At 38.3% G+C, this 71,210-nt stretch overlaps 5 protein-coding genes across 7 annotated transcripts in view; 3 read left to right on the top strand and 2 right to left on the bottom strand.

Moving 5' to 3' along the window:
- The window catches only part of LOC104593203 (protein KINESIN LIGHT CHAIN-RELATED 3-like), a 4,126-nt gene extending 904 nt beyond the window's left edge, over positions 1-3,222 (top strand). Inside the window, exons 2-3 of the mRNA XM_010252962.3 lie at positions 1-1,911; positions 2,637-3,222. The exon at positions 1-1,911 is cut by the window's left edge and continues 150 nt beyond it. Of these exons, the coding sequence (XP_010251264.1) occupies positions 1-1,911; positions 2,637-2,847 (2,122 nt within the window). The 3' untranslated portion in view covers positions 2,848-3,222. The remainder of the gene's footprint in view (positions 1,912-2,636) is intronic.
- Positions 3,223-4,624: 1,402 nt separating this feature from the next.
- Positions 4,625-8,459, bottom strand: LOC104593202 (subtilisin-like protease SBT5.4). The gene is made up of 11 exons (XM_010252961.2): positions 8,346-8,459; positions 8,038-8,147; positions 7,861-7,958; positions 7,614-7,778; positions 7,408-7,516; positions 6,774-7,305; positions 6,585-6,682; positions 6,215-6,460; positions 5,774-5,888; positions 5,477-5,690; positions 4,625-5,350 (listed from the first exon to the last, which is right to left on the bottom strand). The coding sequence occupies exons 1-11, from the start codon at positions 8,433-8,435 to the stop codon at positions 4,812-4,814; spliced, it is 2,316 nt and encodes a 771-aa protein (XP_010251263.1). The 5' UTR covers positions 8,436-8,459; the 3' UTR covers positions 4,625-4,811.
- A 27,249-nt stretch (positions 8,460-35,708) lies between these two features.
- Positions 35,709-52,730, top strand: LOC104593200 (uncharacterized). Of its 2 annotated transcripts, XM_010252959.3 has the most exons (11): positions 35,709-35,886; positions 36,097-36,236; positions 36,388-36,462; positions 38,955-39,041; positions 39,483-39,539; positions 50,253-50,345; positions 51,051-51,123; positions 51,363-51,438; positions 51,532-51,622; positions 52,180-52,322; positions 52,415-52,730. In XM_010252959.3, exons 2-10 carry the CDS (start codon positions 36,186-36,188, stop codon positions 52,306-52,308), a joined length of 732 nt encoding a protein of 243 aa, XP_010251261.1. In that variant the 5' UTR covers positions 35,709-35,886; positions 36,097-36,185; the 3' UTR covers positions 52,309-52,322; positions 52,415-52,730. The 2 variants fall into 2 exon arrangements, with proteins under 2 accessions (XP_010251261.1, XP_010251262.1); XM_010252960.2 differs by lacking the exons at positions 51,363-51,438; positions 51,532-51,622.
- A 5,816-nt stretch (positions 52,731-58,546) lies between these two features.
- On the top strand, positions 58,547-60,395 carry LOC104593199 (transcription factor WER-like). Its single transcript, XM_010252958.3, has 3 exons — positions 58,547-58,853; positions 58,988-59,117; positions 59,824-60,395. Exons 1-3 carry the CDS (start codon positions 58,748-58,750, stop codon positions 60,263-60,265), a joined length of 678 nt encoding a protein of 225 aa, XP_010251260.1. The 5' UTR covers positions 58,547-58,747; the 3' UTR covers positions 60,266-60,395.
- Positions 60,396-64,602: 4,207 nt separating this feature from the next.
- On the bottom strand, positions 64,603-69,611 carry LOC104593198 (carbonic anhydrase 2-like). 2 transcript variants are annotated; one of them, XM_010252957.3, is made up of 9 exons: positions 69,527-69,611; positions 68,735-68,810; positions 66,427-66,585; positions 66,245-66,293; positions 66,008-66,124; positions 65,860-65,913; positions 65,667-65,743; positions 65,406-65,511; positions 64,603-65,020 (listed from the first exon to the last, which is right to left on the bottom strand). In XM_010252957.3, the coding sequence occupies exons 2-9, from the start codon at positions 68,782-68,784 to the stop codon at positions 64,853-64,855; spliced, it is 780 nt and encodes a 259-aa protein (XP_010251259.1). In that variant the 5' UTR covers positions 68,785-68,810; positions 69,527-69,611; the 3' UTR covers positions 64,603-64,852. The 2 variants fall into 2 exon arrangements, with proteins under 2 accessions (XP_010251259.1, XP_088756295.1); XM_088900169.1 differs by having other exon boundaries at positions 68,899-69,587.
- Positions 69,612-71,210: the final 1,599 nt, after the last annotated feature.

The following is a 71,210-nucleotide window of genomic DNA, read 5'->3' as shown; positions in this document are numbered from 1 at the left end:
GCCGAAAAGTACCTTGAGTTCCCAAAGCGCTCGGAGTGATGTTCTTGATATGCCTTTGGACGACATGGTTAATACCTCTATCGAGCAGCTTTATGATAATGTCTGTGAGATGCAGAGCTCTGATCAGTCACCGTCCAGGATTAGCTATGTGTCTGATGGTGACGAATCAAGGCTTGATTCTGAGTTACGCCATCTTGTTGGTGGAGATATGAGGGAAGGGGATATAGTGCAAGAGGAGGTGGTGAAACCAGACGAGGGTAATGGAAATGATTTAGTTTTTAACCAAGATAATAGGTCTGCTGATAAAGCGTCCAGGACGACTAATAATACTCAGTCCACCAGTACCAAGTCTACTTCTTCAGTAAAACCAAAGAGACCCTCCCGATTGCAGGTGGATTCCAAGGCATCTGCAAAATCAAGTCCTAGGAACAAAACACCACATGAGAAGCCTCCTGTTGATAAATGGGGTGATAAAAATTCAATAAAACAACATACTGGACTTTCCCCTGTGAAGAAGCAGAGAAATTTTGCTCTAGGAGGGACAAATTTACCAAATGGAGTCAAGGATCTATTACAAGCAAGCCTAGACAACCCTGATCTTGGGCCTTTTCTACTAAAACAAGCAAGGGACTTGATTTCTTCTGGTGATAATCCCCAGAAAGCACTTGAATTTGCCCTTCGAGCAGAAAAATCATTTGAAATATGTTCAAATGGGAAACCCAGTTTAGAACTGGTCATGAGTTTGCATGTTATAGCAGCAATACACTGCAGCTTAGGCCAGTATAATGAGGCAATTCCTGTTCTCGAGCGTTCAGTTAAGATTCCGGTGGTGGAAGAAGGCCAGGATCATGCCCTTGCTAAATTTGCTGGGCATATGCAGTTGGGTGATACATATGCAATGTTAGGCCAGCTTGAGAACTCCATAAACTGCTACACAATGGGTTTGGAGGTCCAGAAGCAAGTGTTAGGGGAATTGGACACAAGAGTTGGTGAGACTTGTCGCTATTTGGCTGAAGCTCATGTTCAAGCACTGCAATTTGATGAGGCTGAGAAGCTCTGTCAGATGGCTCTTCACATCCATAGAGAGAAGGGTACACCTGCTTCTCTTGAGGAAGTGGCAGACAGAAGGCTCATGGGTCTTATTTGTGATACAAAGGGAGACCATGAAGCAGCTCTTGAGCATCTTGTTTTAGCTAGCATGGCCATGGTGGCCAATGGCCAAGAAACAGAGGTTGCTTCTGTTGACTGTAGCATTGGAGACACTTATTTATCATTGGCTCGGTATGATGAGGCTGTTTTTGCTTATCAAAAAGCCCTCACTGTGTTGAAGTCCAGTAAAGGAGAGAACCATCCAGCTGTTGCTTCTGTCTTTGTCCGTCTGGCTGATGTATATAACAAGACAGGGAAAATAAGGGAGTCCAAGTCTTACTGTGAGAATGCCTTAAGGATTTATGGGAAGCCTATTCCAGGGGTACCCCCAGAGGAGATTGCTAGTGGTCTGACTGATGTTTCTGCTATCTATGAATCTATGAATGAACCCGAGCAGGCACTGAGGTTGCTTCAGAAGGCTTTAAGGATATATGACAATTCTCCTGGTCAACAAAACACAATTGCAGGCATTGAGGCCCAGATGGGAGTTATGTACTATATGATGGGGAACTATAATGACTCATACATTTCCTTGAAAAATGCTATTACAAAGCTTCGGGCAAGTGGGGAGAAGAAGTCTGCTTTCTTTGGGATTGCTCTAAATCAAATGGGCCTTGCTTGTGTTCAGCGTTATGCAATAAATGAGGCTGCAGATTTATTTGAAGAAGCAAGGAATATTTTGGAACAAGAATATGGACCATATCATCCTGACACATTAGGAGTTTATAGCAACCTCGCTGGTACCTATGATGCAATGGGCAGGTATGTGTGCTTTTATGTGGCTGTGCTTGGTTTTTATGGATGCTACATTCATTTCTTTTACTGTCTGAGATTTAGATTCATTGGTGTAACATGCATTATTTTGGCTGATCTTTAAATGACTTATTGTTAATAACTATTGCATATTTTTTGGGTTGATCTAATTAGGTATTATCTCTCGGATAGGGGGTGATACAGATGTGTTATAACCATTTGGGAGATTAAAGTTTTGGTTAACCATATGGAAAGACAAGTTTGTGTCAGATTAACCATATGGCTAACCATATTGGAAAGACAATCTTGTATCAGATTAGCCAATAATATGCTTTTCCATTGCCTTTGGTGCCACAAATCTATCCTGTAAAACAACTCTCTCTCTCTCTCTACACACACATACAAAAGGGGGGGAGACAGAGAGAGAGAGAGAGGATTTGATTTGCAGTTGCTAAACATTGATAGAAATTAGGCCATTGTCGTGATTAACTTAACAACTGGAAGTGACTTTTTCAGGTGACACATAGGTTCAAATTCCAGAAAAAAGATAAAATGAGATGATATCATTTTGCAAGCATTCAAAAATGCAGTTAGCAAATGATGACACGGAGTAGATTGCCATGTTTCTTGAATAAAAGATTTCTAAATCCATGTCTTTTTGTCAAATCCACAGACCATGCTTGTTAATAGCCATCATCTAAATATCTTTTGTTTTCTGATCATACTATTTTCAGGTTAGATGATGCCATTGAGATTTTAGAATATGTGGTTGGGATGAGGGAGGAGAAGCTAGGGACGGCGAATCCTGATGTTGATGATGAGAAAAGGAGGTTGTCTGAGTTATTGAAAGAAGCAGGTAGGGTGCGGAGCAGGAAAGCCAGATCACTAGAAGCTCTCCTTGATACCAATTCTCATTCAACAGAGAAAGATGTCATAAAGGTATAATTATGTTGGCGATGTATGAAAGCATGTATGTAGAATAGGATATTAAAAAGAAAAAGGTTAGGTGATGGGTGCTTTCCTTAGATTCTTTTTGGGAAGGATGAAGGAGAAAATAATTGAAGGGAGGGGCTTTTGGTTGCAAATTGCAATAATTGATTATATTATTTTTCGGCGGGGCAAAGGTGGTTGTATTTGCATTTCATTGCTCCAAGGAGTTGATGAAATTCCTTTGTCAGGTCCTGATTTTGTATTCAAAGAATGGAGGAAATTCCTCCCCCCCCCCCCCCCTCTCTCTCTCTCTCTCTCACTCATTTACAGTACAGGTGTTAAGTTATACCAAATGATTGAAGAATGAAGCAATAGTCCTGTTAGATTTGATTCTGGTCTCTTATTATCATAATGCTTGATAAATTTTACATGAAAAGAAATTAAAAGATGAAAAGTGATTCATCTAATTATTGTAAACTTTCGGTCTCCATGGCTGTCTTGTGAGATGTCCTTTGCTTCTTCCTGCACCAGTGCAAGTAACCCAATTCCTGCAGACCGTGCCCAGATATCGTTGATTGGAAGGCAAGCCTTCAGTGTTTGTTAAAATATTTTCATGATCATACATTCATACTTGCTACTTCCAGCCTCAGGGACAGAAAATTTAAAAACAGCATGTTAATACCGCCATGCTTGCTAACTTTATGATTTAAGAATTTGGCGTCGATGCGTTTCTCTTCCCTCAAAATTAGAAATTTCAACAAGGAACGGCACATCAGATTCAGAAGGGACGTGCACTACATCACTAGTTCATCCATATCTGTATGGACATGAATGATGAATAGAATCTCAAATCAATCCAATTGACATAAAAACCTCCTCTCGAGTATTGACCTAATGTATTCCTGCAACATGATTACATGGTAAATACACTCTTAATTGGGTGATGGGGTGAAAATCAAAGGGAATGTTCGGTTAACACTCATTATTGGTAAAATTGACATTCCACCAATTCGATTGATTAGAGCTTAGCTTAAAAATGAGTTTTGTGGTCCGAAGCGCTAACCTTATCAATGAGTGCCTTTGGCTTAGAGGCCACACATCTGATTTGGTACGTGGTTGCCGTCAGGCCCGTCACTGCCCATCTTGTATCTTTCCTTCTTTATAAATCATTCAAAAAAGCATTTACTACTTTAATTGATGGCAAGTTATCATAATTTCCTTTTGCCACTCGTCTGAATCAGATTGGTTTCGTAGAAAGGCCAAGTATTAAGCCTTGAGATTCTTGATGCATCATTATATGTGGTTCATAATTTCAAAGTTAATCTCCTGCTAAGCATTGAAATGTTTAGAATAGACAAAGAGGAAAACAACTAGAAGAAAGAATATGAACACACACAGTGGTTGCACACCTGTTCCAACTTCCAACCCAATTGACGGTTTAACACCCATAGTGATTTATGCATGTATGTGCATGTCAGTCGTTGTCATCTACTCATCTTACAAATAGGATATTTTTTAGGGGAGAGAGAGAGAGAGAGAGATTAGCATTTTTGTTGTGAAATTACTAGGCTAAAGGCCTGTCATATAATCAGGTCTTGTGACTCTTATCAAGGGTTGGTTCTGGGTCTATTACTTACCGACCCTATAGGACCCTTGTATGAACTGGAACTGGAACTGGCACTGGACCTGGGCTTTTCTAATTGTTTAGGGCATGGATCTGCCCATACCCAAACCAGCCCACTTACTCCGGCAACCCGAGACTCAATGTATCAATTGCAAATTTATCAACTTATCTGGTAATTTTTCCTATTTAGTTATAAGCAATTATCTCCTCAACAAACCAGTCTTTTTCAAATTTCATCTCTTGAGGAAATTAATGGATTAATTAGGGTAGACATAGACACGTCAAAGTCAAACATTTGGGCTGAAAGCAGTGAAAGGGTAGAATCTGATGGACCCACATGCAAGATACAAAATATTCACTTGCCTATGCCCACCACAATGGGGCTCCTTACATAGTGCACCCCGTCGGACCATGTTAGTCCCCCAAAAACATAATTCTGAGTTGAACCACCTTCCTTGATCTTGAGAGTAACCCTGTATTTCTTTTCCTCACCCATCTGGTTGAATATCAGCCTCTTGGGTTCTACCATCACTGAAATTCCGGCAGGTTCTCGGATGCGAACATTGTAAATTCCAGGAGAGCCGACGTTCTTAACCCTCCGAGTCAGGGAGACTGATCCATATAAACTGGGGACGCTTATTGCTGGATAGTTGAATTCCAGCAGGCTGGTGGACTTGGGGCAATTATAGTGTTCATTTGCAAATTTTGCAATCAAATCCTCACTGTACCCCAGAGCACACAAGAAGTATAAGTAATCCTGGATGGTTACGTCGTAGACCAAACCAGGGTCCATTGCTCGGTTTGGTCGCACATGCCCAGCTCCATTACTAAATGGAGTTCCGCTGTCCTGCGATGACCCGTGTATGTGCTCTCTCATATTGTCTCTGTTTCTAGCTGTGTAAAAGTAAAACAACTATGTTTGCATTAGAATTACACCAAAGATGTGGAAATGGCTACTGGGGCAGGAAAAAAAAAAAAAGTTAAATTGTGAACATTGAAAAAATCGAAGTAATTAATCACCGGTGGTCATTAAAGCCGATTTGATCGCCGCCGGACTCCAATCAGGATGAAGTGTCTTGAGCAGGCCGACGATGCCGGAAACATGAGGGCATGCCATTGACGTGCCAGACAGAGAGTTGAAGAGAACTCGACGTGAATCAAATGGAAGGTCAGAAGGCCCAGTTGCTTGTGTAAAAGCAGCTATAATGCTCACCCCCGGTGCAATTACATCAGGCTTTTCACACAAGGACCGTACATTTAGTAGCTCATATACATTAACAACCTCCCTAGATGAAACAGTACTGACCCAAAATGTACCTTGAGTATCTCCGGTGTGACGCTGTTTGGTCCCTGAGATGAGAACGAGGCAACAGTGGGCGCCGGTTTAACATCTAGCTCTGTCGTCGCAGGTGAAATGTAAGCCACCGGGGACCTAAACCAATTAACGTGAATTTTCTCAAAATTCAAGAAAAATAAAGAATCAATAATGTGCAAATTTGATTCAGTAACTAGAGAATCTAGAGGTCAGTCCTGACTCCTGACCCAAAAATTAAAAGGGGACTCAACCGTAAAAATCCCAAATTAAAAACCAGTAAGTATATATCCTTGATGAATTCACACTGGCTGCTGATAGCATGATATTTACGACTGAGCCTTGGAAGACTTTACATTGGCAGCATGACGGGTTGGTTTCAAAGCAAGCAACCCAATCGGATTTCTGTTATCCCTAGCCTTGAAATGACATGATAGTAAACTCACTGAGTGGAGTTAATGTAAGAGAAAAGGGAGAGGCCATCAGCTGCAGAGATATGTGAGGTGGGGAGAATATGGGCATCAGGAATGGTTTCATAGCCGGAAGTAATGTCGTTGACGAGAACCATCCCAATTCCACCTGCGTCCATCACTGCCTTGCCCTTCTCCACTCTCGGGTTTGTGCCCCGAAGACATACCAGAATCTTGCCTTTCGCCATCTTGGGGTCGAGGGATCCGATAACGCAGCTCTCTCTGTATGATTTTTGAGTTTTCGAGCGAAATCAATGCAACCAAGTGTCACAGCGATCAATAGCAAACATTAGTTATATACTTCAATTCACTGCATATATTTGCATGTGCAAAGTTTGATCCTTACGCATCATGTTCGGTTGCATTCCCAGCTTTAGCATCGACTGATCTAATGACTGGATACATCTTCTCTGCTGGCAAGCTGTCAGGTGAAAGGCTCTGTCCCTGCATTAAGAGTAAACAGAATGCTATTCTTATTTCTTGAGCAGCTGAACCTTTGTTCTATTTGAAGTTTAAAAATAAAAAAGGGAGAAACCTTGAAACGCAAGTTATTTCTGAGTACAACGTAAGTGGAGAATTGGCGATCAATGGTACTGGCCCCAACCGTTATAATCCAAGGTGCAACGTTGTTGACAGAACCCCAAGCTGGTCCCGTATTCCCCGCTGAGCAAACCACGACCATCCCTTTCTTAACGGCGTGAAACGACCCGATTGCTACACTATCCGTCAAATAATCGGTTGCGGTTTGTCCCAGAGAAATCGACAGCACATCTACACCATCGTGTATCGCAGCATCAAAGCCCGCAAGCACGTCGCCATCGCTACAGTCGGATGAACTACTGTCGCCGGTGGGCCAACAGACCTTGTATGCGGCCACTCTGGCATTCGGCGACCCACCTTTGGCAGTTCCGTTGCCGTGTCCGAGGACGTTGGCTCCGGCTACGAATCCACCCCCAGCAGTTGATAGGGTGTGGGTCCCGTGACCGTTGTAGTCACGAGCGCTGGGTAATAATCCGTTGAATCGGGTCGAGTAGCCTTTGTTGAAGTATCTCGCTCCAATAAGCTTCCTACGAATTACACCATTCTAAGGAGCTTTGATAGATTCGATGATGAGAATTGCCTTGTTAAGGCGATGATGAATTGAAACAAAATAATTCTGAATTGTAGACCTGTTACAACGAACTCCAACTTCGGTGTTATTCTGACAAAATCCTCTCCACCTTGATGGAACCGGTCCCATTCCCTTGTCGTCAAAGCTTTCTGATTCAGGCCAAACACCTACCAATACATAGATTAATTGCATCTGATTCTTAGCCTTCTTAGATATGAGATATAGGTATTAATTAAGGAGGGGAAAGGAACAAGGAACGAATACCGCTGTCGAGGTTTGCGATTATTACATCTTCGCCGAATCGAGCCTTCACCCAGATGGATTTCGAAGGAATACTTCCATTTCTCTCCATTCGGAGAAAATCCCATGACCGCGTTGTATGCAGTTTATTTCCCTTGTCCAAGAAAACCGATACAACTTCCGGATGTTCTAAGTAGACAGAGAGTTATTATTAATAACAAGCACACAATACTAATCAAGTACTACATTTAATAAGAACAGAGCCTCTTACTTGAGATTTGTTCTGCTTCTTCATCTTCAAGATCTGCAGCAAAACCGTTGATATGTCTCGTGTAAGAGTAAAAAATTGCGTCTTTTGCCTTCTCTTTACTATAAAGTGAAAAAGAGTTGTTCAAAAAAACAAATAATAAAATAAAATAACCTTAGATAGTTCCCAGAAATTTATCACCTTCCCAAGAAAGAACCGAGAAATTCGTAATGAGAGTCTTCTATTCGATCGAGATCGATGGAAGATGTTTCTGAATCGTGTGAATGTGCACCGAAGTACACCACGTAAGACTATATATAAAACCAGAATATTCGATCAGCAGATGTGAGACTGATAATGCCACCATGCATGCATGGGGGATTGAGAAAGCTTCTTTAAATTTATGGAAAAACAAAACTAATTGAAAAAAAAAAAAAAATCTCTACTTTGTTTCATTAATTGTTCCAACAGATGCCAATCTTTTTAAGAGAAAACAGGATAATCCTCACCTTTTTGATAGCAAACGTGGGTCGTTGCAGCAGAGAAATAACCAGAATTACCGTCCACGAAATACAAAGACTAAGTCGCCCAACCTCCATGTCTAGTCTTTCTCCTCTTCTGGTTCTCTGTTTCTTCTGCGTTTATAGGATAATTCTAAAAGAACTACCACTCAGTATTTCTCCACCTCAACGTGTAAAAGTAGGACCGTTACATTAACTTGTTAAATTCAATGAATTAGATGAAAAAATAATTAACTCTCACACTATTTCAGTTTCCCTCTCAAACTCATTCTGCATTTGTTTTCTTTTCTTTTTTTTTTCTTTTTTATTTTGTAATCTGCTCGACATAGAACCGGAGAGAAGATTAGATGGCTAATTAACCGTTACAGAGCCTTGAAGTTAATATACAGTAACTTACGTTTAAAATATAATGAAAACGGACCTCATCTGTGTTCCCGGAACGTGCTCTGTGCATATTTTGAACGTTGTCACTAGTCAAATCTTTGGAAGAATATAATAACTGTTTCAGATCAGAGACTGAAAAGAGAACTTCAACTGTGCTGTAATTCTATTGCCCTGGATTATTTTCAGTCCGGCTTATAATGCCTAATGCAGGAGAACTAGGTTATGATGTGGAGCGGATCATATCTGAGGCTAATTTGTTCCGGTTTGGATTAGAATGTGGTTTAGCCGGTTCTGTCGCATACCTGTATGTGCTTCGCGAATGTTCATCCGAGTCTTAATGAATCAATGCCCAGACCTGATGAACCACTGGCTGCCACCAATGATCGTGGACCCTGAGGTAGAGGGTGCAGTCTGCAGTGCAGAGAAACAGGTGTCACTCCGGGAATGAAAGGACACTCAAAGGAGTGCAGGGTGGGGGAGTTCGGATCTGCTGTAACCGATAATTGAGTCCGGATCTGATGAAAACTAACAGGCAACAGCATTGGCCATTGCATACTGTAGATCCGATAAGAAAAAGAGGGCACCACTTGTTCTTTACACCGGTGGTGGGTGGTGATATCTTTGTCGTGGCCAATGCTCTAGCCAGTTCCCCCAATAAGGGTCCTGTAACACGTTTGGTGGTATATCTGGTGTTATAAATAGCCAAGGACAAACCTAAACATTACTTGAGTAATTATCCTCAAGATGGATGGCCAAGTCGAATCCAAGTTCGAGATACTTGTAACATGGTTTTAACGACGCAAAAATAGAATCGTTCTGGCCACCGGTTTTCAGGTTGATGGTTCGAATGAACGGCCAAAACATTAAATGGGTCGATGGATCAATGATTTGACCACCTGGGTCACTATGTTATTGACTGATTCAACGGTTTGTGGTTAGGGACCAAGTTTGGAGTAAAATAGAACTGGTTACCTGGATGGTTCTCGGGCTGAATGGTCCGACTGTTGGGGTCAACGATGGTTCAAAAACCATGACTTGTAAACAGAAGCACAATAATAAAATGGGAATGATTACTTTTATATATACTCCATTCTGTATGTTGTATTTGGTTGCAATGCAAATAAATTTGTATTGATGTAAAACTATGACATTATAATAGGTTCTGATTAAAATCACATTGAATTTGGGTTACCCCTTTCCAAGCCAAACAATTCAATCTTGTGTGTATTATTTATTTATTTATAAGGGTAAATTATAAAGACCTCCCGTACTATGGGGCCTGTGACAAAGACCCCCATGTACTTTGTTTTGAGACAAAGACCCTCCTGTACTATGACTGTGAGACAAAAATCCCCTTCTGTTAGTTTTCCGTTACAATATTTTTTAATCCCCATATTACCCTTGTAGACAATTGAGAGAAAAACATTGTTCATCTTCCCCATCATGACACACTAACAGCAGTGGTGGTAATCCACATTTCTCTCTCTCTCCCCCTCTCCCCCGATCTCTCTTCTTCCTCTATAGGGAGTGCTCCAAAACCCAAATGCATCAGATTCTACAGTCATGTTCTTCCTTTCATTTGTTTTTCTTTCCTTCATCTTGTTTTCCTGGGAGGCAGATTGTTTGTGTACGTGATGGGGCAGCAGTGATTTGGTTTCGGGAGAGTATCACACACTCTCATAGACTGTTTTCTTTTCTTTTCAATCCATGGCGCTGCTGATGTCGTTCCCTCGATGACTTATGCTGTCGTACCAGATTACTTATCAGGAATTCCAACACTGCCGTATCTGTTAAAGCTGTAACGCATTATCGTTGCAGAAGTCGCTCAACTTTCGCCGCTTGATGTCTCTCTCCGCTGTTTTTATAGGAGTGGCGATGGAGATGGAGGAGCTAGTCTTCTTGCTTTCCGAGCTTGAGTAGTACCGGTCAAAAACGTTGACTGGCGTGTCCGAGCTTGAAACCATATATATCAAATACCGACTTGTAGCCGTCGATCACTATGTCTTGCATCATTCTGCAACAATCAGACAGGTTCTCGTGTAACCTGGAGAAAATAACAAAATGGATTTTAAGAGGGGCTATAAAGAACACATCTCATTTGTAAAATGGGAAAGTGCTTACTTTATTTACATATACACAGGAGGAAATCTCTTTTTTAAAGCAAGGAATTGCAAGGGAAAGAACTAACTGCCGTTGCTACAACTATCGATGGCTTGAACTCTAAAAGTTTGATCTCTGTATAAGTAATAGGAGAGATTGTAATGATCCAATAGAGACTTACTCTGATGTACAATTACGAAAGAAATATTTCTATATGCAATAACGTTATTTCAATTTACCGTTTTGAGCTTTAAGATAATCTCTGTTGCTCTAGTTTTCAGATCATGTATTAGAGGCGGTTCTTTGATTTTGAATAGAGAAAGGAAGTGTAAAACCAGAGCCTTTTCTGGTTTCTACTTTCTTGATTTTATTCATTTAGAATGCCGAAATATATACAGTCGAGATCCTATTTTTACAAGGATAAGAGGATGTATTGGAGATTCCTGATTCAATTACAACAGAGACTATTACTAATTGTAATCCTAACACCCTCTCTCAAGTTGGAGCATGCAGATTGTGAATGCCCAACTTGCGGAGAAAGTACTCAAATTCTTTGCGACCCAGTGCTTTTGTAAAAATATCAGCCAGTTGAACGGTAGTCGACACATAAGTAGGACGTATGCAACCATTTTGAATCTCATCCCGCACAAAATGGCAATCAACTTCAATATGTTTCGTATGCTCATGAAACATTGGGTTTGCTGCAATATGCAAGGCTGCCTGACTATCACAATATAATCGCATTGGGTTTGAATGCGTAACTTCAAGAGCCAATAACAATCCCTTCAGCCATTTTAATTCACATGTGGTCGTGGCCATAGACCAATACTCTGCTTCCGCTGAAGAACGAGCTACAGTGTGTTGTTTCTTAGTTTTCCAGGAAATCGGCGATTTCCCAAGCATAACAAACCACCCAGACAGAGAACGTCAGGACAAAGGACAGCTCGCCCATTCTGAATCACACTATGCATATAACTGCAAGTCACAATCTGAACGCAAGAGAATTCCTTAACCAGGATTTCCTTTCAAGTAGCGCACCACTCGCAATGCAACCTCCCAATGTCTTTCTTGCGGCTGCTGCATGAATTGGGACAAAACATGCACACAATAAGACAACTCTGGACGCGTTGCTGAGAGATAAATAAGCTTCTCCACCAAGTGTCTGTATCGCTCAGGATTAGATAAGAGGGGCCCATCTGTCAAGGCGAGATTGTGATTCTGCTCCAGAGAAAAAGGAGCAGGTTTTGCACCAAGTAATCCAACTTCAGAGATAATATCCAAAGCATATTTTCTTTGAGATAAAAAAAAATTCTTATTGAGTTTCGGGCAACTTCAATGCCCAAAAAATATTTCAATGATCCCAAGTCTTTCATATAGAAGCAGTCACTCAAATATTTCTTGAAGACTTGAATTGCCATACAATCATTACCTGACACAATAATATCATCCACATATACGAGAACAAGCACATGCACCATGTCTTGACGAAAAGTGAAGAGGGAGTAATCTGAACATGATTGCTGAAACCCATATGTCTTCAAGGCTGCGGTTAATTTAGCAAACCAACATCTCGGCACTTGTTTCAAGCCATACAGAGATTTTCGCAACCGACACACCATACCTGGTTTATCTGACTGAAAACCCGGAGGCATTTGCATGTAGACTTCCTCATGAAGATCACCATGCAAGAATGTGTTATGTACGTCCATTTGATGAAGCTCCCAATTTCTAGCTACTGCGACTGCAAGGAAGGTACGGACAGTAACCATTTTTGCAACTGGGGCAAAAGTTTCATTATAATCAATTCCCTCAACCTGCTTGTTCTCAAAAATCACAAGACGAGTTTTATATCTTTCCACTGTCCCATCAACGTTGTACTTGATTCGATAAACCCATTTGCATCCTATGGCTCGTTTTTCAGATGGCAAAGGCTCCATAGTCCATGTCTGATTATTTTCAAGTGCCTGTATTTCTTTCTGCATAGCATCCCTTAATTTTTCATCCTTTACGGCATCAACAAAAGAAGTGGGTTCAACTCCTGCAGTAATAGCTGCCAAGAAAGCACGATGTCGATAAGAAAAATTGTGACAGTTCACATAGTTATCTATGGGGTAAGGACTACCTGCAGAATGTGATTGGTCGAGTGAGCTTGCAAAGGGACGCGGAGAGGGACTCAAGCGCTGTGTGGTGTGAAGCACATAGTCTCTTAACTTTGTGGACTATTGTTTCTGTCGATGCCCACACCCCAAATGAGAATCAGAGTGCTGTTGTTGCCCAACATTGCCACTCCCCTGACGTCAGGACTGTCTTTGCTTACATTTTTTGTGGTGATATTAGAAGAATGCATGGGTTTACTAGTATTGGCATTCGGGTCTACGTGGGTTCATTCTTCTACACTAACTCCTTCTGCGAGTTCACCTCGCTAGTTAGTCTCCATCTCGCCATTTGCCAGTCCAAGTGAATAAGTGGATGGTACCAACACCTCATCCGTCAATCAGACGGATGTTGATGGCTGTTGAACTCGCCCTCGGTCAAGAGTCACTCCTAAGTGGGATGTGAGCCATTGTTACAGAGCACAGTCGGATCTGAATCAACCAGGCCAGGAGCGTAAGACCCCAGGCAGGCTGCTAAACTCGCAGAAGAGAAATTATCACCCTGCAGAAGAGAAACTGCCACAGAACGTTGATTTGCCGGAAGAGCTCTGCGAAAAATCACAGTGTCGTACTGATCTAATCTGTGAAAAGCACAGCACCGGACTGAATCGGCGCTGAGCAATCATCGCTGCCGCCGCTGATCACTGGTCCGTTGTGCCGCCTGAAATTTCAGTATTTCAGCAAAGCTGCAGATGGAGAGATACGGCAATTAGAGAGTACAGCCACAGAAGACGAAGAAGAAACACAGCATCGCAGCCAAGGCCAAGGACTCGAAGACCGTGACGAAGGTCCACAGCACATCGTCCACGATGGTGAAATTGAAATCAGGCCATCGGAAACTCTCGAAGGCCCATCTTGGCGTGAAGTACGAGAAGTTGAATTCAGGCCACTGGAATATTGCTGGTGATAGGGAAAAACCAGAAGGAGTGCCGCCACTGATCACTGGTCCGAAGTACTGCCGTTGTTCACCAAAGGAGACGATGAACAGTGATACTTCAGAAACCACGAGTGCAGGCGACCTCAATGAAACGAGAAGGAGTGTCACCGCTGATCACTGGTCCTTTGCTAGTGCCAAACAATCATTGCTGCCGCCGCTAATCTCCAAAGTAACCTGGCTTTGATATCATGTAAAACTAGAGCCTTTTCTAGTTTCTACTTTCTTGATTTTGTTCACTTAGAATGCCGAAATATATACAGTCGAGATCCTACTTTTACAAGGATAAGAAGATGTATCGAAGACTCCTGATTCAATTACAACAGAGAATCCTAATTCAATTACTAATTGTAATCCTAACAGGAAGTAACAAATAAAGGAGAAGGGCGTTATCGAGCGCATTCTCCACTTGAGAGCTCCGAGTATCAGGAGCTCCATTCGCTGTATTGTTTGTGTGTTGAAGATGATTCCTTCTTCCCTTGTTTCAACAAATTGGTGACTTCTTTTAATACCGGTAGCATTTAGTAAATGTATAGAGTTTGATTCGACTAACGAACAGAATAGAGCGACGAATAGGACAAAGATAGAAAGAAATAAGGAAATAAGAAAAAAATGTATATTCTTTTACCAGGAAATCAGTCGGGGAGAATTCTTCATTTTCCCTGCAAGGGAAAGGCAAGACATTGCGACAAGCATCAGGATTTGCAGCAACATCAAGACTGCTTAGATCTTCAGAGGATCGAACCGATGACGCGTGAAAATGCTTTAGGAGTGACCACAACATAAATAACAGAAGAAGGAGAAAGATAAGATACAGTGGAAACTTGGCGAACTTATCTTTTACTTACCAGCATTCTTGTCTGGAGATGAATCGATCGAGATAATTGATAGCGAGATATGTTATGAACGGATCAAAATTGCTGGAGAATTGAGCCTGACAAAAAAAAAATGAAGGATCTTGATTCGCACAATAAGAAGCCTCCGGGGCGGGATTTGAAGGAATAACTATTAAAACTTGGGGAAAGGGAGAGAACAAGACTCTGTAGAATCTGTTGCATTTGGATTTAGAATAAAGAGAGGGGGAGAGAAAGAGAGAAATGTGGATTACCGCCACTGCTGTTCGTGTGTCATGAGGTCGGAGAAGATGATAGTGTTTTTCTCCCAATTGTTTATAAGGGTAGTATGGGGATTAAAAAATATTGAAACGGCAGATTTTAACGAAAAACTAACGGAAGGGGGTTTTTGTCTCACGGTCATAGTATAAGGGGGTCTTTATCGCAAAACAAAGTGCAGGAGGTCTTTATCACAGACCTCATAGTACAGGGGGGTCTTTGTAATTTACCCTATTTATAAATATGTTAATATTGCATTTTTGTAATTTTTTATAAAATATATGTGTATATATAATGAAAATATTTGTATTTTTTGTTTTTCTTTATATAAACTGTGTTATATTTTTTCTATTTAATAATTTGTTAAAATTTTAAAAATTTAAATTAGATAGAATTATATTTGAATACTTGACATCCTTAACGAATTTTGATTCAAATCATGTTTGTGAAATCTTTTGATTAAATTGGATATAATATTTGTATTATTGTATTGGGTTTGGATATCCTCCAATTCACAGCGAGTAGAGAGTGGATAGGAAAAGTGAGTAGGAAATCTCAAGTGGATGTATCCCTACACAAATCACAACTGTCTCAGCAGAAATGGCTGCTTGGTCCCTCATTTCATTTCTATTCTTTTCCAACTACCGCCATTCCAACTTCCTCTTCGTCTCCGACTAGAAAACTTGATTCCACTCTCTCTTCCTTTGCAAAAATCCTAATTCCGTTTCTCTTGTTCTCTATCCACAATAGCAATCGCAGACTCAGTTTCCCTGCTCTCTAACTCTCTCTTCCTTCGCAAAAATCCTAATTGCGTTTCTCCTGTTCTATGTCTCTTCCCCAACAGCAATTGCAGACTCAGTTTCCCTGTTGCAAGGCCAAGATCTCATCATTCAAAAAACTCTTCCTTACCACTAATCCCTTCTCGTCTGCCATACATTGATTCTTAATTTGTTCCTTCACTGCTAACTCGACTCTGCAGCTGCCTTCGTTGTCAGCCATCCTCGGAAACTGCAGTCCGATGAGCTTGCCACTGTTCGACTCTTCCAAGAGAATACCCCTCCTTTGTATACATCACTAACCTTGTCGTGAGGCATCCTTCTCTGTTACAAGTATTCACAAGAGGACTTGGTTTGCTAACTACCTTCGTTGCTACGCATACGTGTTTCCCGGTCATTGTGGGAAACTACGAATGTATTGTGGGAATCGAGTCATTAGCAAGGCAATCATGCTCTTAACATCACCTGTAATCAATCATAATGAGTTGTAAGCAGGTTATACCATCTATATCTATACTATTATAAAAACTATTAAGGTGTGAAACTTTTCTAAAATGCCCACATTTGTTATTTAGTCCATTTTTAATTATAAAAGTTGAAAATGTAATTTCAATTAATGATTTAATCCCCTCTTATTAATTCTTGTATTTAAGGTATTAACTCTCATTCTCTCTTATTAAATCCATATTTAAGTTATTTTTCATTAATAAATGTTATTAATTAGATCTATGTTCAATACTTTTAACAATATAAACCCATATATTTTAAAACTTACTCAAAAACAAAATTATTCTTTATCCAAGTGATGATTAATGAAATCACATTTATATAATAAAATTTTTAAATATAAATAAATATAGAAATTTACAAAAATATAGAAAAAATAGACACATTTGTGATATTTTTTATTAATAAAATTAAAAAAAAATGAGTTTAATAAAAAAGAATTATTTTATTGATGATAAAAATGAAATACATGATCTAAAACTAACAAAAAGTGAAATTATTTTCTTGTTTAGCGTAGATCAATAATTATACTGTTGGGTCAAATTTGTCAACCTTTAATATCTTAATTAAATAATAAAAAATAATAAAATATGAAAAAACACAAAAATAAAAAATACATAAATTTTACAAAAAAACATTTGGGCACATGTATTATATTGTATATTTATCATATTAAATAAAAAATAAGGGTACATAACAATATTATTTTTACACACATAGAAATAAAAAATATAGAAAAATTTGAACACATCTATAACTCCATATTTACACCACTATTAAAAATATGAATAAGATTGTGGAACTTTATTTTTGACTAAAATGCCCTTTTTTAATTTAATCACTATTTAATTATGAGATTTAAAATGTAGTTTGAACTACAAATTTCACCCCCATTTAATTCTCTCTCTTTAAATCTTACATTTTTTTTATAAATGAACAAAAAAATACACACTAAGAAGATAAAACATTACAAAAATAAGAGTCCAACCAAGTAGGTAGGGTTGTCAATGATACTCGAAACTTTGCAGCTCAATATTAGGTGCTTACGTATCATATTCAGATTTTGCAATTTGCATCCAATTAATAGTGAAAAATAAAAAAGGAAAATTCCCAATCAGTACCTCGTACTTTGTCTCAAGTGACAATTTGGTCCCCCAAACTTTAAAATGCGACAATCCATTACTCAAACTTTCAAACTGTGACAATCCAGTACCTACCATTATCTAGTTCGTTAATCAGTCATTAAATGACATTTGAAAAGTCAAAAATGCCCTTCGAATGCCATCTAATTCTATTTAACAACCATCCAAACGTTGACAAAAAACTAAACAATCCCAAATCCTAGCCTCTTCTATTCAAAAAAAAGTTGGTGAGTGTTTAGAAGAATCTAGAATTTGAAACTATTCATTTTATTGTCAATGTTTGGATGGTTGATAAAGAGAATTAGATGGCATTCAAAAGGCATTTTTGACTTTTCAAATGTCACTTAACAGTTGATTAACGGACTAGTTAACAACAGGTACTAGATTGCCACATTTTGAATGTTCGGGTACTTGATTGTCACATATTAAAAGTTTGGGTACTGAATTGTCGCATTTTAAAGTCCGAGGACCAAATTGTCACTCGAGCCAAAGTACAAGGTACTAATTGGGAATTTTCCCAAACAAAAATTATAAAGAGTACATGAATTTTATAGAAAAATTTGGATACATTATTCCTATCAATATCATCATCTAAAATTACTATGTGCAAAGCATGTGCACACTTACTAGTATCAATAAAGGCATTGGTCATTTATAACCTAAACCCTTGATCTTCTTAGGCTTCCTTGTGGTTGCTGTAATCCCTCTTTGAGTGGTGCTTCAATACTATAGCTCGAGGGCATATACGACCATCCTCCGCCAATGGGAAAGGGTTTGTATCATTTGGTATCATAGCCTAGTTCATCCAGGGATGCACAAATGGCAAGTTTTGAAGCTCGTCTCAGCCATCTCAAGCATAATTAAAGGATTCAGGAAGGCTCTATTTGGTATGTGGGATGGGGATGAGAAAAAGGGGATATTCCAAGAATATTCCTTTTTCTCTCATTTGTTTCAAGGGAAATAGGGGGATTGGATGAGAAAAAAGTTGGATGCAAGATCCCAAAATTGTGGAATCGGGGTCGCACGGCTTTGGTGCGACCCCGATGGAAAATCTCGAGAAAACTCGAGTTTCTTTATCTTCATCCTCTGCCCAGCCGTTGTTGCACCATCGCCATTGCTGGTAACACCGTTGCTGCTGCACCACCGCCCCTGCTGGTAACCACCGCCGCTACTGGTAACCACCATCTTCCTGGGTTCGCAGACACATATTTGAGACACAACTTGGAGCTTAGACTTGAGTTCCTAGTAACCACCATCTTCTTGGGTTTTCTGCCATGGTAGAACTTAGATCTGGGTTTGCAAACACAGACCGGAGCTCCAGTCATGGATTTCTTTATCTCTCCCTCCATCTTCCTCTTCTCTCTTCTCCCTTGTAATAGTGTTTTCCCATATATAAAACCAAACAATGGAAAGGTAATTTTTTACACTTTTCCATCCCATCCCACCCAAATCTTCCCACAAACCAAACGGAGTCAAAAGGATTCTGGCCAAAATGACAGAGATTATAAGCAAGATTGACTACATCTTGAAGTCAGTTGGATCTCCGAGAGAGCACAATAACTGGACTTCACCCCTCCACACTCATCCTAAAGATGATGGAGGTTTGAAGTGGATTGAGAGCTCTAGGAGGGAGGTGGTTCAAAATCAAGAGGGTGTTGCGAAGAGCACCCAACCCCCAACCAAAACCTACCAGTATTCCAATCCTACTCCAATCACCCCGTCCATGGCTATTTCTATAGTTTGACCCTTGGTCTCTGTCCTTTCCCCTCTCACTGTTCCCCTTAAACCAAGTCCTATTTCACCCCACCAATGGTCGCCTCCATTGCTTAACTGTTAGTCATCATTTTCCTTAGCAGCGGCCATAGCCCGACCTACCTTCTCTCCTTGCCACTCACAATCCACCTATGTTTCTAGGATGAAATGCCAAGTCAGCCGGCGAAACCCAAAAAACCATCTTCACTTATCTTGATGGATTAAATCCTAAATCTATTCTCCAACCCTTCTTCTTCTTTCCATCAAACCCCAACAACTGCCTTGATCCCATCTTGAACCATTCCAATCTTATACTAGTATTGCTCTATTTTATAATTTCAACAACTCTAAATCTAGAACACAACACCTCTCTTTTCGTTTGGAGTGGTAAAGCTTTCAATGCCTCATTGGTGGAGGTTGACGAAGACTCACTTGATGAGGACATTGAGGAGCCACCCCAACGATTCAACTTGATTATCCATGCCTTCTACAATAGCAAGGAAATCTTCATTCAAGAACTCACCATCAAATTCTCCAACACATTGGATAGGAAGGGATTGATGGACATGGGTGAATTCAGTGCACAACAATGGCTATTAGTTAAACTTGTACATAAGAAGGCCAACCAGACCTTGTTGATCAGAGGCAATGGCAATGGGATGATAAAGTCGGATCTATCTTATTATAAGTTGCTCAATCGCTAAGCCAACTTTATCAACCGACTGTTAGTTTTAGTGACGATGAGAAGTATGGGTCCAGATTCCACAATTGAAGGTTGTATTGTTGTTGTTGTATGGAAACAAACGGTGATTGTGGTTCTTAATGACAAACCAAAATGGGAAATCCATGCCTTTCGAATTCGGTGAGAAATAGTGGTTCACTGGAGTAGCTAGAGTTGTCTCCAGTATCATGAGTCTCATTTCTACAAGCGGGTGGTGGCAATTGTCAAGTGAGGGAATCATTGTAAATGGACATCCAACAACCCTTAGTGATACCAACATTGATCAAATGGCAAGGGTATAGGCAAATATTAACCGAGATAAAACCAAGCTCACCAAGAGAACAACTATTGGGCATTGGATTATGTTTTAGCTGAATCAGGGCTTTGGCAAGAGTAGCAGATTCCCCTTCTTTGACCACCATCAACTGGTAGTGACTCACTTCATCCATTTTTAGAAGGGAGGGAAAGATACTAGAAAACAAACTCCTCCTATACTAGTCTTTCATGACAATTACGGTAATTATGTAGGAGATTTTCCAAGTTACAATGCCTTTACTCTTGGTGGGCCCTATTTCGTAAAGGGTTACAGTACAGAAGATGCAGAAGTAAATGAAGGAATGTGTCTTGCTTACAGTGTTCTAAAAAGAACTAAAAGTGATGGAGTTTCTAATCTAATTCAAAAATGGAGAAGCGTTAACTATACCTTGAAAGAATTGGAGCAATGGTGTGATTACAAAACTGCACATCCATTTTTCGATAGTTTTGCATAAGTGTGAAAGGGTGGTTAAAGATGCCAGCTGGAAATATGGGAAAGAGTTGGTGATAGGATTTTCTAATATAGATCTTGAGGATAAGGCTACCCTTGGGGAAGGAAATGTTAAAGCCCAAGATATTACAAAGTAAAGATATCTTGTCTCAGGAAGGGTGGAACTAGTTAACTCACAAGTTCCTCCAATGGGCCTCGAGGATGAGGTAACTTTTAAGGAGGGGGGAATGTTACGAGTATTTACAGGAGGACTCAGTTTGCTAGTTGCCTTCATTGCTGCATGTGCGTCTCTTATGATCATGGGAATTGAATCATTATGGGAAGTTATGGCCAGCTGTGTAGTTTGTTAGCAAGGCAATCATGCTATTAGGACCACTTGTAATCGTTGTTAATCATAATGAGTTGTAAGCGGCTATGAGCCTATAAATACCCTATGATATATCAATAAAGGCATTGATCAATTATAACCTAAACCCTTCATCTTCTTAAGCTTCCTTATGGTTGTTGTAATCCCTCTTTGAGTGGTGGTGCTTCAACACTATAGCTCGAGGGCAGATACGACCTTCCTTCCACCAAGGGGAAAGGGTTTGTATCATTTGGTATCAGAGCCTGGTTCATCCAGGGATGCGCGGACGGCAAATTTTGAAGCTCGTCTCAACCGTCTTGAGCATAATCAAAGGATTCAGGAAAGGATTATAACCAAAATGATAGAGATTATAAGCAAGCTCGACTACATCTTGCTGCTAGCCGAATCTCTGGGAGAGCACAATCGCTGGACTTCACCCCTCCACACTCATCCTAAAGATGGAGTTTTGAAGCGAATTGAGAGCTTTGGGAAGCCAATTGCGGCACCATGGACTTTATATATAAGTGGTTACGTCAGTATTGCAGTGTTCAACCGGGAGTAGGTGGACTAGTGCAAAGCCAGCCTTCGTGGGCACTAGGATTGCGGAGCGTGGTATAATGTTACAATCCATTTGTCTCATGTTGTCCGTATGAGATGCTATTGTGAGGTATCCCATGTCGGTAGTATGGGATGCTGTTGTGGGATATATATGTGCTTGAATTCCCTCTAATAACTAGTTTTTAGGGGGTGAGTTCTCTTTAAGGCACACAACATTCTCTTATTGTGTTTTGGGAATATTTGAAGTGTTTTTTGTGTGTTGTGTGAGACTGTGAGTTTGGTTTTAGTTGTCTAGTTAATCCTATTCTGTTTGAATTCTCGTTTTTGGATTTTTCCTTTGATGGTTTTTGTCTGTTTAGGCAGGATGTATTTACGTTGGGTGTATTGGAAGTGCCACAGGGGTCGGGGTCAGGGTCGGGCTTTGTCGTTACAAATTATCATGTAATTCGCGGCGCGTCTGATCTCAGGTTGGTTCTTAATTAGGTGATTCAGAAAAATGTGGTTTATGTTTTCCTACTTTTTTTTCTGAATAATTACCTTCTTATTTTCATTTTAAGGTTTTTGGAAGTCATTGAAATAAATTACAGAACAATGTTGGATCTCAGTAACTACTAAGTCTAAATAGCTTGAGAAATTTCAACTTTCAAGTCGTCTATCAACGTTGTTTCTTGTCTAACAAATTCCACGGGAGGTTCTTTTTCCCTTGCCATGATCAGCCATGGGATGAATTGGGAAAATAATGCCATTTGGCCTTTACTTTATCAACATGGCCAGTTAAGAAACTATGGAACTTCATTGCATTTTTTTCTTTTTGTATCAGTTTGGACTTGATGTTAATTCACTGGTGGGCGTTGGTTCATAAAATGTGGGTATTTGATAATTTGAATGTTTATAGATTTGTAATAAGATTCAGAAATCTGCATTAAACCTGTCCGTACTTTTTTAATTTTTTTTTCAAGCTTCACAAGTTTCTCTGCACAACCAATATTAAATGATTGGATGTGTACGATAACAATGTTGGACTTATCATAGTCGTATCACTGGGTCAAAGTTGCAAGATTTTCTTCAGAAAAGGTTCCAGTGATGACTTGAGTCCGTCCTTAGTCCTCAATAATGTATGAAGCAATACATTTTCATAGAGAAGTAGAATCTGAAAGATTTTTGGAGTTGGAACATGTTAGAATCACAAGAAGAGTCTCTTTGGCTTAGATGATGGTTATAGAATCTATACTTTTCAAGGCATGGGGATTAAGTGCTAGTATACCTGATACTATGGTATCACATACAAGAACTTGCAACCAAAAAGAGATAAGGAATATAAAAGGTGAAATACTACGTTTAGAGTATGAGGGATCTTAGCAAGATAGGAGGTTACTGGTCACCTGTGCTTCAGATTCTAATACCAAAAAGTATTAGAATGGTTAATTTACAAGGATTTCTAAGTTGTCTCCAATGGAACGATGCTGCTCAGATGTTGTGTATATATATATATATTAAAAATATAAATAATAAATTATTTAAATATTTCAATGATTAATGACGGGTTGTCGAAGCCTTCAAAATTAGTACTAGTCCCATAATAAAGTATTTGTAGTAAAAGTGGTACTAGGTCGAATCCCACAGGGAGCTAACAGTAATCTCTTAACCGAATGGATACTATAATTGAGTGGGAAAATTTTAATAACTAAAATTAAAAAAATAAGAAAGCAATAGCAAACTAAACAAACAAGAGAAAATCAGTCTTACCGAATTCTGGTTCAAGGGTTCGGGTTGAATCGATTGGCCATCGATCCTAGGTAAATTTCAACATTCTTGCCATTCAAGCATTTAACCTTAGATTTATTAGGATAGCCATAATAAACCTTGTGTTTTCCTAAATCAGTTGACCAAACCTAGCATTCGATCAACACTTATCTTTAATCAACTGGGTACGATAGCGCTCCATGATAATTAATGATAGCATTAAGCTTTGTGAAAACAGTTAAACCAAAATAACAATAATTGGGATAGCTGCAATTATCGAATTTTGTTCCATCAATTCCTTTTAGGTTAAACCACATCAATACATTGGTCAAAGGCTATCACGAATAATTGACCCAAAAAGATATTAACCTAATTGCTACTTGTACCACTATTCGTGACAATTACGGATCACCGAAATCATGGATAGCAATAGGAAAATCAACATTAATTTAGTTTGTCAAACTAATTAACATCAACATCCAATAAAAATATGCACAAGAATCAATGAATACTTGAATTAAAAAGCAAGAAAATAAATTAACTACAGAACCTCACAATGACACAATCGAACCTCCCCCCTTGAACCAGAAAAAAGAAGCTTAGCTGCTCATGATCTGCGTAATCTCCATGCTCTGCTTCTCCATAGTCAAACTGCTTTCTTGAGTTTCTTAATGATCTCTTGGATCTTGGAGTGAGTGATGCTAGAGCTGGTCCACTCCCCTCTTTATATAGCAGAGGAAGAGGGCTGCTTTCCAACTCCTTTTAGGAGAATAACTTCAAATTAGAAAGTCCTAATATGTTTTTGAACTAATCTTATCCTATCTCTTATCTAGTGATCCAATCTTCTTATCTTGATAGGATTATATTCAAGACTTTAGATCTGATAAGGCTTTCTCTCAAGAAGTTACATTCGAAATTGGGACTCTTGACTCTTGATTTCGAGTTGGGCTTCTTTGATAACTTGGGTTGTTTCAAGGTATTTCTGCGAGTTGGGCTTCAGTTGTGAAATGAGCCTGGCTACGAACTTGCTCCGACTTTAGGATCATTTTCATACTCGATGTGGGCCGAATCTGTCAAACCCCAAAACATAAAAGTTGTGGGCCTTCCTTTAATATTTCTAATGCTTCTTGAATTGTCCAATTCGGAGTTCGTAATTGAGAGTTATGCCCGGATTACTAACTGTCATCGAAACTGTGCAAAATCACCCGATTTGCCCTGTTTTCTTCCAATTGCCTTGAATCGAAATACAAGAGTAATGAGTCCATCTAAGTGCCAAATTAATGTAAAAGAGTGAATATTAGGGGATAAAAATAGGGTTCTTTTTTGTCTCATCAATTAAATATTTTAAATAAAAAAATATTAAAAATAGCTATAATTATATAACAAAATATTTAATGTTATGTAATAACTTTAAAAGAAATAAATTTAAATATTTTACATATGATTGAAATATTTAAATAATGAAATATTTAACATAACTAAATTTTAAATAGTTAAAATAATAAAATTATGTAATAATAGTATAAATTATAATTTTATGGATTATTAAATTTAATAAATAATTAATATTTTAAAATTTAAGTAATAGTATTTGATGGAGGGTGATTTGACCCGACCTCCTAACCAGGGGACACGTGGACGTGACTCGACGTAAATGATAGCTCAGCATGACAGCTTGGCCACAACTCGGCGTAATGAGCTAGCTGAAAACCCAACATGAATAGCTCACCACAAGACAGCTCGCTACAGAACGGCTTGCTGCAAGGCAGCCGCTATTGGATCTCGCTACAAAGGAGCTCGCTATTGAGTAACCCGGAGTCTTCGGGAAACTTCTTATCTGACCAGACCGTGCCTGTCAGACTGCTCCCACGTCTCTTGTTTGGCGGCGCAATGCCTGCCAGTCCAGAGGACTACGCCCACGTCTCACGTCAAGCAGCGTCGTGCATGTCAGCTTTGCGTAACGTCTCTCAATTGATAGGATCGTACTCTGCGACGGTTACCTGCACCAATCGAATCAGCCTGGCAAATAACGGCTGTAGTAGAGAATCAGAGGCGGTTACACTCGATTTGACAGTGCATCAGTATATAAGGGCCCCGACCCCCAAGGAAAAGGGTAATTGAAAATCGTGCATCTTCACGCTTAGCATTTATTACTTCACAATTCTCTCAGTTTTCCGCCGAGTTTTAACTTAAGCATCGGAGTGTTCCTGCCGGGCGAGCTCCCCGGGAATCCTTCGTCTTCTTCTCCTCTTCAAGTGTTGTCCGTTGCCAGATAGGAGCGAGGCCCCTGCCAGATAGGAGTGACCAGATCGCGCTACATCATTTGGTGTCGTCTATGGGAAACGCTTCAAAAAGCCTTTCACCAAGCAACTTCAATAAGACTTCAATGGCTTCCTCCAGCAACGCCAAACGAAGTGCCGACCAAAACACCTCTGGGGAACGACCTCAGCTCCCTACCGTCTGCATTGGCCAGTTCACTGTACCCCTCTCCACGGACAGGGTTCCTACCCTGAGCGCGCCTCAGGTCATGGTGCCAGTAAATGCTCCACTCCCTTCGCTGGTGGAGGCGACCTTTGCAAAACTGTCAGTTCTCCCAGTGGCTAGACAGAACCAGCTGGAAAGCTTGGTACACTGCATGCAAGTTATGCAAGCTCAAATGCAGCAGGTCCACCAGTTTCAGCTGTACCAACAGCAAATGCTCCACCACGTCTACCAACAGCAGTACCAGTAGTAGTTTCCACCGCTGCCTCAGCATCAACAGCAAGTCCCACCTCGACACCCCGCTGTACAGCAGGCCCAGCCCCGCCGCCGCAGCGAACGTCCCCCCCGCCGAGGAGAGACATCCCGAACTTAGAACCCTTTCGGAAGCCAGGTCTCATCCCATGGCAGGAGGGAAAGACAAATTACTCCTCCCACCTCGCAGCCTGTAGTCAGGCCAGGGGCCTCTCAGCCAGTCAGACCCGCATTGCCTCGGCCCTCGCGGTTTGAGATTCTGCTCGCCAAGAACCAGTTCGAGGTCCTGGACGCGAACTGCAGACAAGGCCCTTCAGTTCATAGCCATCAGTAGCAATCCGAGCCCCTTCCTGGGCCCATCGAGCTCGGCAACACAGAAGCAAGCAGTACTAATGCCGAGCCAATGAAGCAGCGGAGACGCCGCCGAGATCACCAAACTGCCACCCACAACCTGCCCGAGCTCAAGGGTAAGGAAGAGATAAGCTCGGGCGAAGTGAAAGCCACTCCGCTCCTCTCAGTGCCATCCCCCCTCTCCAGAACTTCTAGCCGTCCCTATGCCTAAGGACTTCAAGGTCCCCCCCTTGGACAAGTATGACAAATCGTTCGATCCGAATGACCACGTCGACGCCTTCCAGTCGCAGATGCACTTAGCAAGGGCCAGTGAGTCCTGCATGTGTGTGGCCTTCTCAACAACCTTCAAAGGAGTAGCCCGCACGTGGTACAGGAACCTCGCGCCCAGGTCAATAAGAAGCTGGGCGCAGTTCGTGCAAGTCTTTACCTCCCATTTCGTCACCAGCAAGCGGTGCCCGAGAACCCAAGAGAGCCTCCTTGACATAGTTCAGAGGGAAGGAGAGTCCATCCGGAGTTACATCAAGCGGTTCAATGACACTTGTTTGCAGATACCCGACTTGAACCCCGTAGTGCGGCTCACAACAGCCAAGAGAGGCATCACGCACAAAGAGTTCAAGTGGCATGTGGTGGTCAATCGGCTCAAGACTGTAACCGAGTTCCTCAAGCTCGCAAACTAGTTCATAGGAACGGAGGAGGAGATCAACCAGAAAAATGAAAGTGTGCCCGAGAAAAGAAAAAGGGAAGGTGAGTCCTCGACCCTCGGGGACAGCAAGAAGAAGAAAGACCCAGCTCGGGGGGCAAGACCGAGTCAACCTTTCCAAGCTCCTCTAGCAGAAAGGACTGACTACACACCCCTGAACGAAGCGGTCCGAGATCCTTATGGCGATCAAAGATGCTCCGTATGTAAAGTGGCCACTTCGACTGAAAGGGGACCCCAATGTAAGAAATAAGAATTTGTATTGTAGTTTTCATAAAGATCACGGTCACAGTACCGAAAATTGTAAGAACCTCCGCGACGAGATAGAGGAGCTCATCCGTCGCGGATACTTAATAAACTTTGTACAAAATAATAATAATAATAAAGTAGGTCGGCAAGGGGAACATGGTAGAGATGCTCCCGAGCCCAGCAGCAGGCAAGCAGAGCAGCCGCAGCGGCAGCCCCCTGAAGAGAGGCCAGTTCGGGGGACCATTCATGTGATCATCGGAGGATCGATCGTCGCGAGCTGCACCTCAGCTGCAGCTCGGACATCAGCCCATGAGCTCGGAAGGGAGGAGCAAAACCCCCCAAAGCGGCCAAGGACAGAAGACCCGATCTTCTTCACTGAGGACGACGCGCACGGGGTCTACTACCCCCACGATGACGCGCTTGTCGTAAAGATAAGGATTAATGACTTTGAAGTCAAGCCCGTCCTCGTCGACTCTGGCAGTTCAGCATATATTCTTTTCAAGGCAGCATTCAACAAGCTTCAGCTCCAAGAGAGCGACCTCAAACCCGCAAGCACTCCCTTGGTAGGCTTCAGCGGAGAGGAAGTCAAGCCCCTGGGGAGAATCACAGTACTTATGGAAGTCGGCACCTGGCCTAGCATAGTGAGGCTTAACCATGACTTCTTGGTGGTCGCAACTCCCTCCCCGTACAACACCATAATAGGTCGGCCCATCACCCATGCTCTTCGTGCGGTGGTCTCCACCTATTATTCAGCGATGAAGTTCCCCATGGACTTCGGAGTTGGGGTAGCGCGAGGCGATCAGCTCGAGTCTCGTAAGTGCTACGTTGCCACCCTCAAAGGGAAAGCCAAGGTGGCCAATGACCTCAAGTTGGAGCGACCTACGGAGCAATGCGAAGAACGAGCTGCACCTACGGAAGAAACTGTTCCCGTGCCCACCTCGGTGGAGGACCCAGCTCAAACACTCCAGATCGGCGCTTCAGTCCAGGAGCCCCTGCGATCTCAACTGGTAAGTTTTCACTTCAAAATTTAGATGTTTTTGCATGGTCCGCGGTAGAGATGCTCGGCATAAACCCTAACATCATAACTCACAGGCTAAATACTGATCCTGTAGTTAGGCCCGTTAGACAGAAGAAATGCAACTTAGCCCCGGAGCGTTGGAGGGCAGTTGACGAGGAGGTCGGGAAGCTCCTCGCAGCCGACTTCATCAGAGAGGTCCATTACCTGAGCTGGGTAGCCAACCCAGTCCTGGTAAAGAAGGCCAACGATAAATGGCGCATGTGCGTCGATTATACTGACCTGAACCGAGCTTGTCCGAAGGATTGCTTCCCACTCCCCAAGATTGACCACCTGGTGGACGCGACCTCAGGGCATGAGTTGCTGAGTTTCTTGGACGCCTACTCGGGCTATAACCAGATAAGAATGGACCCTGCTAATGAAGAAAAAACAACCTTTATAATTGAGCTAGGCTTGTACTGTTACAAGGTCATGCCCTTCGGGCTAAAAAATGCCGGGGCTACCTTCCAAAGACTTGTAAATAAGTTGTTTGAGCCGTTGATCGACAAGAAAGTAGAATGCTATGTAGACGACATGGTCGTCAAAACTCAGTTTTCAAATGATTTAATAAAAGATTTGCATTCTATTTTCAAAATTTTGCGTAAGTTTAACATGAAACTAAACCTAAACAAGTGTGCCTTCGGTGTCACCTCGAGTAAATTCCTAGGGTACATCGTCAACCGGCGCGGCATTGAGACCAACCCAGAAAAAATTAAGGCTATCCTAGATATGAGACCACCCCGGAAAATGAAGGAGGTTCAGAGGCTGAATGGCCGTATAGCCGCCCTGAGCCTCTTCATATCCAAGTCGGCAGATCGCTGCCTGCCTTTCTTCAAGGCAATTAAAAGCAAAGGCTTCGAATGGACTAATGAGTGCCAGCTCGCGTTCGACGAGCTCAAAAGGTACCTCGCCAGTATCCCAGTCTTAACGCGACCCGAGGAGGGTGATGTGTTGGAGTTGTACCTCTCTGCAAGTGACGAGGTGGTCAGCTCGATACTGATAAGAGAAGTAGATCAGGTCCAATGACCTATCTACTATGTTAACAAAGTGTTGCAGGGTGCAGAGACGAGGTATCCAGAGATCGAAAAGTTGGCGTATGCGTTGGTCATTGCAGCTCGGAAGCTCCGTCCGTACTTCCAAGCTCATACTGTCGTCGTCCTCACCAACAAGCATCTGAGGCAAGTCTTGCTTAAGCCCGAGGTCTCTGGTAGGTTGACAAAGTGGGCCCTTGAGCTCAGCGAATATGAACTTCAGTACAAGCCGTGAACTACTATCAAGGCCCAACCCTTAGCTGACTTTGTCGCGGAATGCACTTTCAGCACCGAAGTCCCCAGGCCGGTTGAGCCCGAGGTTCCCAGGCCGGTTGGGCTCGAGCATCGTGAGGTAGCAACCAGTGCGGCTTCTCTCCTAGTTAGATCGAACTCGACCCCCAAGGAAAAGGGTAATTGAAAATCGTGCATCTTCACTCTTAGCATTTATTACTTCGCAATTCTCTTAGTTTTCCACCGAGTTCTAACTTAAGCATTAGAGTGTTCCCGCTGGGCGAGCTCCCCGGGAATCCTTCATCTTCTTATCCTCCCCAGGTGCTGTCCGTTGCCAGCTAGGAGCGAGGCCCCTGCCAGATAGGAGTGACCAGATCTCGCTACATCAGTATTATTTAAATAATTAAATAATATTGTAAATAACTATTTTTGAGTACTTTAAATATCCAAAAATTAATAACTAAATCATATTTTGTATATTATTTCACAAATAAAAAATAGATTAAATAACAAAATCATGTTATAACTTTAAAAAAATTATCAAAAACACAAAAATAATTATAATAAATTTAATAATATTTGAGAATAATAATATAAAATATAAATAATTTGTCAACTAACTAAATAATATTATAAATAACTAATTTTTAAATGATTTAAATATCAAAATTTAATACTAGATCATATTTTAAACATCATTTAATAATATTTGATAATAAGAATATAAAATATAAATAATTGAAAATTTTAAATATTATTCAAATAGTGAAAGTAAATTAAATAAATTAGAGCTATTGAAGCTTTTATTAGTTATGTATTGCATTTTTGCTATAAATTTTTAATAATTATTGGAGTTTAAACTATTGTTATTTGTTAGAGATTAGACTACCAATTTAGCTGAAATTAGGAGTGTTCGCTAGGTGGTTCAGTTTAGTTATAGATTGTTTGTCCAACCAAATTGATCGATCTTGTTGGGTTGGGGAGTTGGTCACTCGAAACTAACTAACCAACTCATGTTGTTTGGTCAATGTTTTAAAAACCAATCAGGAGATCGACCCACTCTTTTATATGGGTCGCAGTCACCAGTTCAACTGTCTTGGTCGAACAGGTTAGATCGTTCCACGTTAACACTCCATATATTTAAATAAATATATATTTATATACATATATAAATGTGTATGTATGTATATATATGTGTACAAATACATATTTTATCAGTAAATAGTGTATAATTATGTTTTACATATAATATATGTATTATTTTTTAATTTAGTTTTAATTTTTTTGTTTATAAAAAAGATAAAAATTATGATTTGAGGACAAAAAAGGGTTTTTTCGCAAAAATAGTGGGGCAGGGCACCCACGACACCTTAGGACACATATATCTTGAAAAATTACCCAAAAAAAAAATCACCTCAATTGGACATCATAGTGCAAAGTTATGGTCTTTAAAAGTTTGAACATGCATTAAGTATGCAACCTGTAACATGGTGATCGGGTTGAATGGGTCAATAGTTGAACCCTCCAAGTCAAGGTGGTTTTTTACCAAGTCAACGATTTTTGACTTAAAGGTGGGTTTTGATAAAATTAGACCTAGAGTCAAGGTTGGATGATGGTTCGAATGGTTCAACCGGTCGAGTTAATGGCAGGTTGAAAACATTGGTATCGATTTGGGTCGGTTCAAAAGATTTAGCTTAAAAAATTAAATTACATTTAAAAAATGCAATGATATTATTAAAAGAATAAATTTAAAAATTTAAGTTTACAATATAAAATATTTTAGACTAAGAAATATGAGAATTTTCCCACTTTCCTATATTAAAAAAATATATTTGAAATATAAAATATTAATATATATTTATGATCAGACCAATTCAATTTTGGTCAATTTATAAATGGCCAAACCAAAACTAACCTAACTTGGTTAGGTTGGGAAATTGCTTAACCTTAGCCAACCGAAAATTCTATAAAGTGACCAACTCGGGACGAATTAGGCCAGTTTCATCAATTTAATGAGCATCCTTAACTGAAATTAATTATTATTATTATTTTTGTATTGCAAAAAAGTATTAAAAATAATACATAAAGTATAACTAAGTATTAATTATTTAAAAATTAAATTATAAAAGAATTGTCTACTAGTGAAAACCTAATTGCAATACAAAATATAAACCAATTTTATAGCTGATAATATCAGAAAACAAAAATGTCAATTTGTCAAATTGCGGTCCAAAATATTAACCAAATTTACTTGTGAATCTTTTAGCCTTTATTTTTCTTTCAAATTTTTATAAAGAACAAAAAAGAATCGTGTTTCTTCATTGTTATAGTTCAATATGTTAATGGGTGGTGGGCATATCCGACCACATTTCCTCTCAGTTCAATGTCCTCCGTAGGCTAGCAGATGCAACATTCCGACAAGAAACAATCAAACAAATACCCTTCATCGACATCATAACCACCAAAACGCCACTCATGTTTCCAACAGGGTTGTAGTGACAAAATTGACTCAACCATTGCTCAACAAGCCACTAAGATAGTATTAAACGCGAAGAAAAAATAGTAAAAAAACACAAATCGTACATTAATTTTTTTTTTTCATTTATTGTTTTTCTCTTTTTAATTCCATTTCATTATTTCTTTTCTTTGCGTCAAATCATCAATCTCTCTATAGAAAACGTGTTTTCAGTGTGAATGGGAGGAACTATCTCACCATTACAATTAAAACTACATTCTATTGGAGCTTGTACAAGTTACTTCATTACAAGCTCAAAACCCTTGACACCCCACCCCAACTCCTCACTCCAATTTCAGCATGGACCAGGAGCATCTATTGTCACTTGTAGTGGATTAGGGCCAAGTCCCCAAGATCTAATGGTGATTCTCTGCCTCACAATTTTAATCGTTTGAGATTCCAATATCAATAAATTTCTATCTCTATTTGTTTTCCCACTTTCTTCTTTTATTATCTCACTGGAAGGAGAACAAGAATATCTCTAGAAAAATGACATAAGAGTATAAAAGGATAAAATAAGAGTTTAATAACTTTTTTAAAAGTTCAAGGAATGTTTTTAAGTCAAATGAGATTAATCATAAGATATGATTCATTAATCATAAGGTTAATGAATCCAGTTTCTATCTTTGCTGAAAAAAAAAAGTATGTGTTTGGTTGCAGTGCATTTTTATTTGCACTAGTACAATGCATGAGAGTGCAAATAAAAAAAAAATACAAATTCTCATTTATTTTGTTTTGGGTTTTACTTTATTTTCCTTTATGTCTTAATTTACTTTATTTGTATTGCAATCAAACAAAATAAGCTAAAATTTGAAACAAAAATATGTTAGAATTTACACTAAAATCATTTGTACTGCCATAGTTTTGCATTGGTGCAGATTTATTTGCATTGCAACCAAATACAACCCATGGTTGCTGTTTGCCTCAAATTCAACTTGAAAAATTGGGTTCAATTGGCAATATTAAGGGAAAATGAACCGAATCACCCCCATGAACAAGTAGGGATGCAAATGGATTGGACCGAATCCAAATTAGGGTATATCTGAATCCAATCTGATAGCACGTATATAAGTTCTAATCTGATTTGAATATCTAATTGGATCTCACAAATGGTGATTCAAATCCGAGTCCGTTAAGGATGTTAGATATTCGAATTTGATATGATCCGATTTGAATTATATAAAAAATTAATAAATTATTAAAAGAAAAAAGTTTATACAAAGAAAAATAGAAAATATAAATATTTTCAATTATTTTCATCATATATTATATAAAAATTTATTTTTTATAAACAAATTACAAAAAATGCAATATATAAACATATTTCTAAATAAACGTAATAATATATACATGTCTTTTTATAAGTAAATATGTTTAAAAATATATACATATATATAGGTCCAATTAGATCGGATCTTTTTGGACTAGGTAGGGGTGATTTGAACCCAACCCAATCCGATCTGCAAAATCCAACAATGGGTTATTCGAATCCGACAAAATAGGATCGAATCAAACATTTACATAGAACAAGCCTAAACCACTTTGGCTATTTGGAGAAAACAGCCTGAGCTGTTTTGGGAGCCTTTGCACATGACACTTTAGCTAATTCAGCTACTCATTTGCATTTTCAATTAGAAGAAGGTTAGTGTAAATATTGTTTTATTTTAGGGAAAATTTTTTAAGAGTACCCTAAACTTTGGGGGTTGTATTAATTCAGTCCTCGAACTTCAAAACATGTCTCTATAGTATCCAAAACTTTCAAATTGTGTCTAATAGGTTCCTACCATTAGTCAACACCGTCACATGACATTAGGTGTGCATTAAATAATTTCAAAATGGCAAATTTACCCTTTATGGTATTTTTCTAACCATTTTACCCATTTCGTCTAAGTGTTAAAAGAAGGAAAGGGGATGAAGGGTTATGAAATTGGACATGTGATCATCTAGTTATAGTTGATCATTGAACAGGGGGACTTGAACAGGGGAGCAAGAGCTTCAATAGTTGTTGGTGTCCGATTTCATAACCCTTTTCCCCTTTTCCTTCTTCTAAGGGTTTTTTCGTTTCCTCTTAACTCTTATATCTTAAGAGGAATCTTTTAACTTTAAGAGAAAAATCAGTTGTTTGTTTCCTCTTATCTCTTATCTCTCAAAGTGCAATCATACAACTTTTTGTTTTCCAATGATACTCCCAAAAAGACAAACAAAAGCTCTCATATATGTGGTCAAAATGGATATTTGATAATTTTCAGAATTTAGAATTCATAATTCAAAACAACATTCTCTGCATTCAGAGTTCAGAGGAAAGAAAAGTTCACCAATACCAATATACCTCTTATTGTAATTATTGCACTTTCAGATGTTAGACTTCAAAGAAAACAAATAGGCCCTAACATTCAAACGGAATGGGTAAAATGGTAAGAAAAATATCATAAAGGGTAATTTTGCCATTTTAAAATTATATAATGCACACCTAATGTTATGTGATGGCATGACTAACAGTCAACTAACGGTAAGGACCTAATGTTACCATAGAGACACATTTTAAAGTTTGGGGACTGACTTGATGATCAAGGTTTAAGCGCTATAGTTGTTTAGGAGGCTATACCAATGGTAAGATTCCATGCCAGTATTAAATACACGAGACCCACATTTTTTATGGTGGGGCCATGAATTTATTATTGGCGTATAACCTCATCATTGGTTTCACAGCCGGCTGAACAACTAAAGCATTCATTTAATCTGGTTTCTGACTTATTGTGTGCTGTTCGGTAATTTTCCCTTTATTTTAGGGTTTCTAGCATATAATGGCAACTTTTAGGGTTTAATATCAATAAAAGTAATATATTTAAAAAAATTCAAAAATAGGTTAACTTTTTAAAAATAATATCAATAAAGGGCAAAAATACAGTTCATCTTCTTCTTCTTGCCATTTGTTCACCAGAGCCGCTGTCTGCCACCGCCCGCCACCACCCACCATCGCCATTCACTGTCGCCTGTTGCCGCCTCCGCCTCTAGCAACGTTGTCGGAGGTGGCCGGAGGCAAAGGTGGGTGGAGGTGGCGGCATTAGACAGAGAAACCACCAGCACCGTCGCCGCCCACCTTTGCCTCCGGCCACCTCCGACAACGTTGTCGGAGGCGGAGGCGGTGATGGGCGGCAGTGGATGGCGGTGGCAAGCGGCGGCTCTAGTGAACAAATGGCAAGAAGAAGATGAACAATATTTTTGCCCTTTATTGATATTATTTTTAAAAAGGTAATCTATTTTTAAAATTTTTTTAAATATATTACTTTTATTGATATTAAACCCCCAAAGTTGCCCTTATATCCTATTACCCTTTATTTTACCCACACTCATGATTAGGTGTCACTCACCAAAGTTTTTCCGAACACTCACTTTTTGATGTGGTGCAAATATGTATGGACACGCTGTGATTTTTTGGCAAGTTCAACGCAGAGGAACCTAATGCCCTAACTCGCCCTTTCTTCACCTTTTCTTTATTCTCTAAACAGACACCTCGCCCAAACTCTTTTCTCTTGCAAAGCTCGTAGCAGATTGCAGAACAGCACAAGTAGACGCCGGCTCTCTCTCCCTTTCTCCTTTTCGGCTCTATTGCAACGTTCAGAGACGATTACACAGAAGTTCGTGCAATACCCAGAGGTTTCTCTGCAAGGGAGGTAAATACTACATTGTACTTTCTTCTTCTAAACTGAGATTGATTCTTCCTGTTTATATGAATATCTACTTTATGAGGGAGGTGAGTACTTATATGTATTCTTCTTCTTCCTCTTCTTTCTTTCCCTTTTTGTACTCTATACGAAAGTCGAAAATTTTCTCTGTTCTTAGTTCCAGTTACTGGGTTTCCGAGTTTGAATTGTTTGTAACAGGGAAAACCAAGAAATACGGCAGCCCGCGTACCACTACCACCTTTAGCACTAGTTTCTGGTAAGACAAATCCTGGTCTTGTGAAAGAGTCATGGATGATAGATCTTTGAATCTAACCACGAGTTTCATTGACCAGATAGTGGTAAGGACTTCTCCCTCCCTCCTTTTCTCCCTCTCTCTCCTGAATGTACAATGCTTCATGTGCAACTATTGGCTCCTTAAGCTCTCTGTACGATCAGTACTCAGTACCTAAATCAATTTTTTCTACTTTATTCTGTTACCGCTTTTTTTAGGTACCGGGAGATGTGGTTCTTGATCTATCAAGCATGTCTAACCAAACCATCAAGTTGGGTGGAGGATTGCGTCAGGTGCGTATAGGGCTTCCTTTCCCGGTTTCTCTCTAGAAAAGTTTGACAACCTTCCCAACCCCCTTCTCCCGATGTGAATTTGTATGATTTCCTTTGATCTTATTAAACTCATGCCAGAAGGTAAGAAAGCAATCCATGAAATTCAGCTTGCTATAGTTGATTCCCCTTTTTTCCTGGAAGCCAAGTGTGTATTGGTTAATAAGTTGGTGGTGAACGCTTTCTTCACATATTACTGAACTTTTGGATTCGATGGTGATCAATTATGGATTTTGATGACTTTTTAACTTTGATTAAGTTACTTTAAGCTTCAATTAGCTACTTACTTTAACGATGACTGGTAATGGTTTACATTGGTGGGCTTGGACATTAATACATTTCTAAGTAAAATCTATAAAGCAGTATCTGTAGGGGGCAAGTGGAAATTTAGTTATGCACATTTTCTCATTTTCGTCATGCTCATATATCTGAAAAAATATAACATTTGACAACTACTATACGTGGTAAACCATAATGTGTGCAATGTGCATTTAAGTTTCATCACATAATGAGGTGTTATATTGTCTGATGTGTTTATTCAATGTTTTATCTACATAATACAGTTCTACTCAGTATAGAATGTATCTTATGTTGAGGCTCACTGACTTAACACCTTTATACCTGTCACAACTTATTATGGCCCTTAATATAAGCACTTAGGTATGCTGCAATCATTTTGTGAAATTATACTAAATGCATAATGTTTTTTCTACTTCTTATCAATCTTATTTAAAGGATATTTTGTTTGGTCTTACACCTGAAACTGGTCAAATCCAGTTTACAGGTTTGTGGCATTCACTTGCATAGATCATGGATCCTTACCCATTTGGTCATGGTGAGGGCTTTGCAATTACATTGATGCTGCAATTGGGTCTGAAGCCATGAGAATTAGCTGATATTTGTTGTGTCAAGTTTGTTTGTTTCTCCTAGTGGCATTATTTCTTTATCCATTCCCAACTTCAATAACCATTGGACCATTATAATTAGAAAATTCAACTTGTATTGTGATGGAGGTTGGCTTTTTTTCCATATTGTGTGTGCGCTCAGGAGGATGCCAATTTCTTTAGTGAAAGCAAAAAAATGAACCTATCACAACTAAGATCAGGATATTCTCATGGCAATATGGATGGCGACATTCTTTGCACTGCATAACTAGCTAGTAGTTTGATCTGGAACAAGAAATTGCTTTAAGAAAATAAAAACAAGAAAATACAGTCATTGCATCACAAGCAGGGAGCTTCTAGCATGGGACTTGTGGAATACCTCTGATAATGATATTCCTAAGGTAATGCTATTTGTTGTAAATGCTGAAGAATGGATTCCTTTTGGAGAACAAAGGTGTTGTGTTCATTCAACTTGAACTCATGTTTCTTGAGGTGTTCAGTTTGATGTTCAGAAAATTGTAATTATTGTGAATTATGAGGGGTTTAAATCAAAGTGAAGTATGAATATAATCATAAATCATAAGACTTTTCTGTTCTTAAGATAATGTTTCGAATGTAAAAAATACAAAATTGAAAAAGGAAGAGAAAAATTTTCCTCTTATTTCCAGCCTACAATCATCTTCTAAATATTATTTTTTTTGATATCTTCTGAAGGGCTACACAATGGGGGGTAGCCCATCCCCCAACCTGTAACCCCCCACCCCAGGCGCAGGCGGGATTCGGATCGAAGTCTCCGCTATGACCAGCAGGAGACCAATCAGCTGATTGGCACCTTGCCATCTTCTAAATATTATTACCAACATCATGATTGGTGGATGGTATAATTGAGTTCAACTTCATACTTAAAATCCAATATATGCAACTTCTTGCAACTCATCAATTGATAAAAAATAAACTAAAAGTGGTGCAAGTGCAACTGATGTTATCATCTAAGTCTAGTTCTTACAAGGTCAAAACGATTAACAACCGGCATTTCTAATTCCATCATTATCAGAAGACAAAAGGACATGCAATTGAAATAAAATAGAACATAACAAGATAAAATAAAAGATCAAGACTCTGTGAAAATATTGATAAATCATACTATAAAGTTATAACTTTTATTGGGCTCTTTGCCATTTTAAAGTATAAGCTAAAAACCATAAAATGATCGTGTGTGTGTTTTGCTATATTAGAATATTATTGTTTGATTGGAAGATATTTTGGTAAGATGGAGTATGTATGATGGCTTCAAATTTTCTGGTCCTATTGGCAGTATAAATTTTCTGTTTCTATTGGTAGTCTGTTTTTCATCATATGGATTACAAATTGGTAGTTTTTTTTGGGTGCTTGTAGTCTGTATGAAGACTTGCTTTAAATTTTCTGGTCCTATGGGCGGTCTGTTTTTCATCCTATGGATTACGAATTGGTAGTTTTTTATTTTTTTGTGTGCGTGACAGCTTATCTTTTACCATTGTTTCTTTGCATGGGTATTAGAATCATTTGTATTCATTAGGGTGCCTTGATTTGCAGGACTGTGACACCATTTCTGTGATGAAGGCTGGGAAGCTAAAGTTCTCAAAACCAAACAAGTATTGGGTTGAAAGTTCCCAGAAGAGGGTGGGTAGAAATATTTTACTTTATACCTACCTTTCCATTTCACAATTGAAGTTGCTTTAGGTTTTCATTTTTTGATGAGTTGTTTTAGGTTTTCTTGTCATTTTAATGCAACCATATATGTTGGCTGTATGCCATGCAAACAACAAAATAAATTCTCCTTTTGATAAAGGTTGGGAGGCCTGTATATCATTTCTCAAGAATAATAAGGGATTACTAGGCTTTTAGTTTTTCGGGATACTCAATTTTGTTTGTAGTCTTAACTAGGATTATGGATCTTACTATTTTATTTTGAAGTCCATATTGAATGTTTAAGTATATATCTTTGAAGCAATAACCTACCTCCTAAGCTTTTGGATGATAAAATATATTTCTTCATTCTTGCTTAAATTTTATCCTTTTGCAATCTAATATTATAATTTATTTGGTTGTTATGTTCTACAGTATGTACCCTGTGTGGAGGACACAATTCTTGGTACTGTGGTAGACTCAAAGGCAGATGTAAGCTTCCTTTTTCTTTCCCCACTTGATGACATGAATGCCAAATTGGAAGCAATGGAGCTGCATGTTAATATTCTGAGAATTTTTGTTTGACTTATTTTATGAGTTAGAGAACTATTCCAAGGACTTATATAGGATATTATACAAGACCAATGCTATTTTCTGCATGCTCTTTCAGCCTAAAAGTGACATTGCTCTTTCTGCACTCAATGAAAATGAGTAGTATGAAAATATGAGTTGATTTACTACCTAATAGTGGCAAATTTATAAATACAAAGATACAAATTTAATGACAATTTCTTTTTAAGGAATTTCATAAAAAAACTTTACATGGTACAAAGAAAATTTATTTTCTGTTTCTACTTTCTTTGGATTCCGATGTAGTATCAAAGTACCCCTTTAGAAGAGATGCCATCTTGTAAGAGACATTGGCCATGGTTGAGAAGCATCCATTGGAGAATTCATCTTAGCCTTAGGCCCTTTGTCTTAGATAGACTAATGTTACAGGGTTTTCTCTTGATACAAAACATAACATAGAAGGTGATTCCAAGGCTCTCTGCCTTTCATTCATCAAAAAAATTCTCTTATATTTCAGAACCCCTTCTTGAAAACATCTGGTACTGGTTTCTCCAAAGAATATTTAAAGCTTGGTAGAAGTTAGGGTGAATGTTAGGAGACAAAAAAAGTTGTCCACAGATGTTTGCTACTTTGATGTGCTAGGCTGGTAGCCTTGTGGGTTATTGAGGAAGAAAGTGAAAAGAGCATACTTTTTTGGTACATAATTACATTTTGGATATGACACTGACCAGAATGGAATGGCAAAACAGGATTCAGGTAGCCAACTCCATATGGTTGGGATAAGGCATAGATGATGATGATTCAATTCCATTCAAGGTTTTATTTGGGGATCTCAGCTTACTGTCCACCCCTATCCTGATTGCACATATTTTGGATGATATTGATATTTAAATTGATCTTTGGATCACTTACTTTTCCAGGTAGCACCTATTGAGTGGTAGGTCCTCTGTTAGGATGGTGGCAATTGGCAAGTTATAGGGCCCCACCCCAAGTGGTTACAAGTCTTGTGTCCCTGGACCCAAACTTTTGTCTTTGGTTTATTTATTTGATTTTTGATGAGGTAAAGTAAATTTTTATTAATAAAAAAGAATGGTATACATGTATGTCAGTTCACTGTGCAAAAAGATTTTGCACATATGCACCCTTAAACCCCCAAAAAAGTCACTGTCAAAAAAGATGAAGATAAAACTTCCTCTTTGAAAAGTATGTTATCACTTTAACCAGCCTCTGAGATCATCAACTATTAGGTTTATCAGCTTTTCTTCTTGATAGTGTCTTGCTCAAAAGTCCTATTTTTTTCACCCCAAATAGCCCACAACACAGCTAGAGGTACTGCTGACCATAGGATCCTTCCTTGCACATTTTTCCAACTTTCCAGCTTTGTAAGAGAGATTTGACTGAGCTAAGATTTCACAGAAAAGGATTCAGATTTGGACCATTTCCAGTATCTTTGGTCAGGGAGCTGTGTTTCCAAACTTAGGTTCTGCAATCTGGATAGCAAATCTGCAACATGGGGCACCTCCTAGTCATTGATTTCCTTCTAAATGATGGTGACCAGACCATTGTGTCTTCAACTGTGACATAAGAAGCAGCCACTGTGGCGTCTTTATTGGAAGCCATTGAGAACAACTCTGGATAGGCATCCTTTAGGGTAAATCAGTACACCAATTGTCTTTCCAGAATTTCAGTCTATTCCCTGCCCCTACCTTATATTTAATTCCTTTTAGGAAATGAGGATAAGCTTTGTAGACCCCTCTCCGCACTCCCCAGCCATATGGGCAGGTAGATTCAACTGCATCCCAACCATTGTTCTAAGTGCCATATTTTTGAGAAGTGATACATACCAAAGTTCGTTTGGTTCACTGAAGAACCTCCAGAACCACCTACCCAAGGGAGCCAAATTGAAAAGCTTTATTTTTTTGATACCCTAGCTGTCTTGTTTGACTGGTTTTCAAATCTGATCCCAACTTACCAGATGGTACTTTGAGAATCCTTCCACCCAATCCTTAAAAAGTCTCTCATGACTTTTTCAATTGTCAAGGCTATCTGGTGGAATGGGGAAGAGAGACATGTAATAAACTGGAATGCTGGCCAATACACTCTTTGTCAAGGTCAGTTTACCTCCTTTTGGTAAATATCTTGCTTTCTAGAAGGCTACTTTGTTGCTTACCCTCTCTATTATTGGGGCCCAAATGCTTTCATTTGGCCCTTAATGGCAAACCCAAGTGTTTGGAAGGTAAGGAGCCAGTTTTACAACCCAACAGACCTGCCAGGTCATGCAAATTTTCCACTTCCCCAACTGCCATTGTTTTGCTTTTAGGAAGGTTAACCTTCAAGCCTGATACCACCTCAAACCAGCATAGTAAGTATCTTAGGCAAACCACTTGTTCTGCTTTAGCTTCACAGAAAAATAGTGTTGCCTGCAAATTGGAGTAGGGGAATTCCTCCACCATTCCTTCCAGCCTCAAAGCCTTCTAGACATTCACCTTCTATGGCTCTAGCAGTCATCTTACTTATCCCTTCCATCACCATGAGGAACAACAGTGGGGAAAGAGGGTCAGCTTGTCTAAGGCCCCTAGAGCTTTTGAAATTGCCTTTTCATTTGTAGGTTCATTTAAAAGGATTGAAAACCTGGTAGTGGTGACACATACCTTCATCCAGTTTCTCAATTTTTGTCCAAAGTGCATCTTATACACCATGTAGTTTAAGAAAGCCCAATTCATATGATCATAGGCTTTCTCTAGAACAATTTTGCAGACTAAACCCCTCTTAATATTGCTTCTTCTAGAGTCAATTAACTTTTTCGTTATCAAGACTCCATCTTGAATGTGTTTATTGTGGACTAAAGCTCCTTGAGAGACAGATAATTGAACCCATCACCATTCTCAGCCTAGAGAATGGTGATGATAATAATTAAATATTTCCATCAATGCCTATTTAAGCTTTCAAGCTATTATACATAGTTGTTTGTTATTGTTTTTCAGTCTAAAGTATAAATGTATAATGTGCTTTTAGTATTCCTTGAAAAACATTTCATATACGAATCCCATGTTTTTTTCCAATGTTCAGAGCAGGGTTTGAAGTATCAATACACCCAGATGTATTGGCAGGGGTGTATCAATACTTTCTAACTCATGCTTTTTTATTTTTTTTAGTTTTTTTTTCAAAATTTCATTTTTACACATTTTTTTACTATTTAATCAATAAAAATATTGGTTTGCTGAAAATACCTTTAAATAGGTGTATTAGAAACCCGAAGATATGATACAATATGCCTGATATGGGGCATATCATCTCGGTACTTTCAACCTTGGTTCAGAGAACCGACCCAGAGGCTGAACCATTTTTTCCTCTGGGTCACAGACCACGGGCTCATCACCTAGGTCAAATTGGTCAACCTGTGAAATGGCACCCTATAGATGTATAATATAATATATAACCTATATGTAATATATAATATAATACATTATATTATATTATGATGGCATAGTTTCTTATGAGGACTTGAATTTCCCACAGAAAATTTGGAAAATATTGATACATCACAAAAATCCTTCTTATGGGGTAATAATAGAAAGAAAAAAATCCTTATCTCTTTTTTTTTATTGGAAACTGTAACTTTCATTAATGATATCAAATAAACATCTTGCACTGTTAACCACTCAGACAGAGTGTTGACCCCAAAATAACATCAAGAATTACAGTACAACCCAAAAGAAGTTTTCCCTGAAGGTCCCCTGTTTTGCCAAGCTATCTGCCACTGAGTTTGCTGATCTCCTTACCCATTTGAATGTTACTCCACTTCCCTTGCCAAGCAGATCATTTCCCTTATTTGCTGTATAAACTTCCATACACCCAACTTCTTTGTTTGTAGCCACCCTATTAACAATTTGGAGTCCCCTTCCACCTCCAAGTTCTGAAATCACTATTGCTTAGCAAATCTCAGGCCTTGTAGGAGAGCCAAGATTTCAGCTCTCATAGTCTCCCACTCCTATGGGACCAGAGTATAGTGCCGCCATTCTGCCCTCCCCATCCCTAAAGACTCCCCCAACTCCTGAGGGTCATGGGTTACCCATGGAGCTTCCATCAAAATTTAATTTTACCCTTTGTTGTGCTGCAGGTGTCCAAACGGTAACTTTCATTAATGATATCAAATAAACATCTTGCACTGTTAACCACTCAGACAAAGAGTGTTGACCCCAAAATAACATCAAGAATTACAGTACAGCCCAAAAGAAGTTTTCCCTGAAGGTCCCCTGTTTTGCCAAGCTATCTGCCACTGAGTTTGCTGATCTCCTTACCCATTTGAATGTTACTCCATTTCCCTTACCAAGCAGATTATTTCCCTTATTTTCTGTCTAAACTTCCATACACCCAACTTCTTTGTTTGTAGCCACCCTATTAACAACTTAGAGTCCCCTTCCACCTCCAAGTTCTGAAATCACTATTGCTTAGCAAATCTAGGCCTTGTAGGAGAGCCAAAATTTCAGCTCTCATAGTCTCCCACTCCTATGGGACCAGAGTATAGTGCCACCATTCTGCCTCCCCATCCCTAAAGACTCTCCCAGCTCCTGAGGGTCTTGGGTTACCCATGGAGCTTCCATCAAAATTTAATTTTACCCTTTGTTGTGCTGTAGGTGTCCGAGGTTGAAGGACAAGCTGTTTAGTTGAAGAGTTTGCCACTGTTGACCATCCCCTTTGTATATCATCCACTGAAAAGTCTTTAAATAAGTCACTTACTTTCAGCCAATGTATGACTTTAATGGCTACACAGTCAATGATTTGTTCTGTTGATCTTTGTGCTCATTGGAATATTCTGTTATTCCTCTCTTCCCATAAGGACCAAAGAATGGCTGCTCTTGTTGCCCTCCACATCACTCTTCCCCTTTTCTTTGATAGTAGGAAGAAGCTTGGGTTGAAAAGACTTGTCACATTTGGGGGAGAAGTCCATCTGCAGCCAAATAAGGAAGAAAACCAATTCCACACACAAGAAGCAAAGGGACAAGAAAGTAAAAGATGTGTAACTGTCTCACCATTTCCCAAACAAAGGCAACAAACATGAGGGGAGAGGCAATGATTCGGCCTTTTTTGTAAATTATCCAGAGTATTAATTTTCTGGAGCACCACCTCCCAACAAAAGGCTCTTATTTTTGGGGGTGCAGGACTACACCAGACTTCCTTTGTAGGAAAGGAGCCTCCTGGGTACAAGGAACGAAGGAGGGCGGAGAAAAAAGAGGCACAGGTATAGGAGCTAGAGGGGGACTATGACTAGATCCTGCTGTCCTGGCAAGAGAGGTCCAGGAATGCAGTATTAAGAAGGGAGATTAGTTCATCTACTAAGCCCATTTCATGTTCCCTTAACCCTCTCCTTAATCCTAGATCCCAAGAGTTTTCATTAACAAGCATTGAAGAAATCACTCTCTCTTTGTTGAGGGACAAAGAAAAAATAGGTGGAAATCTGTCTTTGAGAGGAATGTCCCCAAGTCAGATATCCTCCCAGAAATGAATTTTGTTACCCATACAAGCATCATGCCTGACCGGCTAAAGGAAAGAATGTAGCAAATTGTGAATTCCTTTCCAAGGAGAAGCCCTTGTTGCCCTAGGATCAAGACCAGCGTCCCATCCATTGTCTGTCATGCCATGAAGGCTTACAATTACCTTATGCCATAAGTTCTCTTGTTCCAAAGGAAACCTCCATAGCCATTTACCCAGCAGTGCCATGTTCTTAAGTTTGATGTTTCCTATCCCTAGGCCTCCACTATCCCTACTACTTGATACCACCTCCCACTTTACCAAATGATCCTTTTTTGTATCCCTTGGCTCCCACAAGAAGTCTCTCATCAGTTTCTCTGGTTTATTGCCCACTTTTAAGGGGATCCTAAAGGTTGAGAGGTAATAGATTGGAAAATTAGTCGATGTTGACTTTATTAGGTTATTCTACCCCCTAGAGATATGTAGTTTCTCTTCCAGCCAGCAAGCCTTTTTGTGAATCTTTCCACTATTGGATCCCATAAACTAACAAAAGTCGGGTTCCCCCCAAGGGTAGACCAAGGTACTGTAGAGGCCACTCACCTACTTCACATCGCAACAAACTAGCTAGGCTTTCAACGTTTCCTCTCTCCTTACTTAACCCTACTACACAACTTTTGCTCCGGTTTACTTTGAGGTTGGAGATCTTTTCAAAAAGGATACCATCCTTTGTAAATTTGTCATTTCCTCCCTTTCTCCTTCGCAAAAGATTAGAATATCATCTGCAAATTGTAAATGGGTAACCATCACATTACTCCCCCCAATTCTCCAACCTCGTATCAAATTGTTGGCATCAGCCCTTGAGATCAACTCACTAAACACATCTGCTATTAGAGTGAAGAGGAAGGGGGAAAGGGGGTCACCTTGTCGAAGGCCCCTTTTAGCTAGAAAGAAATCTCTGGCAACTCCGTTAACCAAAATGGAATAATGATAGGAGGAAATACAACCCCTTATCCATTTGCACCATTTCGCTCCAAAACCTCTCAACCTTAACACTTCTAGAAGGAAATCCAAATCCACCAAGTCACAGGCTTTCTCCAGGTCCAATTTGCAAACTAGCCCTTTTTCCTTTCTCTGTTTTTTAAACTCTGCACACTCATTTGGAATAAGGACTTGGTTTATTATTTGTCTTCCAAACACAACAGCCCCTTGATTTGGAGAGATTAAATATGGAAGAACTTTTTTAATCCTCTCAGCTTACACCTTGGAGACAATTTTATACATGCTACCCACAAGGCTTATGGGTCTAAAATCTTAGGGATCAAAGTGATAAAGGTGGCATTTGCCCCCGAGTTGAATTTTTCCCTCTCAAAGGATTCAGCAAAAACTTCCACTAAATCAACACCCACAATTTCCCAGCAATCTTGAAAAAAAGCCATCGTAAAACCATCTAGGCCCGGGGCTTTGGATCTTTCCATAGAGAATATAGCTTCTTTTATTTCTTGGACTTCAAAAATCCTTATCTCTTTGTAATTGGAGAAGTCTTTACGTCCCCTATAATTGAGGTGGTTGGGGTCTTAAAAAATGGATTGGCTTAACCAAACTTCCATTTTGAAACTTGGTTGGGAAGTTCTAAAATGAGCCCAATAACTTTTGGGTCCAAAGTGGTAAAGAAGTATCTATTGCATAACAAAATTTGGGAAGTTAAACCGAAAAAGGGTGTTCTTGGGATTGGAGAGTTATCTTAAATCAAAGAGACTTGATAACGAAAGGTTTAGGCATCAAAATTGGTAATGGTAGAAAGATTAATTTCTGGTTTGATGTCTGGGAATGACAGACCTATAAGTATAAGCAAGATGATTAATGCAGATTTGCCCACTAATGTTAGTATGATGGTGTCTGATGTCATTGATCTTATTTTGAGAACTTGGAATGAAATGAAAATTCTTAACTTTGTTCCAGAAAGTGGTTTGAAGAGGATTAAGACAAAAGGCGATTTCCATTCCCTTGGAAGATAAAGAGGATGAAGTTGTGTGGAGGTTTAACCTAAAGGGGTGTTTTATGGTTAGGTCAGACTATTGACTGATCACAAATGAGCATGGTTTTGATAACTCTATTTTGAGTGCAAAAAAGAAAATCTGGTCCTTGTGTCCCCTCCCCCAAAGTTAAATTTTTTGAGCTTTCTTCTTAAGAAAAAGATCCCAACCTAACTTTTCCTAAAAAATAGGGGAATGGATATTAATATACAGATACAGTGTTACATGATCATATTTTCTTTAATTGTCGTGTTGCCAAACAAATTTGGATGGTACTTGACTCTAGAGTTCCCATGCCAGAGATGTTCAATTCAAATTTGTTAGATTGGTGGCCTAACCTTTGCCTCCACTGTGTTAATGGGAGTTAAACCCAAATCCCTGTCACTGTAGGGGTGAGATTGCTGATCCTAGGAGAAAGAAGTGGATTGGAGTCAAATGGTGAGCTCCAAGAGGTGTTATTAAAATAAATTTTGAATGCTTCTATGAAACAAAATGGGGCTTGTGCAATTGGTGGGCTTGCACGGGATACCAACAAAAAAGTTTTAAGTTTCTTGTTTCTTTTGCTGGTCTTTGGGTTTAACTTCCATTAACATAGTGGAGGCGTGGGCTGCATTTGAAGCTCATCAATTGGCTGTTAGATTTGGGAGTTCAACAATCATCATCAAGGGAGATTCTAAGTTGGTTGTGGATTGCTTGAAAGGCACTGTCACCCCCCCTCACAGTATCAGTAAAATTATTGGGTGCTGCTTCAGAAGATATAGTTTGAATGTGCAATATTCTCATACTTATGGAAGCGAAAATGGCCGCTGACTGGTTGGCTAATATCGGGCGTTCTGATAGTGGTTTGTTTGGTATTAGTTCAGACAGGATGTTTGATTAAACATTTGCTTTGCTGATTGCTGGGGAAAGGCTACCCCCAAGCTTGTGTAGCCCATCTTTGTTTCTCTCCTCTATTACCAAAAAAAATATAATGTATATGTAATCTGCATAATTATATAATATACATAATATTATTAACTATATACATATATTAAAAGTATTTAATTATGTTCTTCATATAACATATATATTATTTAATTTTAATTTTTATACTAAATTAAGATTTGAGGCCAAAAAAGGTGTTTTTTGGCAAAATAGTGGGGCAAGGCACCTTGGAACATATACATTTTGAAAAGTTACCCAAAATAAAGAAAAAGATCACCCCAATCCAACCACCAAGTACAAAGTTATGACCTCCGGAAGTTTTTATTTATTTATTTTTTTCAAGATGAAAAATTTTATTAAAACAAAAAGAAGATACAAGGAAAGGTGATAATCAACCACCCGAGGAGAAAGAAACAAACAAGAAAACACCCAACACCCAACAAGGTGAAATGAGAACCAGCCAGCCCAAACCAGCCCACTCATGGCCAATCCCTTAAAACCAAATCCCTTACAAACTACATATAAATGATACAAAAAAGGTCAAGAAACTCCGATCTTTATAGCACAAAAACTGATGCCCTTACAGACCCCAAACACCCACACTTGGCACCTGACAAAAGACCCAAAAACAAAAACCCAACCCCTAATCGACTCCGACTCAATCAGTCTTCTGGTTCGAATTTTGGATGCAAACTTCTTGTTGTCTTCTGACTACACTTTTATGTTTTCTCACTATCTTGTTAGGCCCAATGCCAAACGGAGAACCATTTATCCTTGCAAATACCTTTGACACTGCTGTCTACTGTTGACTTTTCCTATTCTTCTTAGATCTGCATCTTCTAGCTGTAGTTAAGGTTCCCTTAGCTTTTTTCAAATTTCCGGCAAGTTTGTGGCCTCTATCTGACCCCTTCACCCCCTCCAATTCTTCTTCCTTCTCCTTGATTCCATTCTTGCATCCTCCAATCGGCCCTTTCATCCCTTGAATTACTGAATTACTTGAGTTACAGTCAACCACTGGCTCCTCTTTATTATCATTCTCCCCATTTCTTTCTTCCACGGACCTAAATGCTTCCTTCACAAACTCCTCCCCACCTAAGAGGAACAAGCCCAGAATTCTGTTGACTTCCACTTATTTATCACTTTTTCAATGTCATAATTCTTCTCTATCTTAAGAACTTGGTTATCCCCAGAGCCCTCCCCTAAGTCCACTTTTTCCCCTCCCCGTTCTCTGTTTTCTTCTAAAGGAAAAGTTCTATATCTCTTCCTTTTACAAGTATTAACCCCACCCCAATTCTTTCTTCCTACACCCTCGTTTCCCCCTCCCCCATTCCCTGCTTCTTTCTCCCCTTCTTTCTCCTCTACAACGCCATTATCCCCTTTTCCTCCTCTGTCTCCTCTTGACTCTTCCTCTTCTCTTATTTCCTTTGTCTCTTCAACCCCACTAATCGCATCTCCTTGAACACTCTCCTCTTCCTAAACTCTAGCTTCATCTCTTTCCGCCACAGTCCTAATCGCCTTTTTGCTCTTCCCTTCCTCTGTCGCTTCTTTTTGCTCCTCCAGATCTTCCTCCGGAAGTTTTCATATACATTGAAATTTATATGAATAAAAAACAGGCCAGTTTTATGAAACCGGGACTGGTCCACTGGTCCCTGGTTGAAATGGCTGATTGGGCAGTTATGGTCAGTTTTTCTTACCCCTAGTTTTTAGAGCCTAACCAACCCGGCCTGTGTATCCGTTCATGGATTTTCCAGTTGGAACAGCCACTCCAATCCAGTTCTTTGAACACCGGTTTTTTCTTATGCTTTCTCAATTTTCCCCAATTTCTTTGGGTCTTGAGTGGAACATATGGCACAATACCTCTGAGATGCTAGTGCCATGTAGTTCAAATATACTGGGTTCATTGGATTCTCCAGTCTTATTTTAATTGTACTAAAGCCACACTAGAAAAATCATATTCAAGAATATCATGAAGTTCTGTACTTGGTTTTACATCTTTGTTACTCTATGATAGTGAAACAAGCAATATTCTTAGATATTCACTTTCTCTTACCTATTTAATGTGCTTGTTCAACTTACTTGATGGATCAAAGTCGTTCTTTACTTCTTTTTCTTCCAATTTGTAAATGTCATCGACATATCAACTGCATGTCTGAGGTGTTAACTAGAGGGTGATAAAATTTGTTCTTTGTGTTCTTTCTATGTGCAGAACTTTCTTGTGGATATAAAAGGACCTACTTTGGCATTTTTACCTGTACTTGCCTTTGAGGGAGGAACGAGGAGAAACATACCAAAATATGAGGTATATCTTTGGTTATTCAGGTCATATTATGCCCATCAATAGAGAACCTAGGTTAAGCTTAAAAGAGATTCTCAATCTGTTCTAGTACTTGTTTTATGGTGGATGGTATCTCAACTTGTACGTGCATAGAAAAAAAAGGGATGCTTTTATTTTGCTCATATCTCATGTCAATGCCATACTTCATCATTGCATTGTTAAACACTTAAACTCCTTTAGCACTGACGGAGTCTAACTAGCAAAAAATCCTCTCTAATTCATAATCAACTCTTTTTTCTTTATGTCACTCATGATCATCTTGTTGATTTTTTTGTCTACCATGCTCATTATCTTTCTTTCCCTTCTTAATGGTCCATGATGACTTGCTAACTTTATAGAAAACACTAAATATTCTAATGACAATTAAGCAATCACATTTTTTGGGAGAACAAGGCCCAAATGAAAATGATGTTTAAAAGTATGAAAAGAAGATATCCATGGGTGATATTTGTGATACATGTTATCTCCCTACCCTGTAATACTGATAAAAGGGAAATATTCCGATTTAAAGTTGTATTACATTGGAGTTATGGCCAAGAAATTGTTGCAGCATTTTCGTTGTTTTGTTTTTTAACGTGCTTCACTGGCTTGTAATGTTTAGAGTTGTATTTCCCTTTCTTCTTCAACTCCAAATGGTCAAGTGTGAAATTATTCTACCCTTCATTGCAGGCAGGTACATTGCTCTATGTCCGAGTGGTCAAAGCAAATGCTGGCATGAATCCTGAGCTCTCATGCACTGATGGTATTCAATTTTATTTAGATCTCTTTTGTGTGTGTCCTGCTTTTCACAATAAATGCATATTTTTCCATTGTCAGCTTCATATCTCTGCTTTTCAAGACTATGGAATCTTCCATAAAAAAAGAAAAAGAAAAAATGCAATTTCACAATTGACAAGGAGTTCTTTTGCATCACAATCTAGTTCAACCATTTGCTGCATTGTTAATTGTTCTGAAAATCATTTTTTCTTGTTGATTTAATAGCCAGTGGGAAAGCAGCAGAGTTTGGTGTCTTGAAAGATGGCTATATGTTTGAAACATCAACTGGCCTCTCACGAATGTAATTTCTCATTGGCTTCAAAGTTATCATCTCACCAAACGGATTGTAGAGAAAGAATTTGACACTTTTTTTTTTCTTTTTTATTACTACTAGGTTGCTAAGCTCCCCTACATGTCCGGTTCTTGAAGCTCTGGGGAAAAAGCTATCATTTGAGATAGCTATCGGGCTAAATGGCCGAGTCTGGGTATGTTCTTTATTAACTTCGTGGGGGATATCTGTTCATGTGGAGAATTTGGATGGATCACATTAATACCTGAAGTCCCCATTATTGCCAACTGCCAGGACCATCTGGTTTGTGATTGGAGTCTTTTGGATTCAATGGATCCATATCAATTTATCGTTGTGAACAAAACATGCCCTTTTCTACATCTCATTAGAATCCTTGTTTCTATTTGTTATTTGAGCCCCACTATGGTACTGGTGCCTAAAAAAGTAATAACCAATCAACTGGAATTTATCAAAGTAGTAACCAATCAATTGTGTTTCATCCAATTTCGTGTGGGTTTCTGATTGGTTAAAACTTTTCAGATACCATACCTTTCCGGTACCATAGAAATTGCCTTTATTCTTGTGTCATATTTTCATTTAATTGCTAAAATTCATGACCACCTGTTGATGGGCAGGACGAGTCTATGGCAATTGGAAGGTGTCTTGTTGCAACCTTGAGATTGCCAGTTAAATTCGAGCTTTCCTATTCAAAGTAAAGATGCTTAACTAACCAACTCACTTTTGGAATTTTAGGTCAATGCTGCATCTCCGTCCACGGTTATCCTTGTCTCAAATGCAATCATGAACTCAGAATCTTTGAGCGGGGTGCAGCAAAGAATCATGGTGGAAAAACTTATGCAGAAATTTCAGTCTTCGAGTTGATAAGTTGGAAGTTGGTAAGCACCATCTCTCATCTCTTCTGGCCTTGCTTTGCTCTTCTTTCTAGAAACACAAGTATCTTCATACTGTCTTTTCCTTTCTGTCCTAGGATATGGTGGACGAATTAAACTACTGCAGTTTCCGTCTGAGTTTTATGGTATTATGGCCCTCTGTTATTTAGGCTCGAGTATTTGAATGCAAGATCTAACAATGGTTGGCATGTCGTTCTGTGCAACACTTGGGTTTAGCTACTCAGACTGAGAATAAAAGCTTCATTCATGTTACCCCCTTGCCATTTTCTTTCCTATTCTACAATTTTTAGTATCATTCTCTTTATATTTACTGAAGAGAGATTTTACAGTGTAGTTAACTTGTATATTATTTATTTATTTTTATCTAAAATGAAATTGTATCTTTGCAATCCACTGTTTCGTCTGTTTTTTTTTGTCTTTCGTCCACTTTGATTTCTTTTGTCTTTGTTTTCGACTTATTTTGGTAAAAGAGTGAAAAAAGTACTTGTATTGGTAAAATTGGGTCAAAAAGTGCGAATACAAATTTGTTGGGGTCTGCATTGATGTTTGGTTGTGATGAACACAAACACGAATTTTAAGATCGGAATCTACCTACCTATTATATATTGACCAACTTTGAATGAAAAGCTGGCATTCCATTTGAATGCAAAATTGTCGGGAAAAACAAATTTATTTTGATTTTCAGTACAAAAAGTATTGTTATCAAACAATTGCAAGAGCGAAACAGAGTACAAATTCACTTTGGTTTTACATTACATTTGCACTCTTGCAGCATAGGTACTTCGTAAGTTGGCGGGAGAACGACTGAGACATGTCTGTACGGTGGTTTTATTTATTTTGTAACGTTGGCTACTGCAAGAGTATGGGCCCGTAGGGAAGTGAAGGTCCACATTGACTTCTTCAGGTTATGTCACTCTCAGTCTCAAAGCTGGTAGCTACAATGACTCTCACGGACCACCGTTGAATACCAACACAGTAGACGGTACTCGACTACTCGTGCATGTGATGTTCCAAACGAGTTTATCAGGTGGACCACATTGGAGTTGGAATTGCTATAGTCCTAACCTAGCTAGTTAGGCATTGCTATAGGGTATAGATCCTCCTACCTCCAATGTGTTCTTAGCTCATTGCTCCTGTGGTAAAAGTAAAACACCATGGTCTCTAATAATACCCAGTCTTGATTTCCTCCTGCGTGGATGTGTCATGTGGGTGTGGCTTTTTCCCTTTCCACGCCATCAGCAAGGGTTAAGGTTGAATTTGAAAAAGAGAAAAAAACACATTAAAATAATTAAATATGGTGATAACCACTAAAGCGGGATTAAACATTTCTCACAAAGAAGAAGAAATTTTTGACATAAAGGGGGTATTTTTTTGGATTTTGAGAGGGAGAAAGTTGGTCAATGGGATTTTGATTTCTATTGACCAAGAAACCCATGTTTTTTTTTTCAGATTTATGTGGAGATCATGAAAAGTTTATTTTCTTGCTGATCACTAAAGTTGCTACTACTTGAATGGGATAGAAATGCCCCTTTTAATATTGAATTTTTATGGCTAAAATCATGGTTTTTAAAACCGACTCGGTGATCAAACTGGTCAGGGGTCCGGTTCAGTGGTTCATTGACCAAAATCAACGGTTGACAAAAAAAAAATAAAAAAATTAAAAGAAATTCAAAAAAAACAAAACGGTCAAAACCATTTGAATGGTTAACCGCTCGGTTCAGTGGTTCACTGACCAAAATCAACGGTTTTGGGGGGAAATCCGGTTTTTGGGGAAAATGGAACCGATCACCTGACCGATTCCCGGTTTTTCTGGTCCGATTGTCCAGTCTGGTCTGGTTTTGAAAACTATGGCTAAAATGACATGAGAAATAAAAAAAAAACATGGGTAAATGCACTTACTTGGGTAAATCTTTCCTGAGAAACACTTACCCGGGTAAGTGCATTTACCGGGATAAATAACTTACTGAAAAGCGAACGGAGCCAAAAAAGTATTTGTGCAAACGGTAATGTTGCATTGGGTTTGATTTATAGCTTTTCAAGCAGAGGCAACAGGTTCTTAGAGGGCATCTGGATTTGCCAAGTTCACATCTCCGCCTCACATGGGGCCGCCCCACAACACATCCCCGCTGTGTAGTGGGAACATCTCTTGATGATAGTACCAGAACTGATGATGTCATCACCAGGAGATGTTCCCCAATACACGGCGGGGATGTGCTATGGGGCGGAGATGTGATCTTGGATTTGCCATGTCTTAACAGCACTATACTTTGTTTTGGGGTTTCTCTAAATTCAAATTTATTCAAGGGATATCAACTTTCAGGTGTAGTATTCACAGCACTATACCTTTGTTTTGGTGAAGTGGAAAGGGTATCAAGATAAAAATGTCAAGCCCTTCTGGACCCAAAACATATTGCCACGTAGGAATGTTAAACCTCTTGTTGGCAAAACATCCTTCCGAGCACTTCCAGGTCCATTTTATAATTAAGAATGGTGAAGATTTGATTGAGAGGTTTATATAAATTTGAGAAACCTCCAATACTAGGTGGATGAATAGGACTTGGTGGATTTGGAGTATGGGTTCTTATAGGCTATAATAGAATTGAAATATCAGGATTATGTAGCAATTTTTTTCAAATTGACCTATTTTATCCCTAATAAAAGTTGCATTCAATGCATACCGCATTTGCTTAGGTTGTGTTTGGCTGTAATGCAAATTTATTTGTATTGGTGCAAAGTCTTGGTAGTGCAAATGATTTCAGTGCAAATTATGATCTATTTTTATTTTAAAATTTACTTTATTTTATTTGACTGTAGTACAAATGAAATAAAATAAGACGAAAATCCAAAACAAAATTAAACCGGAATTTGCATTCCAAAGCATTTGTACTAATGGAAATAAAATTTCACTGCAACCAGATACAGAGGAAAAACAACTTACCAGCTTGCTACTTCTTGCTTTGTATCCAAGTCTCAAGGTATTCATTCTTCAGGGCGTGTAGTAGCTCCTAAATGAGACAATTTAGGATTCTATGTGCATGTTTTGAGAGAATTGTTTCTGATGAGACAACTAAGAAGGACTTAGTTTGGAATTATGAAAAATGTTGGGGCCAATTCTTTTTGTGTATTCAAAACTAAACTCGTTCTAAGAAATTATTTCTTGAAGCTAAAAAGTTTAGCCAAAACATTTTGTTTTGTTGACTCGAAACGGATCATTTTCCAAATACTGATTATTCGAAGTAGAATTTTAACGAAATTAAAATTGCTGAAACTTTTCCATTCTCTTAAAAAAAACCTACTCTCAGATCTCTTTTCAACCCAGGGAGCCTGTTATGCTTAGCAGTGTTGTAAGTTGTTAAGGTGCAAGGGCATTTAAGATTAGTATTCCAATGAAAAGTAAACAATAAATGGGAAACTATAACCGTATATCCAATTATCCATTGCCTGATTGTTACCTGCAAATTGAAATCCATAATATTATGACCATCGAGTACTGTTGCGACTGTATGTCTTGAGCTCTGCGTTCTTAATTAAGATCAATCTGGTTCTCTTTTCCTTGAACCCTTGGGTTGACAATGTGATCGGTCGGGTTCATTGAATGTGCGTCCCAATCACCAGATTATATAATTTCTAACATACACGACGACTTGGGGTCTTTTGCTAGCTGTTAGTCGCAGTTACGTACACAAAAACAAAATGGGTTTAATATCAATAAAAGTGATATATTTAAAAAAAATATTGTTTATCTTCTTCTTGCCATTTGTTCATCAGAACCCCCGCCACCTCCGGCAACGTTACCGGAAGCGGAAGTGGCGGCAGCTCTGATGAATAAATAGCAAGAAGAAGAAGATACACACTGGTTTTGTCTTATTAATATTATTTTTAAAACTTTTTTTAAATATATTACTTTTATTGATATTAAACCCTAAAAGTTAACCTTATATGTTATTACCCCAAACAAAATCCCTAGAGTTATTCACACGTCGATGAGGTCACTGTTCAATGGAGTAGCTGCTTTCCTCTTCTGCTAAAGAAGAAAAAGCGGGGGAAAAGTCATGAATCACGTTTCGGTCCATCAATGCAACATTTTGAAAGTCAATTTCTGATTTCAAGAGGAGAGGCCAGAGAAATTGAAACTGATCCTTCGATTTTTTGTGGTGGTGGGTTCTCGGATGCATAGTCGAGCTGCTGAAATATAGGAAACTGAGCAATTTAATGCTAGAAAGGCCAACCACAGCTTTACTTTCTAAAACCACGTCACCTCACCAGTCACCTCATCGTCTTATATGCTTTGTAACAGTGAAAGAAAATTGGAAAAGGCGAGCATGAATTACAGAACAAGGCGGGTGCAGTGAGTGCTCATGGAATTATGAAAGACGCCACTGCGCGTGCATTGGAATTCGTAACGTGCATTAAATGGCCACGGACGGACCACGACTCATTTAATGCGTTCGTTTACAATACATGGTCTGAGCTGAGCTTTTCAGTTTCAGATCAGTCTATCAAAAATTCAAAATCAAATAACCGAGACGGCCATCCTATTCCTAACGTACAGACTCAGAGAGTGCATCGTATCATATACCTAATGATGGAAGAGGCGTGGCCGGTGGCTCAGGCCATCGGGTCTGGATGAGCTGAGCTGAAGACAAGAATTTACAATGTGGGGGTACCCAATCGCCTTGTAGCACGCCTCCTGGAGAGTATATAACTTTTTTTTTTTTTTTCTGAACCGCAAAAGGGGAGAGAGAAAAAGGGAGCTCGTTATTTTCTTTGTTCTTTTGGTTTTTTTTATTTGATTCATCTAATAATTTTAATTAAAGATGGGAAAGATCTTGCTATATTTTGAAGAATCGGGTTTACTTTGAGATGATAAGATGATATAATTGTAAAAAATGAGAAAATTATTGATCTGATTGCAAAGATGTCAGGGAAATTGTAGCGAGAAAAAGCAAATGGACCTAACAGGTTAAAAGGGTTTTGTTTTTTTGTCTTCGGAGGTAGCCATGGAATCACTTTGAAGAACTCTTCTTCCTAAGGCTTAACTCCAGCAAGATTAGAGATATCTCTTCATTCTACTTAACAGATTCTCCACTTTTACCAATTTCAGACTTCCAATCTCCATGGTGTTACCTTGAAACTCAAATTTTTTTGATTCATTCCTCATCAGCAATCAATGCTTCTTCTACGCCCAAGTGCCCTCTAAATTCTTAATTGTGGAAATTAGCACTCCGAATAAGGTGATTCCTTTAAAGACAAGAAGATGTATTTGCCGATACATCTAAGGAAGCAATGCCGAGATTATTCTGTCCTTCCTCTGTTTACTACTATTTCTACAACAAAGAGAATAAAACAATACTTTGAAACAACAAGTTTAGTTTTGTTGCCAATAAAACATATATCTTGGGAAACATCAATTTGATATCACGATCCTTCCTATTAAGGCCTCATTAGCTATTTTCCCTTTTTTTTCTTGTTAGATACTGTAATAGAGAAGGAAAGAAAAAGATTACATGAAAATCGAGAGAGAGAGAGAGACAAAAGGTTAATAAATTATATTATTTGATTTTTATAAAAATCAATTTAAAAGCTAAAAGAGATGTAGCGAAGAGTTTAACCCTTCTGCAGTTACTTTTCAAAAACTAATACGTGTATCCAGACCCTCTAATCAGGTCCTGTCACACGAGTTTGGCTTCCGTCACGGCAACGCCCGTTCGAACGGCTTGCCTTGCATTGGGCATCAATATATCATAATCCATAACCCAACTAGAGGGAGTGCCCAAAAACATGACCAATAATTGGGCAAGATCGATCCTCCTGACGAGTGGCATGTGATGAGTATCAACTATATATCAATGGTTGTTCAGAGTCGAAATAGCTAATATATAGCTAGCTGCCTTTAAATTAACAGTAGTAGATCATCATATATATAAGTGAGATCTGATGTGTGGATTATTACCAAAGTAGCTGCCTGAGCATGACAAAAGTAGGATCAGTAAACTGAGCATCTTTTCGGTTAAAATAACGAATATGACAAAAAAAAAAGGGGGCCCACATGGGCCGAAGGGTGTCTTCTCCACCATACAAAATATCACACATATATATAAAATTAATGTTGATTGTTTTCATGCATGCAACAACATATTACATATATAGAGTTATTGGTTGTGGGAGAAAATGTGCCAGCAGACCCAATTAAGTAATGAGATGCTTGACTAATGACTATCAAACAAAGCTGAGGTTGCATGGTATGGAGAAATTACAGCTACTTGTCCATTAGCACCTTAATGCAGAGCAGAGGAAGCTCAACAGCAAACACATGCGCTCAAAATCTACACTAAAGGGTTCTAACAACATTCCTCTCACCACGCCTATATAAACGAATCCAGAGACTCCAAACTCTGTCTGCTTTGCAAATGGAAGAAAAGAAGGGTTTCTGGACGGTAGAGGAAGACAAGATTCTCATAGACTACATAAAGGTTCATGGAAAAGGGCGGTGGAATCGTGTAGCTAAGATGACAGGTGATCAGAAGCGCTTTTTTTTTTTTTTTTAATTTCACCTGGTGTTGAATCATATCCGGTGGTGTTATTATATTTTTACTTTAGTTTTTAGATGATGGGTTGTGATTTGTAGTTGTTTCCAAGTATATTAATAGGTTTAAAGAGGTGCGGGAAGAGTTGCAGGTTAAGGTGGATGAATTATCTGAGACCCGACGTGAAAAGAGGCGAATTCACTGAGGAAGAAGACGACCTTATCATTCGACTCCATAAGCTCCTTGGCAATAGGTCTTTCTGCTTTCGACTTGCTATACTAAACTTATTGTATTCTGATCTATTCCTGATTCAAGCTTCTTGCTGCCCACATTGCCCATTTTCTTTTTGTTGCACCATCAATTAATTACTGTTTCCGGCCGAGATCTTTTCAAGTGATTTTTTCTACCAAGCCAACCATCAACATGCACGATGAGTTTAATTTTGTTCTTGCTGCCATCGTACGTGCTGATGAACTCATCATTTTCGTTTCTGTTCCTTTTATTTAATTGATTAACAGTTGCTATATATCAAGTAGTTAATAATAGAGACAAGCAGAGTTAGGCTTAGTAGGAATAAGGATAGCGTCAAGTTTACTGGTAAATATATTAGGGATTACTCATGGCCGATCGATGTTTTTTACAATTAGCACCAACGGCAACTGTTGTAGCAATCGACTATATGGCGATAGTAGGGGTGTAGTGCTTGTTTATTTATTGTTGGAGACCGACGTACCGCGTACGTACAAGGTAGAACTCAACTAGTTAAAACCCAGCAGGAACCGGCCACCTTGGCTGGTCGAACTTTTTTGTGGACCAGAGTTGTTAAAGCTGAATTGGCTCAACCAGCAACCCGGCTGGTTGGAGCCGGTTTTTGATAAACAGAACCACAGCAGCAGCAGGCAGCAGCAAACGAGTCGAGGTCTAACAACTAACATTTAGTGGTTGTTAACTTATTTTAGGTGGTCACTAATCGCGGGCCGAGTACCAGGCCGAACTGACAATCAAGTGAAGAACCACTGGAACACTCATTTGAGCAAGAAGCTCGGCATCAGAAAGGAAAAGAACAAGGTTGTTGACGTTTCCTCATCATTGACGCTGTTCGAAAAAGGCAATGTTGAAGCCGGGGAATCTCTCCATCTCTCCACTCATACGAATTTATCTAACCTTCCAATTTGCGACGAAGATAATTCTAAGGCCGTGGGATCCGCAGTGAATAATATTGAAGCCTCTGCCTCTGGAAACAGTCTTGAAGCCCTGGACCTGGAGACACAAGACCCGGCGATGAGTGAATGTTATGAGAATTCATTCTGGTCTCTTAGTGACGATTTAGACATTAATACTCCAAGTTTAATAGAGATTCCTGATGGGAATTCCCTTGATGTTGTTTGGCGTGGATTGTAACACCCCCACCTCTCTCTCTCTCTCTCTCTGTACTACTACTCCTTGCTGTGTAACCCTCCGCTCAATTTATGAATACTATATTTCATCGCAATTCAGTGGATGCAACAACATTTCTACTAATTGCTGATTAGCATACAGAGTACTACTTCAGTCAGTCTAAAGTCTAAAGTAAGTTCATATTTCATAAAACAATCGGGTGGTTTATACCGATATAACGATCTTGCTAGCTGGTAGCTGGATAAGTATGTTTTGAATTACCAACTTTTTATCGTACATAGGTGATCGGAATCCTGCAAATTGCGAACTAAAACAAATATGCACCTGCACACTTGTTTGGAAAATTAGTTTTTTCTCTTACAAAATCCAATCCGGTTTTGAACTTGTTCCACATTGAAAAATCATAAGCTTTGTTTTCAGTATTTTAATAGGAATTGATTTACACTTCTTAGAAATAGTAGAAGAGAGTATGGAGGTTTGATATCGTGTAACACGCATGCACGTGTGTGCAGCGCAATAAGACGCACTTTGCTCGCACCTGCGTGGCTCATGAAGGGTGACTTTGGTTTTGGTGTGATGCTGATCAACGGTCACGATTCGATCGAGTGTGATCAAGAGGCACAATTCAAAGTTAACTGTCATTAATCTGATCCAGTACCTCCCTTTTTTTCATACCTCTTCATAAACTATTTAAGGATCATGAATCAGACTTCAACAACACACATTTTCGAAATCTACTTTCTTTCTCTCTCTCAGTCCGATCTACTACAGTCTCACAAAAGGTTTCTTCGAAGATTCTTTAACTTTGCTGGTTGTAGATTCTTGCCCAAAACTCTGTTATATCCTAGGAACAGATTTACTTGTAACCCAACAACAAACTCAGTGACCCCATTTACTAACAATTAGTTCAAGTTATTATTTGTTGGGTAAAAATTCATTGTACCTTATTTGAATAAAAGTCATTTAATGCAGCAAAATCATCTCGAAAGGCTTTTACAAACCACTAAGATAGGTACGTACGGATTTTTGACTTGTTGAGAAACCAGGAATCCCAAGTGGTCCATATCGTCAATCACATGATGAAGTCTTTTGGTCCTTGCTCGTAGCAGATCAATTATTATGTTTTTCATGATTAGTATATTTATAGTGTTAGTATGTTAAAGAATAAATGCCTATTCAAGCCCAATAATCTTTTTGCATGAGGTGTGAAGAATAAAAACCTTTAAGCTTTCTAGGGTAAGTGATATCTATTTTTTTGTGGGTCCTACATGAACATTCAAAATGAACACGGGAAAAGTGGTCAATAGAAACCATAATCCCATTGGTTGACTTACCCCTTTATAAATAAAAAAATGAACTGGCCCAAATGGGAGCCTATATGGTCTAATGTTCAATCATCATCATCATCACTGACCGGTTATAATTTATTAAATTCCAGTACAAGGTATGGGTGAGCCTTTGCTTGTCCATGCTAAGCCCAATAGATTTTCACATAAGGGAGTATGTTAAAGAATAAATACTTATTCAATCACCTCACTTAACATTTTAATCTTTTAGGTTGAACATTTCCTTGAGACATAGTTATCTTTTTTTTTTTTGGTATAGATGTATCCTTTGATGGTAGGCACATGCGTCCTTATCAATTTCCTTCAATCACTGACCTAAAAAAATGCTTAAATAGAGACAGTGTTTTCTATTGTCTTGTCAATGTGTTTTACAATTTACATAGCCATACTTAATGCAAATATGATTATGTGGTCAATTTAAATTTAATACTAATACTAGTTGAGAACCATGCAATGCATGGATTTTGTTAAGTTGAAGCAGAAGGAACCCTTAACATTCCCAATTAGATTGAACCCAATGTTTAGAGAACCAACTCAGAGGTATAAACGTCATTCCCTCTGGGTAACAAGTCATTGGTTCAATCATTTAGGTCAAACTCATTTAACACATTATCCTCCATACATACATACATACATATATATATTGAAAATATATAATTATATTCTATCTACATATATTAGTTTTAATTTTTATTTGATACCAAAAAAGGAGTTTCTTTGGCAAAAATAGTTGGCCCTTGATACCAACCCAGATTTTATCACTCCCTAGTTTTAGAGCCTAATATTTGAACCAGCCAACAGATTGGGCCATGATTTTTCTGGTCAAACCAATCAATCCAGTTTGGTTCTCTAAACATTGGCTGAATTGGTTCAAGTCCAATACAATTAATTAATTTTAAAACTAGATGTATTTACTAACTAATTATTTTAAAGATTTTGATTATATAGTTGTATCAATTTGAAACTTTAAAATTTGAAATGAATTCAATGATTTAATTAAAACCTATTAAATTAACTATCTTTATGTTTATCAATTAAGTACTTATTATTATTCATAATAATTATGTTAAATTTTAACAGTTTTTATTATCCATTTTTAAAATTCAATAATTTAATATAATTAATTTTAAAATTAATTAAGTAGGTTCCCTATGACTAAATAGTTTTATTTATTAATTTATAGTAATTATTTTTCAAAATATCACTAATTTGATTAAAGGGAAAATTCCAGATTAATACCCTGTACTTTGGGCCTAGTGCCACTTTGGTCCCCGAACTTTAAAATGTGACAATTCAGCACCCGAACTTTTAAATGTGACAATCCAATACTTGCTGTTAACTAGCTGTTAACCAGTCGTTAAGTGGCATTTGAAAAAGACACAAATCCCCTTCGTGTGTCATCTAATTTTCTTTATCAATCATTCAAACATTGACATAAAATTAACAGTTTCAGATCATTGCCTCTTTTATTCAAGAAAGTTGAGGTCACCAGAATGGCCACTCAAAGGTGACCTCAACTTTCTTGAATGGAAAAGGCAAACAGGATTTGGGACTGTTAATTTTTTGTCAAGGTTTAGATGGTTGATAAAGAAAATTAAATAACACTTGAAGGGCATTTGTGCCTTTTTCAAATGCCACTTAACGGCTGGTTAACAGCTAGTTAATGGCAGGTACTGGATTGTCATGTTTTAAAAGTTCAGGTACTAAATTGTTGCATTTTAAAGTTCGAGGACCAAAGTGGCAGTAGGCCCAAAGTATAAGGTACTAATCGAGAATTTTCCCTTGATTAAATCACATCGATAGAATTTATGACAAAGCGAAAAATCACTAATTTGGGTTATGCCTAGCTTCTTTTTTTTTTTTGGTTTAAAAAGTAATAATTAATTGATAGAAACTGAGCTAGTGCATAGGCTTTGTTATTTCTTAATAAAATTATTTAGTTTTATAATTATTTTTAATAACGTTATAAGTCATCGTTAAGTTTATTAAATTAATTCAACGTTCTCGGTAGTTTGAAAAATGAGTAGTTTAACATTATAATAGTTTTTAATAATTTTTAATTAGCAAACTGATTTTTAATAATAATAATATTAATAATAAAAACATTTGTGGCAAGTTGTAGTTAATTATAATTATTAAATATTATTTTATTATGATTGAATTAATTAATAATATTATCCATAACCCATGCAGGGCAAGGATAAGCGAGTATAGTGTCCTAAACGGGTCACACAGAAATGGGTTCAGACCGTTAACCCACACCACATACTGTATACAGTATAGTCATCGTAAATGGGTTAAATATGATCCGTTTAAACTGGCTTCATTACCTGGTTGATAAAACGGGTTCTTAGAACCCCAAATTTCACAAAGCCTCAAAGCCCCATCTCCCAGCTCCTTGGAGATGCCGAAACCTCTTAACGAACTGTAGAATGGAAGAATGGAGGGAAACAGCTTGAATATTCGATGGTATCATATGAGCAATATTCATGGAGAGAAAGGAATTCTTCCCTTATTGTTCTCTCCTCAAGTCAACAGCAAGAGATCTATTTTGGACACTTTTCTGTTGCTAAAAGATCGAATAGTGGGAACTTATAAACAACCACAAAAAAATATTGAAAATCTATATGATGTGTTTGGTTTGAAAGAAAACGTAGGGAAATTGTATAGGGTTTGTATCATTTCCCTACCTTTTTTCTTTTAAATCAAGCACAGCCCAAAGTTGTGGGTTTGAGATAGGATTAGCTGAACTGAGCAGCAGGCTATGGCCTGTGGAACCAATAATTATTAAGGCATTTTTGAACTGCACTCTCCCTCAGAAATCTTTTTTGCAGCTCCTTCTTAATCTATTAATAGCCCTCCTATAAATCACATCTTACTCGTAAATTTAACATCAACCCACGGGGCAGGATTTAGTCCACCCCTAAAAAATCCTAGCTCCACTTAGGGGTGGACTGAATCATAAAAACCCCTATTATTATTAAAGCTCCACACTGGTGATAAAATAGCTAGCTAGCTCTTCATTTATTTATTGCACGCAGACTTGGGGTATTATCATTAACAAAATCGAACAGGATTAACAAAGAAATGAAGTGCACACACAAGGAAATTACTAATAGCTAGCTAGCTCTTCATTTATTTATTGCACGCAGGCGATAGTTTATATATATATATATATATATATATATATATATATATATATATGCATGGTTGAAGTTGAAGTGCCAAGTTTTTAAAATATATATTAATGAATGAGAATGGGGTGACAAGCGCCAACATGGACGGACCAAAGCTCAAAAGATCCATTAACGAAGTCGTAGTAGCCGGCCTTCAAATACAGAGTTTTTTTGAGCACAGCATCTCTGACGAAGGGATAAGTCAGTAGGTTGAAGAGCGATGTGTTCACAGCCTCCTACAGAATGCACATTTTATTAATTTTACAAAATTAATAATTGAAACCATTAAGCCATGCATTAGAATCTAATGTATATCAATGACAGTATTAAATTAATTTCAATTCCAGACCCTTAATTTTAATAATCGTGAATGAACTAATTAGGGCCCATTTGGTTTGTGGGAAGAGGGATTTGGAATTGGCAACTTTGGGCGCAGAAATCTAAATTCCATTCTTATTTCCGATGGAATGACATTCTCTCATTTGAGGGAATGGCCATTCCTCGTCCCTCCCTTAGGCAGTTGATTTCAAATTTCATTAATTTCAATTTTTCGATTCCAATTCCGATTGCAAATCAAATGGATCCTTAAGTAATAGATTGGATTGGTAGGTCTGCACTCACCTTTTCACAATACATGCATTGTTCCTCGAAAGGTAAATGGCTATGGTCTAAAAGCACCTTCTCCTTTGCCGGCAAACCGATCTTGACCCAGTCTTCTATGAAATAACTGCAACATGCGCGCAAGAGATGGATTATATATATATAGCAGTCATGCATGCGCAGCTAGCAGACCCTCTTCATTTTGGTTTCATGCGATACTCCCTACTCAGTAAATAATATATATATATATATATATATTACAAAATTAATGAAAAAGCTTACGTAGGGGAATGGGATTGCTTCATCAGTGCCTCTATCCCACCACACCTGCTGTGTCCGATTACCATGATTACCTCCACCTGTGGAATTTGTATATATATTATTTATTTTAATTAATTAATTCCCTCTCTCACAAGTCACACCAAAAACAAAACCTGAGAAATTTCTAATAATGCATGTATTTCTGAGTTCTCACATGAAGATGCAACACTGCATATTCGATGGCCGCCCCAGCTCCAGAGTATCTAATCTGTAGATACACATACAGACAGACAGACTCTATATATTATCAATCAGAAGTAATAAGGTGGAGGAAGAGATCTAGGAAAAGAGAATTAGAGGACCTTGTCGAATGGTGGCACCATATTGGCGATATTCCGGACCATAAAGGCTTCTCCCGGTTGGAAGTCCAGTATATTGGAGGGGCATACTCGGGAATCAGAGCATGCAAATACAAAAAACTGCAATCAATTACTATTCGTCGTCATCATCATCATCATATTCAATTAATTGTGTTATATATAATATGGGATGTGGATAGATATATTGATAATAGCTAAGATAGCAAGTGTATAAGGTACCTTTGGCTTCTGGCCATCGGCAAGTTGCTCCAACTTATGGGGATACTTACTGTAAACAAAAATACAAGAAGCAATCGGTTGGATGAATGGAGGGTTAACAATGCACATATATAATTCAAGCAATATTATTTAAACTATAGCCATAACAGTATGAGAAAGTAGGATGCTTAATTAGTGCTTACTTAAATATCTCCTTCTTGAAGTGAAGGAAACCCCCTTTTATCCTCTCAAAGGCATCAAATGATGGTTCATTTTTAGTACCCTCCTCATCAGCTTCTATCAACTCGGCTGTTAGTTGCTTGATTTTCGCCGCAGCCACTGCCTCCATGCTTCCCTTCTTCCTGTAACCCAACAATTAAGTGCAGTCTATGTTAATTATTTTTATTTATTTGAATTGAAGGATGAAGCTAGCTACTAAATTAAGGCACACCACTAAGGCCATGTTTAGGAGTGTTTAATTTAAAAATAAGTGCTTATTCGAATAAGTACTTATTTGCATTTGCCACGCTTGGTAATCTTTATTTATTTATTTTTTTTTTCTAATTATCACTTAAATAAGCATTTGTGATTATTTTGTCATTTTTCTTTTAAATTTTCAAAATATACCTTTATGAAAGCATTTTTACTAAATTACTTTTATAAAAACATTTTTGTGAAAGTACTTTTATGAAAACACTTTTATAAAAATACTTTTACGAAAGTACTTTTATAAAAACACTTTTTTGAAAGTACTTTTGTGAAAGCACCTTTATAAAAGTACTTTTTGAAAGTACTTTTACAAATGTACTTTTGTGAAAACACTTTTCTGAAAGTATTTTTTTTTATAAAAGCACTTTCACAAAAGTACTTTTATAAAATCCAACTAAACATAACTTTATATGTGGTATTTTAAAATTCAACTAGGGATAAATTTTGATGGAAAAAATTGAATAAGTGCTTATTGTATAAGCACTTTACAGAAAGCTATAAATTTGGGCTTAAGAAATAAGCCCTTATTTTTAAAATAAGCACTTATTTTGGGCTTATTTCCAAAATATCAATAAGTGCTTAATAGCCCAAATAAGCACTTATTTTTAAGCACTCCCAAACATGGCCAAAGTCAATAGAAGAAGGAGCCACAGTCCAAAATACTATATATGATGAACTACTGGGCGGACTTTTCTCCTTTCAATTACATACAAAAGTTTTTTATTTTTTGGGTAAAATTTTTAAATTACCTTTATAGCTTAGCTAATTGACTAAGTATACCCCTTCTATCAATATTAATTTAACAACAATTGATAAATTTCTGAAGCAGTAGGGATAGCCTTAAAAAAAGTCAAATAGTAAGGGTATACTTAATCAATTAATTAAACCATAAGGGTAATTTAAGAAATTTACCTTTTTTTTTTTCCATACCTCTCCGCTCTAACCAGTAGGTCTATTCCACACCTCTAACTGGTAGGTGGATTTATATTCCTTTTTTTTTTTTAAATCTATCATCTAAGATGAAACAACTATCAAATCACCGTGGAATACCCTTGATATGAATTTATACAAACAAACAATGTATATATTTGTTACCATTGTTGTTTCTACCTAAAACAAAACATTATTCTGAGTTGATTAAATTGATATATAATTATTATATATGGTTGATATAGGCATGTATGAAAAGTTATTTCTAGAAATATCAAATTGATGTTTATTTTTCGAAGGGGTAAAGATTAAAATATTCTAACTGAAATAACTCTGGCATAAGATGTAATTATAATACTATTTCTCACCAATTTGTATTGATCAACCCAAAAGATCTCAGGTATAAACAACAATGATACCAATACAACCAAAGGTGAGAGTATCATTCGTATTCATTTACGGTCTATTCACTATGTCAAAGCCTTATAGCAGATTCAAGAAAACAACTCGTAAGTGGGCCTTCCAATATTTTGAATATGGATTATAGATGGGGGATCGGATCTAGTAGGCACAACATAGTAAGCATGTTAAATAAGCATTTGATAAATATTTTAACAAATGTTAAAAGTGGGTTTTAATCTTTTTCAAGAGTGGGCTGAAGGTATTTTAAAGGACAAGTGTCAAAAAAATTTCAAATGTTCATTTAAATAATAATAAATGAATCTTTTATTTTGCTCTTAAGAAAGTAAATAAATAAATAGGCCATCACTCATCCATAACAACAGCAATAATAATAAAAAATAATAAAATGGATCATCACATGTTCAAAATTTAATTTAGGCGATTATGCTGACTTTCAGTGGGCCTCACTGGTACGATGGTGGTCCTGTTCCTAGGACCATGATTCAGGCAACGTAGGTGGACGTAGGCCCGAAACTGAAATCACGGGTGAATGGCTCATGAGCTTAGTTTTGGAAATTTTGCAAAAAAAAAAAAAAGCCAATATTCTAGGGGGTATTTAATACAGTTGGAAATAGTATCGAAACGGTTGGAAAATAAGAAAACTGTGACTGTGTTTTGCAGAGGATATACCTGACGAGTTTGTCCAGTACAGCAATGGCTACTTCATATGAATCCTCCATCTCCTATATATGACTTTGCTTGCTGCCTATATACATCCAACAAATTAAAGTGTGAAAATATAAATTTTTTTTTTGACAAAATGAAACAATGTTGAAGTAGATGTATGCAATTACCATACTATGGAGTACGTCTTGAAAAGTAATTTAATTTGTATAAGTCATCTTAGGGGTGGAAGGGTAGGTCGGTGCTTGCACCCTTTGAGCAGCCCCTTCAATCTTGTATTATAAATATATCCCATAAAATAAATTACATAATTATGAAGATATTTTCAACGCAAGACTGTAAAGACTGTTGTTGGAACGGGCATTACCCTGACTGACTATAGCTCATGATGGATTAAGCTAGCTAGGAACCCAACTTTAATAACTGCCCTTCTGGGACTGGGAGGGCTTTGACGCTGCAGCACGCAGCTTCTGGATTTGCAAGGTGAGCCCCCATATATAGAAGTAAGAAGCTATATAGTATATATGGTGGGTGAAAAACTTGGAAAGCCGAAATACAGTTAAATTCAGCTAATAAATAGACTTTCCGTTCTTCAACACAGCTCAATCAAAGCTGAAGCTCTTCCAAATAGGCTTTAAATACTAGTTACAGCAACATATAGTCCAAACCCAAGCAATCTTAATGATCTATACTATACATTCAGGCCAGAAATCGGAGAGTTTTGAAGAATAACGGTGTAAAGACAAAAGAATAAAAACAAAAATACATGAGGGAGGAAGAGAAGTATTCACAGCAGACCTGCAGGGACAAATGACCACAAGAATGGTTTAACAACTCAGGCACAGAACCAAGACACGATGCTAAGCTCTGTGGGTTCAGTCTCTATTTATAGAGGAATATGGTTGCTTGTATGTTATATAGTTCAGACAACCCACCTAATAAATTAACCCTGGTTAAGCTAACCAACTATGGTTAACCATGGATGGATGGCTGACTTGCAATGGCAACGTGATTATATTAATCTAATTTATTCCTCTGTATCTATCACATGATGAGATGATAGTTTTGGACAAACGTTTTTTATATATAAATAAAACAAAAACGTGTGTACCTAACCATGCAATCAAGAGTGAACGAAAGAGCCAGTCATTGGTACACATTGGTTCCATACACGTCCAACGGGTTGGGTTTAACCAATCAACGACTTGGCTCACAACTCTCTTATCACCTTATCGTTGGTTTTACAGCCCCCCCACACAAGACACAACAATCATCACGTTTTTAATTAGCTATATATATATATAGTCCAAACTCACACAAATAAATATGGTAAAATGTCTCATTCATAAGTGCAGAAATTATTTAATAATTAACAAAGCAACGTAAATAATGATATTTTCATGTGGATGGTGGACTATATAACAATAATAAAACTAATTTGCCAAGCGAATTACATTAATTAATGATTTAAATCTTATATAATTATATAGTGATTCTTTAATTTTTTTCCTAGTGAGAGAAAGGGTTTCTGTCGTCCCGATCCAGACTCCTCCTCCGGTCCTGACCCTGACATATATATGGTGGACCCAGGAGCATGGAATAATGCAATACAATGAAAGCTAGAAATTGTGTTGAGGTGTGACTTGCATGTGGAGTTTGGACTGGACGCGTGAAACGTTGTTCAAATGAAGGATTAAGGAAGCGTTTATCTATATGTTTTCTAGCTAGCTAGATTTATGAAACCATGACTGGATACTGCAGACCAAGGTTCCATCAAGAGATAAAAACGGTGGTTATATGCCGCAGACACCATTAATGGTGCTCTGCTCTCGCTTCTACCCAAAGTTATTAATTTTGACATATGCATACTGTTAAGCCAGAATGGCTTGCTGGTCTTAGCTTGAAACCTCTCCCAGGGAGGGGATTTCCATTTTGCCCATCATAAAGACCCACGACTTCTCTTAGGCCTCCCCATGTTTAGTTTTGTAACATCCATCTAACGTAGGGCTGAAATTGGTATTCTCTTGTCCAAATTTTAACTTTAACCTAATCCAATTAATTCTAGAAAACCCGAGCTCAATTCATTTATAATTATATTTGACCCTTCATCCAAATCTAATTGATATAAAATTGTCATGATTTAAGTCTCATGCTCATTGGTATAGTTGTAAGCAAGATGGGCTCTAGCCAGAGAGGTGCATGGTGCTCAAGTCTCACAAGGTCTGAGGCAATGGCAAAGAAAGAAAGAGAGAATCTATTTGGAGATGGGAATTCTATTTAAGGCCATTCGCATGATAATTAATTAAATAATGCCATTCAATTCGCAGTGTGTTCATCGGCTACCTTATGGTCAAGATGCGGTTTTTTATGAAGATCAATTCCCTTTTCAGCAACAAGCCACAGACCACTGCAATTCCACTTCCTACACCTTCTCATCCTCGTCACTCATGCCAACCCCCACTGCTCTTAGTGAATACCACAA

The sequence above is a fragment of the Nelumbo nucifera genome, chromosome 3 (assembly GCF_055504915.1).
Source record: "Nelumbo nucifera cultivar China Antique chromosome 3, China Antique-T2T, whole genome shotgun sequence".
Taxonomy (NCBI): domain Eukaryota; kingdom Viridiplantae; phylum Streptophyta; class Magnoliopsida; order Proteales; family Nelumbonaceae; genus Nelumbo; species Nelumbo nucifera.
This window is presented reverse-complemented; position numbering and strand designations above follow the sequence as displayed.

What these genes read in the sequence shown, in the direction of transcription:
- LOC104593202 (XM_010252961.2), bottom strand. Translation starts at nt 8,435, where the DNA reads ATGGAGGTTGGGCGACTTAGTCTTTGTATTTCGTGGACGGTAATTCTG. An exon ending in GAAATAACTTGCGTTTCAAG is followed by an intron (nt 6,683 to 6,773) that starts GTTTCTCCCTTT and finishes CTCTTAATGCAG; the next exon opens with GGACAGAGCCTTTCACCTGA. An exon ending in ATCGGCTTTAATGACCACCG is followed by an intron (nt 5,351 to 5,476) that starts GTGATTAATTAC and finishes ACTTTTACACAG; the next exon opens with CTAGAAACAGAGACAATATG.
- LOC104593200 (XM_010252959.3), top strand. Translation starts at nt 36,186, where the DNA reads ATGGATGATAGATCTTTGAATCTAACCACGAGTTTCATTGACCAGATA. An exon ending in TGGGTGGAGGATTGCGTCAG is followed by an intron (nt 36,463 to 38,954) that starts GTGCGTATAGGG and finishes CTTGATTTGCAG; the next exon opens with GACTGTGACACCATTTCTGT. An exon ending in TTGAAAGTTCCCAGAAGAGG is followed by an intron (nt 39,042 to 39,482) that starts GTGGGTAGAAAT and finishes TATGTTCTACAG; the next exon opens with TATGTACCCTGTGTGGAGGA.
- LOC104593199 (XM_010252958.3), top strand. Translation starts at nt 58,748, where the DNA reads ATGGAAGAAAAGAAGGGTTTCTGGACGGTAGAGGAAGACAAGATTCTC. An exon ending in TCGTGTAGCTAAGATGACAG is followed by an intron (nt 58,854 to 58,987) that starts GTGATCAGAAGC and finishes GTATATTAATAG; the next exon opens with GTTTAAAGAGGTGCGGGAAG. An exon ending in CATAAGCTCCTTGGCAATAG is followed by an intron (nt 59,118 to 59,823) that starts GTCTTTCTGCTT and finishes AACTTATTTTAG; the next exon opens with GTGGTCACTAATCGCGGGCC.
- LOC104593198 (XM_010252957.3), bottom strand. Translation starts at nt 68,784, where the DNA reads ATGGAGGATTCATATGAAGTAGCCATTGCTGTACTGGACAAACTCGTC. An exon ending in GTACTGGACAAACTCGTCAG is followed by an intron (nt 66,586 to 68,734) that starts GTATATCCTCTG and finishes GTTGGGTTACAG; the next exon opens with GAAGAAGGGAAGCATGGAGG. An exon ending in ATGCAGTGTTGCATCTTCAT is followed by an intron (nt 65,744 to 65,859) that starts GTGAGAACTCAG and finishes CAAATTCCACAG; the next exon opens with GTGGAGGTAATCATGGTAAT.